Here is a 69,704-nt window from a genome sequence, read left to right as displayed (position 1 = left end):
TCCAGAGCAGTGATGTTCCAAGTGTGCTCTCGGGGACAGCAGCAGCAGCATCACCTGAGAACATGCTAGAGATGCACATTCTAGAGCCCCACCTGAGACCTACTGAATCGGAAACCTAGGGAGAAGGAAGTCTTCAGCAATCTGTTTTCACAAGCCCTGCAAGTGATTCTGATGCAAGCTTGGAGAGCCACTGCTCCACAGGCTCAGAGAGTTCTAATCTTTCCTAGGAGAGCCACAGAGTCTTCTGTTCACTCATTCATAGTTACCCCTAACTACGTAGCTGTTCTTTCTGGCTCAGTTTCGTACATGCATTATCTCACTTGATTGTCAAGTACTAAGCAACAGATTCATAGAGAAGTAACACCCAACCTTAACCAGTAAGTGGCAAAGCCAGGATGTAAACCTAGCTGGAGATCTTAACCCCATCACCACAATGTAGCCTTAGTGGCTTTTAACCTTGAATTCACATTAGAATCAGCTGGGGAGCCTTTAAAAATCCAGAGGCTTCGATCATACTACCCCAGGCCAGTTAAATCAGAATCTCCAGGGTGAACAGGAGTATTCTTTTAAAGCTTCGTTCGGGGATTGCAATATGAAATCAAGGTTAAGGACATGGCTGCAGCTATAGCCAGGAGGGCAGCACAAAGCCAAATTGACTTCCCCTGCCACCCCTTGGCTCTCCAGGAAACTGCTCTGGCTCATGGTCTGCGTGAGCTTACGCCCACTTCTCCCAAGCCTATGGTTGAGCTAAAACTTTGGACCTTGGCCAGAGAGTAGAGATTGATCTACTGTGATCATCTCTGCCTGATGACTCCGGGGCTTTATTTTGAAAAAAAGACCTGTGGCTTTCCTTTGGAACTCCAGGTATAGCTTCGGAAGGTGCTAGAGCTAGAAAGAGCCTCCCAGCTACTCAGGTCAGTCATCTAGTCCAACCTCATTTTACAGAAGGGGAAACTGAGGGGAGATACAGCTTACGTGCCTATTATTAAGTTAGGGGTTCTACTCACTCGGGAAGCATTTATTTAACATCCCTCTGTGACGAGCCCTGTGCTGGCCTCTGAGAATACAGAAATGACTGAGTCATATATTCTTTGGGAGTTCCCAGGGCAGAGGGTGAGGACAAAAACAAAAACCAGGCCCTCTCAAACTTTTCCCGTTAAGTGTCCTTAATGGCATGGGGCGCCTGATACATGATACATGGCATCCGGTAAGTGTCCGACTTCAGCTTAGGGCATGATCTCATGGTTTGTGGGTTTAAGCCCTACAGCTGTTAGCTCAGAGCCTGGAGCCCGCTTCAGATTCTGTGTCTCCCTCTGTCTCTGCCCCTCCCTTACTTGTGCTGTCTCTCTCTCTTCTCTCTCTCTCTCTCTCTCTCTCTAAAAAATAAATAAATAAACATTAAAAAAAATTGGCAAGTGTCCTTAATGGCACGGGAGAATGGGGGCGCCTGGGTGGCTCAGTCGGTTAAGCATCCGACTTTGGCTCAGGTCATAATCTCACAGCTCGTGAGTTCGAGCCCTGCATCGGGCTCTGTGCTGACAGCTCGGAACCTGGAGCCTGCTTCAGTGTCTCCCTCTCTCTCTGACCCTCCACCGTTCATGTTCTGTCTCTCTCTGTTTCAAAAATAAATAAACATTAAAAAAAATTTTTTTTTTTTAATTTAAAAAAATTTTTTTTTTTTTAATTTAAAAAAAATGGCAGAGGAGAATGAACTGGGGCAGAGAGACTATTGAAGTTAATAACCTTGAAATTTTACTTCGTATCTGTAAAATATAAGACCCTCCCCGCTAACTTTTTATTTTGAAAAATTGCAAACAAAAATTGAAAGATGAATATAATGAATATCTCTTCATGCTCCACCTAGATTCAATAATCTCTGTCTGTCACACGCACATATATAGGACTTTGAATGACTACTGAGAGTAAGATACAGACCTCATAATTCTTCACTCCCAAATATTCCTAAATACTTCGACAAGCATCTGCCAAGAATATTCTCCTTCATAATCACAGTACCATTACCCCACCTAAGAAAATTAACAGCAATTCCATAGTACTATCTAATGATCATATTAAAATGTCTTCAGTATCAAAAATGTCATTTATAGCTATTTTTTCCAGTCTGGAATCGATCAGGTTTCATGTATCTGGCTATTCTGTGTCTCTAGTGTCTCTTACCTCGGAACAGTCCCCCTACCTTTTTCCTGGTGAAATTGACTATTTGAATGTATGTGGTTTTGTGTGCTGCTTCACGATGTAGCTCTGTTTGTTTTACATTAATAAATGTTTTCAATGACTGAGCACCTAGTAAAATTGACACTCCAGGACAATGTACCACATTTATCTGGGCTTTGTGTCCTCTCCTGTACTTGTTCTAGAAACAGATAACAAATGAGCAATTCGAGTATAATCTAATCCATAGTGTCAGAGGCAGTACCAAAGGGCTCTGGAGTTAGAGCAAGTTTTACGGAGGAAATGAGTCTTAAGGAATCTTAAATTTTGTTTTTTTAACGTTTATTTATTTTTGAGACAGAGAGAGAGCATGAACAGGAGAGGGGCAGAGAGAGAGGGAGACACAGAATCTGAAACAGGCTCCAGGCTCTGAGCTGTCAGCACAGAGCCCAATGCGGGGCTCGAACTCACGGACTGCGAGATCATGACCTGAGCCGAAGTCGGCCGCTTAACCGACCAAGCCACCCAGGCGCCCCAAGAATCTTAAAGGAGGCTTGGAACCCGGGGAGAAGCGCGCGGGAGCTGGGAGCTGGGAAGTATAGTTGAGGTGATGGGGAAAAAAAAAAAAAAAAACAGGGACAGCAGCACAGATCACCAAATCGGGTGTGTTCAAAAATGACACACCGCACGGGGTAGTGGTAACAGCATACTGGGGGAGTTGCAGGCATATGAGGAGGAACCTTGGGAAGCACTGGAGCCGGATTGCAAAGGGTTTCGAAAGCTAGGGTGGCAGATTTGGGGCTCGTTCTGTGGAAAGGGAGCCAGCCGAGGTCGCGACTCCGCACAGGAGGACGACCACGCCTGAGGATGCTGTCGGTTCTGGGTACCCTCTCAGAAGATCATCGCGAGGAACGGTTGTGGGAACTAGGGGAGACGGATCACTGTCTTCGTAAGGCAAATGGCTACGCTGGACAAGAGAAAACACTCATTCTGGGAAGCTTCAAAGTGCAGAGCCAAGGCAAAGTGGAATTTAAGAGGCAGATTTGCACTCAACAGAGAAAGCAGCTGAATCAGAGCTGCCCACGGATAGAAGGATAGAGAGTTCTTCCCCTCTGGAGGTGTGCAAGCGGAAGCTGGGTGACCATTTGACAGAAGTGTTTGTGTTGTATTGATTCAGAGGGCCCAGGCTGTTCATAGAATCCCCGGGGAGTATATTTCAAAATCCCGGTAAGCACGTCCTGCATCCAGAGATGCTGTTTGGGCTGGGCTGGTGTGGGGGCCCTGATCCAGACACAGATGGTCTGCACACTAGCATCAGGAGCCATGCGATTAGAGGACCCCTTTCCCAGCTCCGCTGTCCCATGATTATAGATGCCGTTTGCCTCAGACTCTAAGACGGTAATTTTAGGATTCAGTGAATTGTTTTCTGTGAAAGGCCACCTGGGTGATGGCTTATGGAAAATGATAAGGGGTGGGGAGCCAGCAGGGGACTGGGAATCCTGTCAGGGCCTGGGGGCCTGAGGCCTGAGCTAACCCTGCCTGTCTTCCTATCCCCAGGTGGCCCCTAGACAAACCCTGTGTATAATGAAGGCCCAGCGAAGTGTGGGGCTGATTGGAGGGGCCATCTCACGATGTCCCCAGCTCAGCTGGCCTGAGGGCAAACTAACGGGAAGCCCATGTGGCCACCAAAGGCTAGTGGAAAGGGAGATTTGTTTCGGCTGTCAGCAGATGCTGTGCTAGGGATTCTGGACCCCAGAGCCCCAGACAAGGAGACGAAACGTTCTCTGAGCTGTTTAGGGTTTTCCTGACCTAGACCCTAAACCCTGCCCTGTTCCATCCTATTCTTTTTCTCTCAACCATTCCTTCTTATCAGAGCTTTTTTTTTTTTTTTTTTTCCTTTTAAGATTTGCTCTAGGGGCACCTGGGTGGCTCAGTCGGTTGAGCGTCAGACTTCGGCTCGGGTCATGATCTCGCGGTTTGTGAGTTCGAGCACCGTGTCGGGCTCTGTGCTGACAGCTCGGAGCCTGGAGCCTGCTTCGGATTCTGTGTCTCCTCTTTCTGCTCATCCCCTGCTTGTGCTCTCTCTCTCTCTCTCTGTCTCTCAAAAATAAATAAATATAAAAAAAAATAAGATTTGCTCTAAAACTGGGATTTAAAAAAATTTTTTTTTCCAACGTTTATTTATTTTTGGGACAGAGAGAGACAGAGCATGAACGGGGAGGGGCAGAGAGAGAGGGAGACACAGAATCGGAAACAGGCTCCAGGCTCTGAGCCATCAGCCCGGAGCCCGACGCGGGGCTCGAACTCACGGACCGCGAGATCGTGACCTGGCTAAAGTCGGACGCTTAACCGACTGTGCCACCCAGGCGCCCCTCTAAAACTGGGATTTTAAAGGAAGTTGGTTGGAGAGGAGAGGTGGCAGTAAGGAGGCAATAGGAAGAAGTATGTGCCGAAGTTAAAGAAAGGAAGGGCTCACAGTTCCTGAAACACCCCTGGCTGTTAGACGCTTCTGTGTCTGCATTTCTTTTTGGCCTGGCAACCTATATTTCAGTCAGCATCACCTTTTCTCTGAAGTTTTCCATCACTACCTAATCCCAAGCAGAGTTAACCATTCTTTCCACCATTCTTGTAGGCACTAGGCCTCTCTATTCATTGCTGGTAACTGCCTGTTTATATGTTCTGCCTCGGCCACCAGGCCCACGAATCCCAAACTCGGGTGCCATCAGGGGCCAGAGAGGGAAGGCAATGGGTGAAGCAGCCGGGTTCAAGAAAACAAGCAATGGGGGCTCCTGACTGGCTCAGTGGGTAGAGCATGCGACTCTTGATCTTGGGATTGTAAGTTCGAGCCTCACTTTGTATATAGAGATTACTTAGAAGAAAGGAAGGAAGGGAGAAGAAAGAAAGAAATGGTAGACGATGCCATTCGATGCCAGACGACTGGCCAACAGTGTGCTAACCCCCAAGCCATTATCCCGAGGATTCTCGGGATAGCCTATTCATTTTTAAAAAAAATTTTTTAACGTTTATTTTTGAGAGGCAGAGACAGCACGAGCGGGGGAGGGGCAGAGAGAGAGAGAGAGACCCAGAATCCAAAGCGGGATCCAGGCTCCGAGCGGTCAGCACAGAGCCCGATGCGGGGCTCGAACTCACGAGCCGTGAGATCGTGACCTGAGCTGAAGTCGGACACAACCAACTGTCTCTCTCTCTCCGTCCCTCCCTTCCCCCACTTGTGCTTTCTCTCTCTCTCTCTCTCTCTGTCAAAATAAATAAGCGTTTTTAAAAGAGAAAGAAAAGTTTGGAAAACGTAAGGAATGGAATAGGAATTTGTTGGTAAAGTGGTTCTTCCTGGGTTCAAATCTTGATTCTGCCATTTCTATGTTACATGATCCTGGGCAAGTGATCTAACCTCTCTGAGCCTCAGTTTCCCCATCTGGAAAAAGAAGGGGATGATGATCATAGCATCTACCTTAAAGGTTTGCTGGGAGGTTTAATGAGTCATTGCATAGAAATTGCCCAGAACAGTGCCTGGTATAGAAATGCTTAAGAGATGTTAGCTGTTGTGATATGATATAAAATACATCTGGTCTTTGTCCCCATTTTTGGCATAGAGCGGCTGTTCACTATGTATCCTTTCTAAGAAAACAGTAAAGGTAAGTGAAGCACCTTCCTGCGTTCTCTGAGCCGTTCACAAGCACATTATCGAACCTAAGGAGGAGATCACGGGCACCCCCGACTTAGAGCTGGTCAGGCAGAAGTAGGGGTGACCACAGACTTGCTGCAGGCATCCGACACGCAGGCGGTCACGTGGGGACTGACCCTGAATTCAGCTGCGGGTCTGCGCTCATTCTGGGTAGTTAGTGTCAGACCTGAAGTGAATTGTTGAACGATCGGCTGGTGTTGGAGAATTGGTTGGTGTCAGAAAATACCCCAGAAACTATCGGTGAGCACGTCCCGGCCTCTAACGTGGAAGAAGGAGAAATTAATTGGCTTCACATTTCGGCCATCTTAGGAGCGAACTTTCTCAGAAGCTTTCCGTGTCAACCCTCCCAGGGGCCACGGTGGAAGATTCAGACCCTGTGACCACTTGGTTTAGGGCCAAGGAGGAACTCCTTAGCACCTCATAAATCCCAGGCCTTCCACAGCTCCCCCTGGGCCTCTCTCCAGGGCTGACCATGACTCTGCCTCCTCACTCAGGAAGCGTGGGTATGCTCTGAATCATCTCTGCCCTTTATTTCTAAATCCTGCTTTGTTTGCCCCACAGTCTTTCCCTACTTGAAGGGTTAGTCATCCTTCACGCCGCCAGCTATGACGAGCCCCTCCGGACGTCATCCCCAGCTCCTAACCACCACCCCCCCCCCCCCGCCCCGACATCTTTCAAAGCTGTTTCTGGCTGTTCCTACAATTGGATTGCCTTCCCCCTTAGAACTTCCAGGTGGTAAAGAGGGCACAAAGTATGCTGAAGCCTGAGGCCAGGAAGATCATTCATTTACCACGTGTTTGCTGACTCCCGACGTGATCCCAGCCCCGTGGGAAGCAGAGGTAATTTATGACACTGTTGCTGGCTCCCCATAGAGCGCACAGTCTATTGGGGGAGACCAGCGACATCAGAAAAGTACAGCAAATCCCAGTAAAAGTGCTAACGGAGGTATCGCACAGACCACTGCCAGCCCAAAGGTGAGGCACTGCTCCAGGTGACAGAGAGTTAAGGAAGGCCTCTGAGGGGAAGTGACTGTGGAGCTAAGATTCAAAATGGGAAGTTCTCCGGGCTGGGAATTTGGACGGGAGATGTACTCCAGACAGCACAAAATGGGCGAAGCCTGTGTGTGCGTGGATTCATCAGGGCAGGACTGGGGCTAAATGGAACGACCGGGGGGCCAGAGGCTAATTCTGAGGTCAGACAAGCCATCTCTTGGCCCATGGGTCAGACTTAAAAGCGAGTCAGCCAGGCCTGGGAACATGATGCGATACATCCGAGAGCCTGGCAAGGGCTGGTCACAGCCCCAGCAGAAGGACCGAATGGGATAATATATGCCAAGTGCCTGACTCAGAGGAAGCGCTCAATAAGCTATCGCTATTATTGTTATTATTACCGATTTGCATTGTTAGAGCCTCGGAGGGAACTGACAGAGGCTCTATCTGGAAGAGGCCCCAGAGAGGGCCTGCTAGAGAACCGTTACATCTGGGCCGAGGCTTCGTGGGGCTAGTTCTTATTCTTTTGTGGGAAACAGACTCTTTGAAGAATCTGATGAAAGCTGTCGGGGCCTCTCCCCAGAAAAAGGCACATCTGCTCGCACGAAGCTTCGCATATTATTTCAGGGACTTCACAGACTCCTGGAAGCCTGTCTAGTCATAGAACCTGGTTGGACACAGCTGTTACTCGCCAAGCATGACTGAAAAAAAAGTTCCCACTGTTACCTTATTTTATTCTTCCAAGTGAAAACCTCAGCACATGTACTTTCAACTCTATGCATATCCTGTGTGTGTGTGTGTGTTCTGTTTATTTATTTTTGAGAGGGAGCGTGTGCACAAGTGGGGGCGAGGCAGAGAGAGAGGGAGACACAGAATCCGAAGCAGGCTCCAGGCTCTGAGCCATCAGCACAGAGCCCAATGCAGGGCTTGAACTCACAAACTGTGAGATTATGACCTGAGCCAAAGTCGGACGCTTAACTCTGAACGGACTGAGCCACCCAGGGGCCCGCCTGTAGCCTGTGTGTTTTAAAATACCAAGCAACGGGGCGCCTGGGTGGTGCAGTCGGTTAGGCGTCCGACTTCAGCCAGGTCACGATCTCGCGGTCCGTGAGTTCGAGCCCCGCGTCAGGCTCTGGGCTGATGGCTCAGAGCCTGGAGCCTGTTTCCGATTCTGTGTCTCCCTCTCTCTGACCCTCCCCCGTTCATGCTCTGTCTCTCTCTGTCCCAAAAATGAATAAACGTTGAAAAAAATAAAATAAAATAAAATACCAAGCAGCATGCTGAGGAATTGCTGGGGGAGGGGGACCAGAGAAGAGCCCATTTTAGTAGTCCAGGGAGGAGAGGGGGCTGGCCTCTGGCTATTCGGGTCCAGAACCATGGGTCTGAATCCGTATCACGCGGCCCCCCACCCCCGCCCCCAGGTCAGGAGGGCTGGCCACAATGGAGACTATGGGAAGAATTGGCAACCTTCTGTTCCTTCTGTCAGAACACTGTTCACCACTCCTCTGCCTCTCCTTCCCTTCTATTGTCTTCTCAATATTAACGTCATTTCCCCAAGGAGGCCCTTCCTGGTCTCCACACCTGGATTGTGCCCCCTTCTTCTCTTTTCCTCTTTATTGTCCTTTAAGGCACTCATCAGAATCCATCATTATGTATTTATTTGTATGTTTCTTGTAATGACAACCCCTCATTGGACTGTTTTCTCACTGAGCACAGAGACTGGTGCATCCCCTTCTCCCCAGCGGAGATCCTGGCCCATAGTAGGTATTTCATAGACCTTAGCTGGAAGGTACGGTTCACAGAATGGTCAGATGGGATATAGAGAAGCCCAGAGGATGCCTCAGGGATTTCCACCTGAGTGATCCTAACCACCAAGATGACTCAGAAGTTAGGAGTGAGGCGGGGGGGGGGGGGGGGGGGGGGGGGGGGATTACATGGATTTGGCATGTGTTTGGAAGTTGGAGTGCTTTTCAGAGTGTCTTGAAGAAGGCAGTCTTCTGCTGACTCCCTCCTCACTGCAGCCTCAGTTAGGGGTTAGGGGCAGGCCACAGCCCCCCTGCACCAACCTCTGTCTCTGCCATCAGGCAGCTCACCCACATGCCTCTGGGAGCTTGTCTGTTCCCTGGGAAGCTCAATGGGTTCTGGAACAGCGCCGCAGTGCTCATCTCTGGATCCCGGGCGCCCCCAGGGGTGTGTATGCAGTCCCGGCTCAGTAAATGCCAGTAGAAGGAAAGAGGGAAGAAGGAAAATGTGACCAGACACTCAGGAGGGAGGCCGGGGTGAGGAGCAGACCTGGGAACCAGAGTGGCAGGAGAGGTCCAAGGCTGGAACCCCAGGGTGGGGGGGGGGGGGGGTCCTACAGACAGGGCGGAGAGAGGAGTGCTCCAGCACCCTCAGCGGGCCAGGCACAGGGCTAAGTGCTTTATTCACACAAGAGCTTTTCACCTTGGCAACTCCGAAGCGCACGTTATTCCCACTTTGCTAAGAAACCTGAGGCCCAGAGGGGCGACGTGACTCGCCCAAGGTCACACAGCCCGTGAAGTCCGGCTTTGACCCAGGGCTGTCCACCCCCAAGCCTGCACTCTTCCACTCCCTCCCCGGCTCTCCCTCCACCCTCCACTTCCCTACCCCTTCTCCCCTCCCCTCTGCTCCCGAGGCCGCCCCGCCCCGCCCCTCCCTTACTCCCTCCCGGTGGCGGCGGCGGAGCCACGTGGTGGGGCCGGGAAGCCGCGGCCGCCGAGCGCCCGGGCGGCTGCCCCAGCTGGGCAGTGCTGCTGTGCGCCGCGCTCGGTGCCCGCGCTCCCCGCTCCGCGCTCCCCGCCAGCCGCCCCGGGGCAGGAGGCGCGCCTGGCGGCCGGCCGGCCAGACAAAGGAGGCGCGGCGCGGCGGAGCCGGCGCGGGCCAACGGACCATGGACTCGGGGCGCGAGCGGGCGGCCCCAGCCCTGAGGACCCGGCGCCCCCGGGCCCGGCCCTAGGCGCCCGGCTCCGCCGCCCGGGGCGCGCAGCGGGGAGGACGCGGAGCCCGTGCGGCGCGGAGGAGGAGGCGGCGGCCGCCGAGCTAGAGGGGCGCCGCGGCGGACGGCCCGCGCGGCCCCCGGAGCCATGGGCAAGTGCAGCGGGCGCTGCACGCTCGTCGCCTTCTGCTGCCTGCAGCTGGTGAGCGCCGGGCGGCCGGGGCCGGGTGGGGCGCGGCGGGGCGGGTCCCGGGCGTGCGGGTGGGCTACACAGCCCGTGTGTGTCTCCGTGTGTGTCTGCCGCGAGTCCCGGGTGGGGGGTGGGCTGGAGTCACGGGGCGGACGGGCGGAGCCTGCTCCTGCTGGCCCGGCTGGCTCTTTGTGTGCGCTTCTCGCCCGGCTCTCCCCGGTCCCCGAGTGCGTCCTGTGCGCCGGTCCCCCGCCCGCCCGGCACCGTGCGAGTGGCCTGCTCTGGGACTGTGGCTCGCTGGGGCCGGGGGTGTGTCCCGGGCTGCTGAGCTGGATCCCTTGAGGTCCCTGCGGGGTGTTTTCCTCTAGATTATTCGAGTGCGCGGCTCTCCTGTCCTCCGGGTCTGTGCCCGCGCGAGTGTTGCTCACAAAGTCTCTGCTCCTCCGTGTGTGTTTGTGTGTGTGTTTGTCTCCGGCTTTCTCCTTGCTGTGTCTCTAGATCTCTAACCCTTTCCTGGTCCACGTTCATCTGTGTGTATTGGGATCTTAGACTCCAGGAACCGTTCACTCCTCCTTTGTGCTGTAGCTGCCTGCCTCCCCCCTCCTGACTGAGCAAGCCTGGGTGGGAATGGAGACCTGCCTCTCTGGAGAGAGTCACCAGGAGCTGCCAGGTCCTGGGCCAGTATGACAAACTGGATGCTGGTTGCCCTCCTTGCTTTGGCTGTGGCCACTGTGGCTGGGGGGGGGGGGGGCTCTCCATCAGTCGCACCTGAGTGTCATGGGTGGGGACCCGCAGACAAGCACTGCTGCCTTGGCTGGCACCAGTGAGGGGTGGGTGCCCTGGGTGGGGAGGGGAGCATCTGGGGAAACCATGCCCAACCCCAGCTGAGGCAACTCTGCTTCTCCTCTGAGGGAGGCCAGTGAAGTGAATTTGGGGGCTCACGAGGACCAGGTCTGCTCTTCCCTTCAGGCTCTGGCAGGTGAAGTTGGGAAGCGGGTTAAAGAGAGGTCAGGGTCTCCCGCCTAACCCTAGAGCTCAGGCCTGGCGACTGGGGGGTTTTGAAGCTGTGCTGAGCTTCTAGGCAGAGGTGCGTGGGGACCTCCACGGGCAGGAGTCCGGGCTGGGTGTGAGGTGGGGGAACCTGAGCCTCACTGGTGCCTAACTCCACAGCCTCGTCTCCACGGTTGCCTGCGCCCACTGCGCCTCCTCCAGCACAGGTGCACACAATAGCACCGAGTGACGCGTTGAGTCTGGATGTGCAGACCTCCTCATTCATCTTGCTTCTGTCCTCTTGGGGACGCCAGCCCCAAACTTGCCGGCCACAGACTTGCCCTCTTGGGCAGTGGTAGAAACAGCCAGGCCCTGAAGGTAGCAGCCCTGCTCCCAGCCGTGGGATGCAGGGCAAGCGACTTCCCTTCGCCAGGCTGCTTTGGTCTGCCTGTCTGGAAATTGCCCATCCTTGAGGGTTGCGGGGGGCGCGGTGGGGTTGGGGGATTAATTAAAATCAGGTAGAGTGGAAACTCCAGAAGGGCAGAGATTATCTGTTTTGTTCCCTACTAAATCCCCAGCAGCTGGAACAGTGCCTGGCACTCCATTAATATTTGTAAAATAAATTAATGAATCAGGTATCTGGCAACGCCTGGCTCACAGTAGAAACACCCTTCTTTATCTACTTGGAGGAAAATAAAATGCCAAGGAGTGATGAAACTTTTCAGAGGTTTGTTTTTTTTCCTGTGTGTTAATTTTTAATTTTTAAACTAGGACTTTTTCATGCTTAAAAAAAGTTACATACATATTGTAAAAAATGAACCCGTCCATAGTCAAACGGCAGAACTTAAACGTACATTTGCCTCCATGTCTGTCCCACACCCCAAAGGTAGGCACTGTTAGTCTGTCCCATGCTCGTTCTCTGCTGCTGCCGACAGCGGTTAGCTTTGGGGAGCATTTACTAGGATGTTGGGTGCTCTTGGAAGCCCTTTTCCACGTATTTACTAATTTAATCCTCATATCCCGTAAAGTAACCTGCCCGAAGTTCTACAGCTAAGCGCCAGGCTTTGAAGCCAGGCAGGTGACCAGCATTCTCTGTTGCCTTCTTAATTATAAAATAAGTAGTTCTGGCCCAGAGCGATCAGGGGTTCTTTGTCCTTACTACTCCCAGCCTCCAGAACTCTCCCCAGCTAAGCTAACCCCACCCTTCTGCTTAGAGAGTTTGCCAGCATAGGGACTCTGGAAGTAGGCGAGACCTGGGTCGGATTCTGACTCTAATACATCTTGGCTGGGTGGCTTCGGACAACTTATGGGAATTACGTGAGATAATTTGGGGGGAGGGCGTGCTCCAAGAAGGGACTTGGAAATCGATCTCTTGCCTCTGTTCTGTCTGGGCGGATTGCAGAGCGGGTCCCTTCAGCTGTCACTAACTCCCAGGAGCCTCTGCTGCCTAGCAGCTTCTGTCATGTACTCCTGGATGCTGGAATCCACCAGCCTGACATCATCCCAGAGAGAAGGGAGCCTGTTTTCTCACCTGGTGGAAAGGGGCCGAGAAGGAAAAGGCTGTTAAATGTTTCTCAGCTGAAAACTTTAGAAGACGAGCTGTCACTTTTCTCTTTTGGACGGGGTTTGATCATTATGATGAAACAGGCTAGCTCTGAACACTCTTCTGTAGTTGGGATAGACTGGCTTTGGGTGAGGGAGTAGGGGTGAGTGTTTACTGGAGGGTAGGAGGGGCAAGTGGGAGCTGTACTATTCAGAGGGACAAGTGTAGGGACAGGGCTGGGGAGTTTGGTAGGACAGGCCTGGGTTCGAGTCCTGGCTTTGTCACTTCCTAGCCGTGTGGTCTTAGGCAAGTTGCTTACCCTCTCTGAGCCACAATGTTGTCACCTGTGAAAAAGATAATATAAACCGTTCTGAATTCTTAGGGTTGTTGGGAGGGGTAAATGCATATAACGAACTTAGCATTGTGCCAGGCACAGAGTGAGCATTCAATCAACTATAGCTTCTTCCTGTCATCATAATGATATATACCATGGGGCGCTTTCCTGGAATTGTGGCCCAAATGTATCCAGGTCCCCCTCGCCCTGCAGTCTTCCTTTGTGGGAAGCAGCAGGTAGCTGGGTGCTGAGCTGACAGAAGGCTTGGATTCAAGTACAGTCCTGCCACTGACATCCTGTAAACTCAGACAAGTCTTTTTCCCACTGCAAGCTTTGGTTTCTTCCATCTGTAACATGGGAAGCACCCCTGGGCTGTGTCTCTGGGGTCCTGCCAGTTCTATCCATCGGGGACTGTGGGACCACGTCCAGCTGGCCCTGGAGGTTTCAGGGCGTCTCCGTCCGGTGCCATTCTGCAGAATGTCTTGGGTCCCTTCCTTTCCCGAGTTCTACTCAGTGTATCATCTTTTCTTTTTTTTTTTTAATGTTTATTTACTTATTTTGAGAGAGAGAAAGCATGCATGAGCGGGGGAAGGGCAGAGAGAGAGAGTGGGAGAGAGAGAGAATCTCAAGCAGGCTCCTAGCTGTCAGCACAGAGCCCCGGTGAACCCATGAACCCTGAGATCATGCCCTGAGCGAAAATCAAGAGTCAGATGCTCAACCGACTGAGCCACCCACGTGCTCCTACTTAGTGTATCGTCTTGACCTTTTAAATGCCGTTCACTTCCTGAATGTTATGTGTGTCTCCTTTCCTTCCCCCTGTCCAACCCCTGCCCTTCTTTCCAGGTCCGCCTCCTTCCTGAGACCTTACAGGCCACTCTGTTCTTCCTGTAAGATGAACCAAGGAGATTTGCCCAAGGGAATCCTCATCAGTTTCTTCTTCATCATCATTATCGCTCCCATTTCTGGAGTCCTGTGCTAAGCACTTTATATGCATTACTTCATTTAACCAAATGAGCTTACATATGTAGAGTGTTTGGCAAAGTGCCTGGTGCATGTTAAATGATCGATAAACGTTAGCTTTTTTTTTTTTTTTTTTTTTGCCTACTGTCTTTATCCTTACCGTTATTCCACACAGTGGGATGGATGTTCTCACTATCCCCTATTTCAGATGAGGAAACTGAGGCTCAGGAAGGTGACGAAGTTCGCCCGAGGTCTCTAAGCTAGCAGTGGCAGGACCAGGATGGGCGCACTCTCCTGCCCGAGCGGAGAGCCACCCTCTCCGCCTGCGCCCGTTGGCCGCTCCTGTTTATGCAGTGTGTGCCCTCAGACCGGTCTCTTCACTGCCTCAAGCCTCAGTTTCCTCATCTGAACATGGTCATATTTCAGTGGGATCATGCACATGCCTGGCACGGTGAGCCATTGAGTGCTCAGTGATACATCACTGCCACGGTTGTTCTCCGTCCCAGCCCTGGGTGACCTTGGACACCTGCATTCACTCCTCTGGGCTTTAGTTTCTTCCTCCCTCAAAGAGAAACAGCTTCCCCCCCTCCCCCCCCCACCTTGCAGGATTGTAGAAAAGGGGCTAGCCAGGTGCCTTGCACATAGTAGGTATTTAGAGAAACGCTGCCTGCTCGTCCCCTCTGGAAAGCTCTTCTTTCTGGAAGGTGGTGCGTGAGGGGGGAAATATGTAGCTTCCTGCTGAGCTGGGAGTAATGGTGTGAAACGTGGTCAACCTGATTGATGTCGTTATTAGCAATAGTGATGGTAAGGACTGGAGGGAGCGCGCTCTGAAGCAGCTTCGTCTGCAAGCTGGTGGCTTCCCGGGGAGGGTCTGCTCTGCTCTAGGTGCCTCGGGTTCTCCAGCCGGGCTCTGGAGTCAGGAGCACAGAGCACAGAATTGTCTGGGCCACTGACCGTTTTTGTTCCTCGTATCCCTTTGCACCGCTGCGGGGGTAGTCCGCTCCCTTCTGCAGATGGACAGGCTGAGACCAAACAGCCCTGAAGACCCTTACGAGGCAGGGAGAGCAAGGTGGAAGAGAAAAGAGAGGCTGGGGGAGAGGTGGGGCACGGGAGGGCCCTAGTTTGGCTCCTCTGTAGGGGTAGGCGGGTGCAGGTTTTTGAGATAAGTGCCCCGTCACTGGCAGCTGCTCTGAGATCTGGCACAGGGGTCAGGAGCCCTACCTCTGGGGTCAGTCAGATCGACATCGCTGCCTCGCTTTGTGACTCCCAGCGAGTCCCTTACCCTCTCTGAGCCTCCGCCTCTTTCCTGTGAAGCAGTCAGAACATCAGCTCGTACCCTGTGGCAGCTTGGGGGTACCCCATGAGACGGTATAGGCATGGTGCCAATGGGGATTGCTCCCAAGGCTCCCTGCCATTTGCCTCGAAACTTGGACGGGCCACCGCAGCCCCCCTGTCTGCCGGGGTCAGAGATTTTAGCGGTCAGAGTCATTTCCATAAACTCTTCAGGTCTCAGTTTCTTTATGTGGCAAATGGACGGTTTGGAGGGAAATAATGACAGCAACTACTCTCCTATGAGCCAGGCCCTGGGCTCAGCACTTCGCATACCCGGTCCCTCGTTGCCGTCTGGATTATCCACAGCCACATAGATGGCAGGGGCAGAATGAGCATTTAAACCCCAGACCTTCTGAGCTGCTTGTCCCCCGTTTCTGCGCACCCCAAGGCCTGTGCTGAGTGGAAGGTTGCTAAGAGGCAGGTTGAGGGAAAGTTATCCAGGGAAGAAATTAACCTGTATTGAAGACCCATGAGCCCTCAGGCTCAGGTGTGGTTTTTATACCCATTTCCTGATGGGCATACTGAGGCCGGACATGAAGTGACTTGTCACCGAGGAAACAGAAGATACAGTCCGGGCCTCAGATGAGTGATCGAGGGAAGACGATTTGAGAATGCTTGTAAAATCTGGACCAAGCAGGGATGGTCAACGTGATGACTGACATCTCTTCTGTCCTCTGGCTTCAGGGGCAAAGGGGTGATGAGCAAGTTGAGACCCGAGATGTGGTTTTTGTTTGGGGTTTTTATTTTTATCCCTTTTGTAAAGCAGTCTCTATGCTCAATGTGGGGCTCGAACTCACAACCCCAAGATCAAGAGGCTCATGCTTCACCTGCTGAGCCATCCAGGTGCCCCAGAGATGTGCTTCTTATTTATTTTATTTATTTTTATTTTTTAAATTAAACTAGAAATTTATTTGTAGAATGATAGGATTGAGGGGTTTTTTTCTTTTAAAACAACAGTCTGTATGATGTAATGGAAAATATCTTGGATATGAGTAGGATATTCATTCCACTTTTTTTCATTTTCATTTTTTTTTATTATTATTATTTTTTTAATGTTTATTTATTTTTGAGACAGGGAGAGACAGCATGAACGGGGGAGGGTCAGAGAGAGAGGGAGACACAGAATCTGAAACAGGCTCCAGGCTCTGAGCTGTCAGCACAAAGCCTGACGCGGGGCTCGAACTCACGGACCGTGAGATCATGACCTGAGCCGAAGTCGGACGCTCAACCGACTGAGCCACCCAGGCGCCCCTCATTTTATTTTTATAATTTACATCCAAATTAGTTAGCATATAGTGCAACAATGATTTCAGGAGTAGATTCCTTAGTGCCCCTTACCCATTTAGCCCATCCCCCTTCCCACAACCCCTCCAGCAACCCTCAGTTTGTTCTCCATATTTATGAGTCTCTTCTGTTTGGTCCCCCTCCCTGTTTTTAGATTATTTTTGTTTCCCTTCCCTTATGTTCATGTGTTTTGTCTCTTAAAGTCCTCATATGAGTGAAGTCATATGATATTTGTCTTTCTCTAACTAACTTCACTTAGCATAATACCCTCCAGTTCCATTCACGCAGTTGCAAATGGCAAGATTTCATTCTTTTTGATTGCCGAGTAATACTCCATTGTATATATATACCACATCTTCTTTATCCATTCATTCATCCATTGATGGACTTTCGGGCTCTTTCCATACTTTGGCTACTGTTGATAGTGCTGCTATAAACATGGGGGTGCATGTGTCCCTTCAAAACAGCACACCTGGATAAATGCCTAGTAGTGCAATTGCTGGGTCGTAGGGTAGTTCTATTTTTAGTTTTTTGAGGAACCTCCATACTGTTTTCCAGAGTGGCTGCACCAGCTTGCATTCCCATTTTATTTATTTATTTTTTTAATGTTTATTTATTTTTGAGAGAGAGAGACAGAGCACAAGCAGGGGAGGGGCAGAGAGAATCCGAAGCAGACTCCAAGCTCTGAGCTGTCAGCACAGAGCCCAGTGCAGGGCTCGAACCCACAAACGGCGAGATCATGACCTGAGCCAAAGTCGGACGTTTAACCGACTGAGCTGCCCAGGCGCCCCGAGATGTGCTTTTTACAAGCTAGTTCCAGGGGCGCCTAGGTGGCTCAGTCGGTCGAGCCTTTGGCTCAGGTCATGATCTCCTGGTTTGTGGGTTTGAGCCCCACATTGGGCTCTGTGCTGACAGTGCAGAGACTGCTTCACATCCTCTATCCCCCTCTCTGACCTTCCCCCACTCGCACGCTCTCTGATAAATAACATCAAAAAAAAAATTTTTTTTAAAGCTAGTTCCCAGCCACAGGGGACAGAGCCAGTTTTGGTAAGAGGGAGCCCAGTAGCAGTGCCCTCAGCCCTCCAGGCCTTGACCTGGAGAGGGAGAGAGCAGGTGAATCAGAGATGCTTCTGCCAGTGAGTACCAAGGTTTTATTTTTATTTTTATTTATTTTTTTAAATTTTTTTTAACGTTTATTTATTTTTGAGACAGAGAGAGACAGAGCATGAACGGGGGAGGGTCAGAGAGAGAGGGAGAGACAGAATCTGAAACAGGCTCCAGGCTCTGAGCGGTCAGCACAGAGCCCGATGCGGGGCTCGAACTCACGGACTGCGAGATCATGACCTGAGCCTAAGTTGGATGCTTAACAGACTGAGCCACCCAGGTGCCCCAGTACCAAGGTTTTAGAAGAGCTGTTAATGTGGCTGCAGGCTTGACTGTGTTACCTGGCCTCCTGGCCTCTGCCTCTCAAAGCAGCTGGTGAACGAGAGGCAGAGAGGTCAACAGGGAAGAGCTTGAGCTTTGGGGTCAGGCTGGGCTTTGAGTTACATCTCTGCCTCTTTGTAGCTGGGTGACCTTGGGCAAGACACTTAACCTCTCTGAGCTTGCACCTGCAGTTCTCTAAATCAGGATAATAATCTGCCTCTGAGAGTTGCCAGGAGGCTCCTTTGAGATAAACTGTGCTGAGTGGAGCTCACAAAGGGTTCACACTCTTAAATGCTCCAGAAATGGCATAGCACGTTCTATGAATCTGAATACTGTGGCATCTAGGAGAGGGGGCGTGTCCCCTTTTGAATGAGTAGAAGACACAGGTGAAGCAGAAGTTCTAAAGCTGTGTGGCTTTGGCCTTACTGCTCCTCAGTCTTCTCTTCCATAAAATGGGAATAATAATAGCACCCCCTCACAGGGTGGCCTGAGATAACACAGAGAGAGCTCTGGGCACAGAGCCCAGCACTCAATCAGAGGGGAGCAGACAGGAAGGTGTGGCCCCTCTATAAAGGGAGAAGCTGGACTCATCATCCAAGAGGACCTCCAGCTCTGAGTTAGCAATGAGTTCCATCCTTTCCCAGGTAGAGACCAGACTTGCTGCTACACCAGCCTGTCGTGCTGGAGGGCAGTGGCGAGGATGTGAGAACCGGGCTCTGAGCAGAGGGGGACACTCCTGCCTCGAGTGGCCTGCCCAAGGCTTTACACCCAGGTGTCAGGTAGTCAGGGGCTCACGTGACCTCTCCTTTCCTCTGCCTTCTGGGTGAGCGTCCATACTGTCCCCGTCCCAGATGCCCACACGGCATATTTGGTTGTAAACTCAAGTCTCAGACCACAGAGTTTCAAGAGCAGGAGGTTCTGACCTATCCCAAACCCCGGGCCGCTGCAGGTCAGCTTCTTCAAGTCCAGAAAAAAACTAAATCCTGTTGGGTCAGAGAGTAAGAATTGCCACCAGCTAACCCTACCCGGAGTTGTATTCAGCAAATATTTATGAAGCACCCACAAAGTGCCGGGCACAGTTCTAGGTGCGAGGTCACCCTGGGGTACAAAGTATGCCCTCTGCTGCAAGTCAGAATCCCGGGGTTCTGGAACTCACTTCCTGTGCATCTTTGAGCTGGCCCTGCCCTTCTCGGGGCCTCATTTTCTCCAGTCTGTGAAACTGGGAACTGGAGAGGAGATTGTTGAACTCCATCAGTGGTCTTCAGGTTATCTATCGAGGCTCTGCAGTAGCGGACCGACAGTCAGGTGGTGAGTTCCCTGTCCCTGGCAGGGGTGAAGAATTTGTAAGTTGGATGACCCCTTGGATGTGTGATGATGGATCTGACGATGATCCAGGTCCCTTGGAAACCACCAGATGCTGGTTCTAGGTCCTGAGAGGGCAGTGGCAATAACATAAAATGGTATCTGTTACGAATAATGAAAATCTGGTGGGCATTTTTGTGCTCCTAGCCAGTTGCTCTGCCTTAATTCAGCATGCTCCCCCTCACCCCATCCCAAGTCACAGAGCCTGGCCGAGCTCTTTACCACCACGTCCACTCTGGCTACCCCGTTGCTCTAGAAAGGGAGGCAGCCCTGGGATTTTCAGGGTAGTGATGGCTCCTAAGCCTCTTTTTTTTTTTTTTTTTTTTTTTTGAAGGGGGGGGTAGGTTCTGCAGCCCCAGCCTGAGTCAGAGATGTGGGTTTTCAATTACACAATTAAATGCACAATTAGGCATAATTACCAGTGCTCAGAGCCCGAGACTGCTCATAATAGGCGTGTAATCTACTGCAGCCTCTGTTTATACTACTCAGCGCACTCCCTAATGATGCCAGGATGCCTTCACACCGCACGGTTGCCATGGAAACGAGCCCGCCACCACCATGCAGGGCTGACAAATGGTGTTCCAGTCCTGGGCCCCCGGATTGTTTCTGAGGCCTCTGCAGCCAGCCCCTGGAGTGAAGGGGCTGACGGGGTGGGCCAGGAAGGTGGGTCACCCTCCCTGCTCTGTGACACACCCCGCTGGTTGGAGCCAACCGGGAAGACAGGAGAAGGGAGCTTCAGCACCCCCCAGCCCGAGCAAGCCTTAAGCAGGGTGGCCCAGGTGCGGGGAAGGGTCTCGTGGTGATCTGTTCAAGCTGAGGTGTGGACAGGAGGCCCTGCGTATAGCTAGCTCCCACAGGGGCCCGGCTCTGCCCTGAACTGGCTCTGTGACCTTGGACTAGTCCCTGCCCCTCTCTAGGGCTGCGTCCCCACATGTGAAATGGACTGCAGGGTCTCTGCATGTGGGTATTCTAGCAGGGAGATTTATCGAACATTTCTGCCACACTGCTTACCGTGGTAGCCGCGTTACCCCTGGGAGCGCACCCTGCACCCCCCTGGTCCACCCTGGTGTGGTAGATGCATCATCCCGGTGTCACAGAAGCAGAATCTGACAGAAGCCGCACTTCCATCAGGCCGCGGCAGAGCTGGGATTCAAAGCCAGGCAGTCGGATCCCCAAGCCTCCACTCTTGCCTCACATATGTGCTCCTGTCCCCCTGGAAGCAGCCCCAGGCGTGCACCCTTGTCACTCCCGTTTCCTAGATGCAGGGCTCCAGGGCTCAGAGAACTGAAGTCGCTTGCCCGAAGTCACACAGCAAGGTGCTGGCTGATGCCAAAAGCCAGGATTCCTAGCTTAGAGAAAAGTAGTGAAGGAGTAGAAAGATCTCCTTCCACAAGCACATACAAAGGATCCCCCTTGTCCCCACCTGGCCCCAGCTGCTGAGGAGGCACGGCGTCCTGGGGTCCCTCAGACCCAGCACTTCGCTTTGACCTTGAAAGAAACCTTGTCCTAGGTCTCCCTCCATCAAGCTGCTCACCCTGGTCACTGGAAACAGAGCCTGATTTTTTTATGCTCGTCTTTCTCCTGCCTTTCTCTGTCATTCAGTACATTACTGCGGTCACCTACTGTGTGCCACCTCTTGGGGACGAGATGAATCAGACACAGCAGAGAACCAAGACTGGAGCACAGAGGCTTCGGGGTCCGATGGGCCTGGGTTCAAATTCTGTCACTTAAGGCGTGATTTGGGGCAAGTTGCTTGACCTCTCTGTGCCTTAGTTTCTTCACCTGTAATGAAGGCACCAACCTGTACTGTGCAGGTTTGTAACGATATTAGCAGTAATAGCCACCGCTTACCAAATGCTTATTACTCTGTGCCAGGCGCTCGGCTGAGGCTGTTGCCTATCTACCATTGCCATCTAATAGACGAAACCACTGAGCCCCAAGAAGTGCGTGGCCGGGGCCACTGAGCTGGTGAGTGGCAGTGCAGACATCCGGTCCGGAGCCCTGCCCTTCCCCCACCAGGTGACCCGCCAGCATGGAGAGAGAAGTGTTCCTCCCACCATGTCCCTGGAGTACCCGGCTGTTTGGCCGGGTTCTTCTTAGGGAAGGAGGCATCTAGAGGAAGGCGGGGGGAGTCTGAGGGCAGCAGTGCCCATCTGGCCCAGCCCAGGGTTCCGTCCAGCGGGATCTTTCCCCCATTGGCATCCTAACGGCTGGGTTTTCTGAGAGGAGGCTGTCAGACGTTACCTTTGCTCCTCCACCATACAGGCGGGAAGACCCCGGTTTGCCCGAGGCCATAAGTGCAAGTCAGTGGCAGCGCTGGGACTGGGACCCAAAGCCACTTTAGGAGATTTCTTGTTACCTTCCTTCTACCCCCTGCTCGTCCTTTGGAGAGAGAGGTTTGGGGCTGTAGTGTGCACGTCTGTGTGTTTGTGTGTATGTGTTCAGAACTGCACACAGCTGCATGCCCAAGCATTTGTGGGGCAGAGACACTGGCACGTAGAGATTTGTGGATCAATAAACATCCCTTCCCGCTTCCTCCCTCTTCATTTATTCATGAACTCTGAACTCCTTGGCCCCAGAGAAACTGCCTGGAAGAAAGCAATTAGAGCATAATTAGAACCACTCCTATTATCAACTCTCAGTGGGAGGGGAAGGGGGGGCTGCTAGGCCATGGGGGTGGGGGTGGCCCCGGAGTTCCCTGCAGCCCCAAGTCCTGCAGCCGCCCATTTAGCCCCTGCTCACCCCATGGAGCTCAGCCTCCCTGGAGTGCTGTGCAGCAGGGGCTAAGAAGCCCATCCCTGGAGGCGTTCAAACACTTGGTAAAGACTAGGAAGGAGAGCTTTCTGCTTTGCGTGCTAAGTTAGAGCAGATGATTGCCTCGTCCCTTCTGTGCTGGGCTCCTTGGGTGCTCCCTGCCAGGGCCTGGGCCGGGGGTTGCAGGAAAACAGAAGCCCAGCCTGGCTCCTGCTTTCTGGAAAACTCCTGTATCAGATGGTAGTGACTGAAGACTACACTGACAATAGGAAATGTAAATTACCTGCAGGAAGCAATTTACCAGGCAGTACTCGTTCGCCGGTCAGATGACTAGCAATAATAATACCAGTACCAGAAGTCCGTGTTTATGGAGTGTTTTCTGGTCCCAGGGCCACTGTCTTCCCCACCAGGTGTCCCACCAGCAGAGAGGTCACCCAGGAGGCAGGGACAGGCTGTCTGGTGTAGGAACAAAGGTAATGTCTGACAGCCTCCTCTCAGAAAACCCAGACTTTGGGATGCCAGTGGGGGAATGATCCAGCTAGACGGTCCCTGGCTCCCAGAGGGACAGGAAGACAAAGGAGGTGCTGGGTGTTGTGCTGCTGCCTCTCCTCCTCCTCTTCTGCTTCTTTTTTAATGTTTGTTTTTGAGATAGAGAGCACCAGCAGGGGAGGGGCAGATAGGGGGACAGAGGATCCAAAGCGGGCTCCGGGCTGACAGCAGAGAGCCTGACGCAGGGCTTGAACTCATGAACTGTGAGATCGCGACCTGAGCCGAAGTCAGATGCTTAACCGCCTGAGCCACCCAGGTGCCCCTGAGCACTGTGCCTCTTGATTCAGATGCTTCTCCTCACTTCATCTTGCAGGAACCCTAGAGGGTGGAGACGAATATCTCTGACGTACAGGTGTGGAAACTGAGGCTTGGGAAGTCACAGAGCCTGCCTAAGATAACACAGTGCTGGCCTGTGGGACTCTAGACTCCTCGTGCTTTATGCTCTATCAGGTTTGACGGGGTGATTTGCTCTCTCCCGAGCTTCAGGTTGGGCCTGAGTTGTTCTGAGCTTCCCTGTTGGGCCTTGGGAAGCCGTTGAATGCGTCTTTTGCATCCATCTCCTGGTTGAAGGTAGCGCGTTGAATGCCCTTTGTCCCCTTTCCTCATCCCGTGTCCGCTAAAGAGAGTAAGGGCCCTGCTACTGATCTGGGCCACCGACCCCAGGACCAGTCTCGACAAAGGAAGGTGAAGGCCTGGCAGATGAGGGTCTCGGGCTTCGTGAGAGAGGATCACCATGGATACGGGAGCTAGGGCTGTAACCAAGGAGAGAGCCCCCCAGCCCTTAGGCTATGGCAAGGAAGCTGTGTCTTCAGGATGTGGAGGGGGGAGACACTGCCACCTGGGGCCCAGATGGACAGAGGAGGGGATGATGAGCTAGATGCGGGCAGAGGAGGACTGTGGGGTCAGTGGTGCTCCCTCGTGGGAATGGGAGCGGGGTACGTGGGACAGCCAGGCCTCCTTCCATTACCCTGTCCCACCTGAGGGGAGGTTGCCATGATCACCCAGCTCTCCTTCGTTGACCCTCCGTGGGGCGCTGCCCCCTTTCCCCCAGTGACAGGTGGTCACCCTGGCAGCAGGCCCTGTGCCCCGCAAGGGTCTTGACTTCCCAGTGGCCCCTTCCCTCACATATGCCGATAGATTGGGCATCGGACAGAGGCAGCGGCCCTGTCCCGGTGGAGGTGAGGGTCCACATGGGGCCAGCTTTCCGACGTGGGCCTTTTACCAGCCCCTCACCAGACTCCCCCAGTGACCAGAGTGAAATGCCGCTCTGGACCGGCCTCCCTCTGTGTACAGCAGTCCATGGCTCCTTGTTGCCTTCAAGAAGAAGTCTGACGTGGGGCTTCTCAAACTTGAACGTGCAGCAGAATCACCTGGGGGGCGGTGGGGGGGGGGGCTTCTTAAAATACAGATTTCTGGACCTTGCCCTGAGTTTCTGATTTAGTAGGGCTAAGATAAAGCCTGCCGATACTGCCGGTCCGGGTACCACGCTGGGAGAATTACTTGGTCTAGCCAGTGGGACACTAGGATGCCCAGGCAGGTCTGCCAGCCCTAACGCTCACCACTTCCAGTTGCTGGGCTCAGGCCACATTGATGTAAGCACCCCAGCTGCACGTGCCTCACAGCACAGTGCCTTTGCATTTGCTGCACACTGTTGGACATACATTCGTTTTTCCACCTTGACTTTCACGCCCTGGACTGGGAGCCTGGCGTCTGAGCTTTCTGGCCCTCCGTGAACCTGTGGTGCTTGATTGACCCCTGTGAGCAGATGGAGAGCCTGGGTGAATAATCACAAGCCTGCTTCGCTCACTCCGTCAGTCAGGTGGTTATTAATGGTGCTTACCCCATGCCAGGTACTGTGCTAGGTACTGCAGATTCAGGAGTGGGGGAGGCAGGAGGGCTTCTATTTTTTTTTTTTAATAATTTTTTTCTGATATTTATTTTTGAGAGCGCAAGAGAGAGAGACAGAGTACGAGCGGAGGAGGGACGGAGAGAGAAGGAGACACAGAATCCGAGGAAGGCGCCGGGCTCTGAGCCGTCAGCACAGAGCCTGACGCGGGGCTCGAGCTCGCGAGCCGCAGGATTGTGACCTGAGCTGAAGTCGGACGCTTAACCGACTGAGCCACCCAAGCGCCCCTGGAGGCAGAGGACTTCTTAAGAGACGCTGGTCAGTGGGTCAGTGTGGCCTCGCAAGGAGTCTGTAAGCAAGGCACGAGCTGGGGTTTGCCTCGATTTCCCGATGCTAAATTCCAAGCCCTCCTCATCCTCCCGAGCTGCTCCCAGAGCCCTAGCACCTGTGTGGCCTGAGGCTCTGCTTTGGGAATGCGTCTCCCGTGAGGATTCTCCAGTGTGCTCACCGGCAGGTCCCAGTCCCCTGTCCCGTCAGCCCCAGGCTCACTTTCAGGACCTGCCAGGGTTTTTCCAGAGGACAGCGTGTGTGGCTGGTGTGTGTGCACCCCCAGGCCGGAGGACAAAGGCCGACTGTGAAGGGCGGGGGACGGGTGTGGATGTTGCCGACATGTATCCGGGGGGGTGTCCAGACCTGTGTGTTAGGCCCCTGCCCAGAAGGGAGACAGAAGTAGGAATGCTGACCAGGGCTGGCTGGACACTACGGTGTTCTAGCACAGTATTCTAAGGAGACAGAGGGATTTAAATTCACAGCCCGGCCTTCCGGGCCATGATGTCTAGAAGGGAAGATAGGACATATTTTATCTGGGAGTTTGTTAGCTTGGTTCGTAACTTAAATACTTAGACACACGGTGCTCTGTGGGTATTCTTGCTTTGGTCCTGAACACCCCCAAGGGTCTGGACTTGGGGGTGGGGTGCCTGCAGAGGCTCCCAGGTGCCTGATCTGCCTCGGGCAGTGCCAGCTGCTCCAGCCTGTCACCGCCTGTCTGCTGTCAGCAGCCCCATGAGCCCTCTGAGCAGACTGCTGTCCCCAAGCTGCCACTAGCTGTCATCCCCAAGATAGGCCACCGAGGAGACAGGATCGCCCCCTCAAAGTGAGAGACTGTCTTGGGCCTGGCCCGGGGCTCACACTGTGGCTGTTGTGGCTGGGACAGGCTGGGCTGGTTGGCTCCCCAGGCCTGATGGGATAGGATGGGGGGGGGGGGCTCCGTTTATCAGGGCCTGCTATGGCCAAACGTTGGACATCCGCGATCAGCCGAACCAGGCAATGGATGCTGAGACGTCCTGCTTCCGCTCTTCTCCAGGAACGTGAACACAGGCAGGTTACTCAGCCTGAGCTGTTTTCTTCCTCTGTAAATGGAGACGATCGTACCTGTCTCTTAGGGCTCCCGAGCAAACTCAGTGAGAGAATCCAGGGAGAGCCCTCAGCACGGCGCCTGGCATTTAGTCAATACTTAGGACACGGCCGATAGAAATCACCAGAAGCCTTTTGGAGGGCGGCGTGTCTGTAAGGCGCAGAGTCATGACTGTTTGCTAAATGGGAAGCTCCCAGGCCAGAAGCCAGATGGCTTCCCAGAGAACAACCCTCCAACCCTTTGTACAGATGGGTACACAGAGGCCCAGGAAGGCAGTGGAGCCCCATTTGTGAACTATTCTAGGAAGTGGGCTGACACCATTTCTGGAAAGGATCGTGGTTAGGTGTGTGAATCCAGACAAAAATACCCTGAACAAAAATAAGCTCCTCTGCTCAGTCTGGGCAGCCGTGGGCCAAGAGTCGCAGCTAGAACCTTCCCCATGCTCTCGATGTTTCCAGGCAGGAGCTACTGGGGAGCGGTGGCAAAGGTGCCCATCAGTGGAGGATGTGCCACTAAAAAAGTCAGAAAGTCCCAGAACATGGGACTTGACCCCCACTCTGACACCTGGGCCTCACTCTCCTCCTCTGGAAAATGGGGATGCCGCTGCCCTGGCCGGATAGTGAATCTCTTACTCATGGACTCTAGGGCCAGGGGACCTGGGTCAGATCTGTATCAGCCTGTGACCTCGTTACTTCCCTTCTTTATGCTTCAGTTTCCCTGTGTGCAAAGCAAGGGTGATCTCAGTCTCTACCTGCCATGTCTCTGTGAAGATTAAATGAATCCAAGCATATGCTAAGCACTCAAGAGACACTCGGCATATAAGTGTTAGCTATTATCTCTTAGTGTCACTTTGGGGATAAGATGAAATGCCACCTGTAAAGTGCTGGGCTCAGCACGTGCGCATAGTAGGTACTCCCCTTCCTTCCTCCTGTGAACCCCGGGCCTAGAGACAGGCCCCGCCCCGTTCCCAGGGGGGCCCTCCCGCACCCCACTTCCCGCAGACAGCAAACACCTCTTCCTCCAACAGGTTCTGCCTGCAGCCTTCTGGCCCAGGGCCAGGAGATGATTGCAGGCGGCAGCTCAGCAGCCTCCCCTCTGCTCCTCTGCACCCCCCCCCCCACTCCTTTAATCTTCCTAGCCTGCCTGGGTGTGGGGGAAGGGAGAAGGAGGAGACAGTCTCCCAGGGCTGCAGGTATCTGTTAAAAGCTCTGGGCTCTGGGGTCAGACCACCTGGGTTTGCTCCAGCCCTGAGATCTCGGGCTCCTCTCCCTCCTCCCCCCTCACTCCCCCACCATAGAACAGGGATGATGGCCCATCCCTCACTCCTCACCCTGCTTGTGAGAGCTAAGGGAGATGGTGCATGCAAAGTGCCTGGCACGAAGCCTGGCCCAGAGTAAGCGTGTACAAAATACTAGCATTAAGACTAGCGCTAAAGTTCAGGGCCAGGCATTTTGAAGGGAAACACTTCCGCCCAGGCACCTGGGGGCACCCTTCTCACTGTGCAGACTCCCCCAGGCCCCACATGACCCCTGTCCGGCCCACTTGGGCTAGACCAGAGCAGAGCACCCCCTACCCCGAAGAGCGGATAGATTACCTGGAGAGGAAGAGGGGGGCGGGATGGGGTGGGGGTGACATTCCTTCCACTCATTTATTCCTTTGTGCCACAGAGGAATCAGAGTGGGATACCTGCACGGGTCAACGGCCCTGTGCCTGATGGGAGTAAGGGCAGTACAGACGGAAGGATACCAGGCTGGTAGACATCGCCCGTCGCTGCTCCGAGCCTCAGTGTCTTCATCTGTCCAGTGGGGCTAGTAACCCACGTGGGGGCATCAATCAGTCTGAGCTGTGAAGGGCTGTCCGGATGTTGGTGGCTGCGGTGATTCTCTGCTGGAAGAAGTGGGGAAGCTGGGATCTGAGCCCAAGACTGTTGCGGTAGTGGAAGGGGGACCCAAAAGCCGTGGGGGAGGGGTTCCTGACACCCCCCCCCCACTCCCCCACCCGGCAGACTTCCTCACCAGGCCTGTAGTCAGGAGGGGAAGTCAGAAGTGGCCGCTGTTGCCATAGCAGTGAGGCTGATTTTCATCATTATTTTCTTCCTGGGAGCATCCGTACGGGAGGTGCTGCTAAATAAGTCAGGGAATTGGATTTTTTCCTCCGTCCGTCAGGTCACGTGACGAGCGGCTCAGTCAGGGGAAATGACCTGTCAGCTCCTTCCAGCACTTGACCCTCCGCAGTAGGTGCCTGACACCTCCAATATGATGCTTGACCCACAGGAGCCCTCCAAAGGGCTTGGTGCCTCCTCTCTGGCTCCAGGCTGCTTTCCTGCTCGTCTCTGACCCTGCCGTGTTGCCATCAGGCCACAGGATATGAGAGCCCTCCCAGCCCTTCCCTCTGGCATCCTGCTCCCGCTCATTCCCCGTGCTCTAGCCACAGGGGTCGTTTCTGGACCCTTCTACTTGCCAAGCTCCCTCCCACCACGGGACCTTTGCACATGCTTTCCCTGCTGCCTGTCCTTCCCTCTCTCCCTTCCCTTGCCAACCCCTCTTCCTTCAGTTCACTCCATCCAGGAAGTCTTTCTCGGCCACTTCCATTATAGTTCTCATTCTTGTCACCCCTCCTTCAGACACTTAGCATATTAGCATAACAGTAATTGTGTGTGTGTGTGTGTGTGTGTGTGTGTGTGTGTGTGTGTGTGTGTGTTTGGCTCCCTCTCCCTACCCCACCCCACTGAATGTAAGCTCTGTGAGGCCCAGAGCTGTGTCTGGGCTTTTTTCTTCCTCGTCTTCTTCATCTTCTTCATCGTCGTCTTCTTTTTTTTTTTTTTTAGGTATAATTCATATACATAAAATTCACCATCTTAGGGGGCGCCTGGGGGGCTCAGTCCGTTAAGCGTCCAACTTTGGCTCAGGTCATGATCTTGCGGTTTGTGAGTTCGAGCCCCGCATCGGGCTCTGCGCTGACAGCTCAGAGCCTGGAGCCTGCTTCAGATTCTGTGTCTCCCTCTGTCTCTGCCTCTTTCCTGTTTGCGCTCTGTCATTCTCTCTCTCAGAAACAAACATACATTAAAAAATGAATAAATATAAATAAGTAAATAAAAATCACTACCTTAAAGTGTACAATTCAGGGCTCTTAGTGTGTCACACTCTTATGTAGCCATCAACACACTCTAATTCCAGAACGCTGTCAGCACCCCAAAAAGAAACCTCAAACCTATTAGCGGTCACTCCCCATTTTCCTCTCCCACCAACCCTTGGCCATCCCACTAATCTGCTTTCTGTCTCTTTGGACATTTCATGTAAGTGGAATCATACAGTATGCAGTCCTCTGTGACTGGCTTCTCTCAGCATAATTTTTTTGTTAAGTTTACTTATTTTGAGAGAGAGTGAGTGTCTGGGGGAGGGGCGGGGCAGAGAGAGAGAATCCCACGCCGGCCATCCGGACCGTGAGTGCAGAGCCTGATGCGGGGCTCGAACCCATGGATGATGGGATCGTGACCCGAGCCGAAGTCGGACTCTTCAACCGACTGAGCCACCCAGGCGCCCCTCTCAGCATGATATTTTTAAAGTGGATGCTTGTTGTAGCCTGTATCCGTGTATCATTCCTTTTTATGACTTTATATTCCATGTATGGATCTATCACATTTTGTTTATCCGTTAATCAGTCCATCAACCTTTGGGTTGTTTCCATTGGGGCTGCTGTGACTAACGGTGCTGTGAACATTTCTGTACAAGTTTTTTGTTTTTTTTTTTTTTAATTTTTTTTTTCAACTTTTATTTATTTTTGGGACAGAGAGAGACAGAGCATGAACGGGGGAGGGGCAGAGAGAGAGGGAGACACAGAATCGGAAACAGGCTCCAGGCTCTGAGCCATCAGCCCCAGAGCCCGACGCGGGGCTCGAACTCACGGACCGCGAGATCGTGACCTGGCTGAAGTCGGACGCTTAACCGACTGCGCCACCCAGGCGCCCCTAAGTTTAGATATTTAAGTAATCTCTACACCCAATGTGGGGCTCAAACTCACAACCCTGAGATCAAGAGTCGCACAGTCTTCCCCCTGAGCCAGCCAGGCGTCCCTGTCTTTTTAATTTTAGATATCCTTATGGGTATTAAGTAGTATCTTATGGTGCTTTTGATTTCCATTTCCCTGACGAGTAATGATGGCGAACATCTTTCCATGTGCTTATTGGCCATTTTTGTATCTTCTTTGGAAAAATTTCCATTCAAATCTTTTGCTCATTTTTTTAATTGGGTTATTTATCATTTTGTTGGGTGGTAAGAATTGTTTTTTTAAAAACTTTTTAATGTTTTACTTATTTTTGAGAGAGGAAGAGAGAGCAAGTGGAGGAGGGGCAGAGAGAGGGAGACACAGAATCCGAAGCAGGCTCCAGGTTCTGAGCTGTCAGCACAGAGTCTGACGTGGGGCTTGAACCCACGAACCGCGAGATCATGACCTGAGCCGAAGTCGGATGCTTAACCGGCTGGGCCACCCAGGTGCTCCCCTCTTTTTTCTTTTAAGAATTCTTTATATATTCTGGATTCTAGACCTCTATCACATCTCTGATCTGCAAATATTTTCTTCCATTCTGTGTGGGTTGGCTTTCACTTTCTTGATGGTGTCCTTTGAGGTTCAAATGGTTTTGATTTTGATGACATCCAGTGTATCTGGTTTTTCTTTGGCTACTTGTGCTTTTGGTGTCATATTATCACATGCCTATTCCAAGGTCACACGTATGGCTCCTCCTAAGAGTGTCATAGTTTTAGCCCTTACCGTTTAGGTCTGTGATCTATTTTGAGTTAGTTTTTGCATCTGGTGTGAGGTAGGGGTCCAACTTCATTCTTCTGCACGCAGATATCCAGGTGTCCCAGCACCCTTTGTTGAAGAGACTACGCTTTCTCCATTGAATGGTCTTGGCGCCTTGTTGAAAATCAGTCAAAGGCATGGGTTTGTTTTCGGACTCTCAATTCTATTCCATCTCAACCTGTCAGCCTAACCTTACGTGAATACCACACCGTCTTGATTACTGTAATGTTACTGTAAGGTTTGAGATCAAGAAGTCTCACCCTCCAACGTTCTTCTTTTTTGAGATGATTTGACTATTCTAGGTCCCTTGAGCTTTCCTCTGCATTTTAGGACCAGCTTCTCTATTTCTGCAAAAACAAGTCGTTGGAATTTTGACAGTGATTGCCTTGACTCTAGCTCACTTTGGGAATATCATCGCCCTGACACAGCTGGGCGCGAATCCTGCCCCCACCACTCCCACCACTCTCCCTGGGCCTCTGTTTTTACACATGGAAAAGGACAGCTCTCAAGGGTTGGGAGGAAGACGCGAAATGCGCGGACATGAGGCAGTGTGTGCAGGGTGGGCTCCATGCACGTCCCCGGAGGGAAGTCCCCGCTCTCTTCTCTGGGTTGTGCCGAACTGACAGTTGACAGTGCAGGCCCAGTGCAAGGTCAGTGTTCGTGGATGCTTGGGGGGTGAATGAGAAGAGCCAGGTGGAGAAGGGGCCAGGCTGGGTCAGGCAGCTGCTGGACTGGATGGGGTGGGTCGGGGAGAGGGCGCTACCAGGACAACTGTGGTCTCTTCTGCAGCACTTGAGGCCTCTGAGCCTGTAGGGGACCCAGGTCCAAAGTCTTCACTATGGGTGACTCGTTGCAACTGACGTGGCTTTACCCGTGAGTGCGGGCCAGGCAATGTTCTGAACGTTTTACACATGTTCCCTCACTGAGGCCTCACGACAATCCCATGAAATAGGCACTGTTATCATTATCCCCATTTTATAGACAGAGAAGTTAAAGCACAGAGAGGTTAGGTTAAGTGAGTCGCTGAAAGTCACACAGCTAATAATCAGGGTAAAGGTAGGATTCAAACCCAGGCAGTCTGGCTCCTAGGCCACACTTTTAACCACGACACCGGACAGCTTCTCAGGAAACGAGCAACAGGGATCTGACCTTGGTATGAAACCAAAGAACTTCATTATCCTAACAATGACGATGGGGACACGGTACTTTACAATTTAAAAAGCACGTTATGGTATATAAACTGCTTTCCTGGTTGTGATCTCACTTGGTCCACCAATTTCTCTGTAAGACAGGACATCATTATCCCCTATTTGCCAAGGAGAAATTAAGATCCGGAGAGGGAAAGTGACTTGTCCAATCAAGGAGAATTTATTGGGCACTTACTATATGCAAACTTCTTTACTCCCATTCTTATCGAGTCGGCCACAACCCCAGGAGATCGGTATCAGTGGTAGCTGTGTTCCCATTTTACCGATGAGGAAACTGAGGCTCCAGGAAATGACTTTCCCGGGTCCTACAAGCCTGTAAGTGAGAGCTGGGACCCCATCCCAAGTCTGCCTGACTCTGGAGCTTGAGCTGATAACAATGGGGTTCTGGCCTCCTCTAATGCTGTGACTCCTGATTGTTTTGGTCAACCTTCTGGTCTCTTCCGCCTCACCTCCAGCCTTATAGCTCCTGCTATTCTCAGTGCCTCCTTAATTCTCCCTGCCTAAGTGCCTGCTCCCTTAAAGGTGCTTTCCGCCGAGAGTTTTTTGGCTTAATTATACGGTGTCGTTCGTTGTACTTAATGGAGGATCTGATTAATCACCTTTTTATTTATCCAGAAGTCCATTGATCTGCAGCCAGCATCTTCTGGGTGAGTGTGTTTTTTGCTGGATTTGCTCCGCCCGGGTTGTCGTCCCCTCTATCCTGTCTGAAGTGTTTTCTAAAGAGGACGCCCTCCTCCCAGGCTTTCACTGCCCACTCCAGAGCCTGCTGCGGGTCTCGGTAGTTGAGGCGTGGGGCAGGTGCGGAGCCTGCTTGGGATTCTGTGTCTCCCTCTCTCTGCCCCTCCCCCCACTCACCCTCTGTCTCTCTTTCAAAGTAAACATTTAAAAAAAAATAGTCAACATTTATGGAACGCTTACTACGTCAGACACTTGACGTACGTTGTCTTACTGAATTTTCACGGTAGTTCCAGCAAGTGTGGGGGCTGTTCTCCCCATTTTACAGATGGGGAGACTGAGGCTCGTACGGAAGACAAACCCAAGCACGCCCTCTGCCCCGCTGCATCAAACTGCCTCTCATGGTTTTCCAAAGAGGGCACCGAAGTGGATGGCGCTGGGGGCCAGAGCCAAGTCAGATGCCCCCTGCTCCTGTGAACGGGCACGAGGGCAAAGCCCAGAGGAGGTGGTGTTGAGGAAAGGCCGAAGCTGGTAGCTGCCAGCTTCTAGTCCTTTTGCTGCCAGACCCCAGAAGTTAGGGCGGGATGGCCTGGTGGCAGGCAGGTGGCATAGGAGCCCCAGATCCAAGGGGCAGCTCTCCTGGGGTCCTGTGGGCTTTTCTGGAACTGTAAGAGGGGCCTGCCCCACTGACACAAAGTAAGGAGCTCCGGGAGTGGAGATGAGCGCTTGAAGGGGGTGGGGTGGGGCCTGGAAGACCCTCACTGCTGCGAAGTAGGCATCCTGGTCCCGGGTCCACGGAAGAGGGGACGTGGTCAGAGTCACTGTCCTGAAGGCCCTTCTCTGCACGCCCAGTGGCCTCCCCCTGGGGTGCCTGTAGGCTGGACCAGATTGTGGATGAAGAGATAGGCCCGGTGACTTGGAGGGACCCTTTGATTTCAGACTGACCTTGGTATAACCCTGGGCTTCTAGGCTGGGTTTATGCAAATTAATGTAGATGTATGCTAATTAGACCACTACCGGGCCTGTTCTAATGGAGCTGCCAGCTCAGAGATGTAGCGGGGATGAATTTGCCCAGAAGGGGTCTGAGGAGTCCCCCCAGCTGGGAAGGGTCAGCTGTCAATGGGATGAGGGGGTGGGGTTGCCATGGAGACAGAGGCCAAGCCCCAGCGGCTGCCTCCTGCAGGGACCGAGGCTGGCCTCAGCCAGCCCTCTGAGACAGTCCTGGGCCTCCCTTAAGCTCCAGGCTGGTCTCTGAGGGCTAATTACGCACAAGCCAGTGGCCAGCTGCTCCCTCGCTCCCCCAGGCCCAGCTGAGGTCCAGGGCTGGGCCACAGCAGGAGGGCATAAGGACAGACAGATGGCAGTCTTGGAGCCTGGGGGGCTGGGGGAGTTGGCCTTAGGAGGAGGGAGCAGGACTCCCTCCTCCTGGAGGGCGGGAGATTACTCCAGCAAGGCTGTAAGGGGTGAGATCCCCATCTGCCAGGGCATGCAAGCAGGCTTGGCAGCCCAGTCTCAGCCATGTGGTAGGGAAGAGTGAGGGTTGGGACCCCAACAGACTGGCTGCAGGCTCAGCTCTTCTGTGTGTCCTTGGGCAAGCCCCTTTACCTCTCTGGGCCACGGTTTCCTCATCCAGCAATGGGGGTAGGATTTAGAGACATGGGTATGAGGGATAATATACACTAGGTGCTCAATAAATGATTCGACAATTCTGAAGCCCATTGAGAGTTGTTTTCTTCTATTTTCTAATGGGAAAGAACACCCCCCCACACACACCATCTTACCCCTCTTCTGCTTTCCGGGCTCTCTGGGCTCAGGCAGATGTTCTGGTGTCAGTGCTGAGGAGGGAACAGGCAGGACTGTCATCCCATGGGGACAAGATCTGGGTCCCCTTACTTCTCAGCTCTTAGCCCACAAAAGACCCTGGAGAGCTGTTTATAGAATGAATGAATGAACAGGTGTGAGATACTCAGCATAGTGTCTGGCATTAATAGGAGATTAATAAATGTTAGCTGTCACATCACTGCCCGCTTTTGATCCAAGCCAGGCTCTGCCCGCCCCGCCTCGGATCTGCCCCTTCCTTTGCCCCCGACCGTCTCTGGCGAGACATATGGTGGGTGGGAAGAACAGTGAGCGCACAGACAAGGACTCGAACCTGAACTCTACCACTTCCTGTCTGAGTGACTTTGGGAGACCCGGGACCACTCTGAGCCTCCACCTTTCGTATCCCGGCGGCTCCACAAGGGTATGGGGAGCCCTTGTGCCTTGGCTGGCTGAACCCGAGCAGCGATCTTTCCAGGGGCGGCCAGAACCAGCTTCTGGGGAAGAGGGGCCGTTAGGCCCTCAGCAGAGGTCGCAGGACCCCAAGGCCAGGCCCCCTGCCCATAGGCAGGCTGCAGCATCACCAGGCCCAGACAGTGGTTTGGAGCGACCGAGGCCCCCACTGTACAGACGGGAACACTGAGGCCCAGAGGAGGACACTTGCCCGGGGCCCCCCAGCACCTTCACATCAGAGAAGGAGACCTCAGCTCGTCTGAGCCACTTCACTGCTTTTTCACACGAATCGACGCTGAAAGACGTTTCTTCTTAACGTTGTTGAAAAGCATACCTTCGTTGTAAAAAATCCAAGATACAGAAGTATTTCTAAGTGAAAGTGTAAGGCTCCCCATCTCCCCCGTCCGACTCCCTAGAGGGAAGTTCTCATAACCATTTGTCGTGTGTGTCTCCCCAGCTCTTGATTCTGCATTTAGTCAAACACGTTTCGCGTCTTTTTATTTATTTTTATTTTTTGACTTTGTCTCTCTCTTTTTTTTTTTTTTGTAATGTAAATGGAATCCCATTACTCTGCGGTTGTTGTGTTTTTGTTTTTTGTTTTCACTTACCGGTGACGACCTTGGCCATTTTCCATCAGGAATCAGACCAGGGCAGAGAGGCAGAAGGGCCTCAGGAGCCCCAGAAGAGGCAGCGACAGGGAGCGCGCGCGTGTTTGTGTGTGTGTGTGTGTGTGTGTGTGTGTGTGTGTGTGTTGGGGGTAGGAAGGAGTCCCCACAGGTCGCTACACACAGTGGGTGGGGAACCTGGCAGAGAAGCTCCCATCATCAGCTCCCAGAGGACTATGGGATTTGTCTCCAGACTTGAGCTCCTGAGGAGGGTGCCACACCAGCTTGTTCATCACCGGATACCCTGCACCCAGCCTGGTGCATTATAGGTGCTCAAGAAATATTTTTTCGAGGAACTGAGTCCCTGCCAGGCCTGTTTTTCCCTGACCCTGCCAAAGACTACCTGATCTCTGGGACCACTGTAGCCAGTGATGCAGGCAGAGCTCAGGGGGAGTGGGAAGTCCTTCCTCTCAGACAACTCACGGCAGCCAGTTGGCTTACCTCCCTAATGAGGGGGTTGGGCTGGTGGATCTCCAGGGGTCCTCCTGTCTGGCTTCAGTCCCACTCCCTCATTTCATGGATGAGGGCCTAAGTCGGGTTTAATTTTGTCAACTGCCTCAGAAATCCATTGGGAAAAGGGGGGTTGGAGTTTGGGGCTGCAGCAAAGGCTGTTGCCGTATACAGAGCACCAACCGTGTGCCAGGCGCTGGGCCGAGAGCTTTCCATGCGCTTTGGGACATTTTCCCAGGCTCCGGCTCAGAGTGGGGGAGTAACTTACCCAAGGTCGCACAGTGAAATCACTGACTGGGGACAGAATCAGGTTTGCTGGTCCCCAAATGGGGAGCTCTTCCCACCTCAGTCTTCTGTGAACTAAGGTCAGTAACGGTACCCGGGCTGGACCAAACCATTCTTCAAAAACTTCAGGGACCCCTCCCTCAGATGGCCTGACTTCTGTGTCCCCCGGCGACATGGCTGGAATTTTGGCCAGCAAAGTAGTTGACTTGCAGAATTGGCGGACAAGGGCTTGGGCACGAGAGGCTTGTGATGGGTTCTGGGGCTGGAGCCCAGCCCCCTCTCCGCCCTCTCTTCCCCCAGCCTGCTTCCTGGGGGCTGGGGTGGGCCTGTCCGCATCATTTATCCCTTGACCCCCACCCCCACCCCCCACCTGGTGTTGGGCTCCTGGGGTTGGCGTCTAGACAGACAAGAGCATCCTACTGAGAACAGAGGCAGCCCTGACCCGGGGCTGATGGTTCCCATGGCAACCGCATCCCCCTCAGCTGGCAGCTACCCGATAAATAAATAATCGGGTGGGGGTGGGGAGCTAAGGGCAAGGGGAGGGGCAGCAGGGGAGCCCCGTGGTGGCTTCACTTGGGAAAGGAGAGGGGCCGGTTAGGCTTGAGGCAGGCCGGGGGGACCGGGCAGGGTGGGGAGGGCAGCTGGTAGAGGGCAGGAGGGAGACCAGGACCTGAAGTTGAGCTTTCTGGCTTTTGCAGCACATCATGGGACCCAAACACTGGAAATGGACCAGTTTGGGGCATAGTAAGTTCATTAAGTCCACGTTTGGGCATGTTAAGTTCATCCAATGAGTAGCCACTTATAAAGGGGCTGGAGGCCGAAACACGAGCAGGTAGCCCCTGGAGCTTGGGTGGGCGTGCGTTTGCTTGGACAAAGGGAGCATAAAGAGAGCCCAGGGAATGGCCTTGGGGTGTTCTGACATTTAGGGCCCTGGCTACACGGGAGGATGAGCCACACCAGAATCAGGAGTGGCCAGGAAGGGTGGAGAACCAGCTTAACCTTGGCACTTGCCCCCGTGCCAGGCACAGCCCTCCCTGCCGGAAATGCAGCCGGGAGCGCCTCAGGCAGAAATCCCTGCTCCCGTGGGGTTTACCTTCTAATGCAGGAGTCAGGCAGTAAAAGGGAGTGGGTAGTTATGTTAGTGTGTGATAAGTGCCATGGGAAAAGGAAAGCAAGGGGGGAGGCAAGGGAGTTCTGCAGCAGAATATAATTTTAAATAATACTAAAGAAAAGAAAAATGGGATGCCCGTCTGGTTCAGTTGCTAGAGCATGCAGAGTTGTGAGTTTCAGGCCCCACATTGGGCATCGTGTTCACAAATTAAACAAACAAACAACTCCGAATCTCTTCACAACCATATGAGGGAGGTGTTGTGAATTATACCCATTCCCCTGGAGAGGAAACCGAGGTGCAGTGAGGTTAAGTGACTTGGCCAGTGGTACCAGGATTCTAACCCAGCTCCTAACCACTGAACCACACTGCAGCGTGCAAGCAGGCAGAGGAACGAGTTGTAGGGAGGACTTTGAGACCCTTAGTCTGGGTGTGAGAGCATTGAGATAGAGGAGGTGTAGCTGGGGGACCATGCAGGGCTTTTCTTTCGTTCGTTCGTTCATTCATTTTTTTTAATTTTTAATTTTTTTTAACGTTTATTTATTTATTTTTTTTATTTTTTTTTCCCAACGTTTATTCATTTTTGGGACAGAGAGAGACAGAGCATGAACGGGGGAGGGGCAGAGAGAGAGGGAGACACAGAATCGGAAACAGGCTCCAGGCTCTGAGCCATCAGCCCAGAGCCCGATGCGGGGCTCGAACTCACGGACCGCGAGATCATGACCTGGCTGAAGTCGGACGCCTAACTGACTGCGCCACCCAGGCGCCCCTAACGTTTATTTATTTTTGAGACAGAGAGAGACAGAGCATGAATGGGAGAGGGTCAGAGAGAGAGAGGGAGACACAGAATCTGAAACAGGCTCCAGGCTCTGAGCTGTCAGCACAGAGCCCGACGTGGGGCTTGAACTCACGAACCGCGAGATCATGACCTGAGCCGAAGTCGGACGCTTAACCGACTGAGCCACCCAGGCGCCCCCATTCATTCATTTTTTTAATAGAAGTGGCTTGAATGTGTTTAGGACCCCATGGGAAGGATCCTGGGCAGAGGGAGAGGTTGAGGTTGAGTTTACAGGCAAGAAGAGGATGGTGTGAGCTCCCGAGAAGACAGGAGATGGGGTCCAGGGTGTAGGTGGAGGCACCGGGCGGAGGAGGGGGAGACAGAGGCCAGGTCCTCTGAGAGTGAGGCTGGGGTGGGGGTGGGGGCCCAGGAGGGTTGAGGACAGTGAGAAGATCTGAGATAGTGGAGAAAGTGAGTTCCCTAGAGAGGCCTAGGCGGGTTGTGGGGCAGTGGCGGGGGGGGGGGGCTCTCAAAGTTGATGATTACAGGGTCTGTCGATCTGTCACGCACCTTGTCTGCCTGGGGAGTGACATGCTCTATCAGCGCTTGGCTGCTTTGCAGGCAGTGAGAACACTGTTAATTGGGTTTTTGCAGGTGTGGGCCTTTCCTGACAGGTGCAATGGAAAGGCAGAGGGCATGGGGGTTTGGCTTACAGCCGAAGCTCACTCGGAAGTAAGGAAGCATCGTGCGGTCCCAGCTAGCCGAGCTGGGGTGTGAGTGAGGAAATGGAGAATGGAAGGAGTGGAGGGTGGGGGGCAGGGGACCTGATGCACTGGACCCAGGTCGTCACCGTCACCGTCCACAGGTGCTGGGAAGCAAGCTGGAGTGGTCCAGCAGGGGCTGCCGAATTGGTGACTTTGGAGGCGGGGCAGTTATGGTGATGCCACAGTCCACGTGGTGGCCGTGTAGGAGGAGAAATGGAGGGAAAGGTCACAGGAGAGGTGTTTGAGAGAGGAGAAGTCACGGTGCTGGAGGGGGTGGTCCCCGATGTCCAAGGCAACTGGGGTGATGCAGGGATGAAACTCATTTTCAGGAAAAGGCAGGACCTGGAGGCCAGTGGATGACGAGGTCAGCAGTGGGGGGAGTGGTATAGCCCTAGGGCCCGAGCCCCGGGGGCACAGTGTTGTCCAGTTCTGTAAGCAACTTAGGGACCCCAGAGGATCCTACCCCACCCTTGGGCCCAAGGAACATGGGATGTGAGAAGAGAAATGGTCACTGAGAAGAGCACAGAGAAACGGCATCCTTGGGTGCAAAACATAGGGGAGGGGGGGACCCCTCAGGGAAGGAGCTGAGCCTTTAGGGGCACAGGCTGGTTTGGGAGGACTTCTGAAAGGGGTGGGGGAGGGCTGGGTCAGGGGGAGCAGCACAGGGCCTTGAGGGGATGAGGGTAGAGAGGATTGAGGGGCAGGCATGCGGGTCTTGACCGATGCAGACAAGATCTGGTGACCCGTTCTCATCTGTCACTCTGGGATGGTCAGGGCTCTCGTCCTGGTTTGGGGTCCTGTGTGGCTGGGGAGTTGGCAGGCCCAGAGACCGCAGGGATTACCCCAAGCTCTGTGGGCTGCCCTGATGACAGAGTGACTGGACCAGATTTGTATTTTAGAAAAAGCACTCGAGGGGCCCCTGGGTGGCTCGGTCGATGAAGCTTCCAACCTCGGCTCAGGACATGATCTCGCGGTTTCTGAGTCAGAGCTCCGCGTCGGGCTCTGTGCTGACAGCTCAGAGCCTGGAGCCTGCTTTGGATTCTGTGTCTTCCTCTGTCTCTGCCCTTCCCCTGCTTGCTCTCTCTCTCTCTCCCTCAAAAATAAATGAACATTAAAAAAAGGAAAAAGGAAAAGCCCTCGACGGGGGTGGTGGCCAATCTCCCTTTGCTGGAGATCAGGGAGGAGGCTGCATCGGTTGCCGATAGGAGCTTCCGTCCTGGTTCTGGCCCACCTAGGAGAGACTCAAGACCTAGCTTATGGGCTGACCAGGTTAAAAAAAAAAAAAAAAAAGTCACGTTTTCCCTCAGTGCACATGCACTTGAAACTTTTGCAAAACAAAACAAAAGGAAAAACAAGAGAAACTTTTGCAAAGGAGGTGCTGTCGTCTCCACACTATCCCTCCCCTGAGAGTAAAAAGACACACCGAGGTCAGTTGCATTTACAGTCACTGCAGCCCTCAGATTATTGTTCTAAACTGCTGCACCCAAAGGGGGAAGGTAATTCTATTTGTTTGCTCTTTATTTGTTAATTAGCCACATACCACAGCTGGACAAGCAGAAGTTCTGGAATATTTGACTTGGTTTTCTAATAAAAAATAATAAGTTTAGAATTGAGATTATTGGGGCCCCTGGGTGGCTCAGTCGCTTAAGCGTCTGACGTCGGCTCAGGTCATGATCTCACGGTCCGTGAGTTCGAGCCCCGCGTCAGGCTCTGGGCTGACAGCTCAGAGCCTGGAGCCTGTTTCAGATTCTGTGTCTCCCTCTCTCTCTGCCCCTCCCTGTTCATGCTCTGTCTCTCTCTGTCTCAAAAATAAACGTTAAAAAAAAATTAAAAAATAGAATTGAGATTATTTATGAGATAAGGAATCTCAATTAAAAAGCATACATGGAGGGACACCTGGCTGGCTCAGTTGGTGGAAGGTGCAACTCTTGATCTTGGGGTTGTGAGTTCGAGCCCCCCATTGGGTGTAGAGTTTACTTAAAAAAAAAAAAAGAAAAGAAAGGTGGGGCGCCTGGGTGGCACAGTCGGTTGAGCATCCAACTTCGGCTCAGGTCATGATCTCTCAGTCTGTGAGTTCGAGCCCCGCGTCGGGCTCCTGGAGCCTGCTTCGGATTCTGTGTCTCCCTCTCTCTCTGCCCCTCCCCCATTCATGCGCGCGCGCTCGCTCTCTGTCAAAAGTAAGTAAACATTAATTTTAAAAAATAAAAATAAAAACAAATTTAAAAAAAGAAAGGTTCAGGGATGCCTGTGTGGTGAAGTCAGTTGAGTGTCAGACTTTGGCTCAGGTCACGATCTCAAAGTTTGTGAGTTCGAGCCCTACGTCGGGCTCGCTGCTGTCAGCACAGAGCCTGCTTCGGATCCTCGGTCCGCCTCTTTCTCTGCCCCTCCCCTGCTCACACACCCTCTCTCAAAAATAAATACGCAGTAAAAATAAGGTTTCGAGGCGCCTGGATGGCTCAAGCGTCCAACTCGATATCAGCTCGTGACCTCGTGGTTCGTGAGTTCAAGCCTCACGCTGGGCCCTGCGCTGACAACGTGGACCCTGCTTGGGAATTCTCTCTCTCTCCTTCTCTCTGCCCCTCCCCCGTGCGTGCTCTCCCTCTCTCTCAAGATAAATATATTTTCTTACGTTTACAAATATTAAAAATATATATGTACACGGATTCATTTTTTTCCCAATGTTTCTTCATTTTCGAGAAAGAACGCATGAACAGGGGCGGGACAGAGAGAGGGGGGCACAGAGGATCAGAAGAGGGCTCTGCGCTGACAGCTCAGAGCCTGGAGCCTGCTTCAGCTGCTTTCAGCCAGCTCCCTTTCCCTGCCTCTCTTTCTTTCTTACTCTCTCTCTCTCTCAAAATAAATGTTAAAAACTAAAAGGAAGGAAGGAAGGAAGGAAGGAAGGAAGGAAGGAAGGAAGGTAGGAAGGAAAAGGGAAATGAAGGCGGGACTTAAACCATTGTTTCAGCCACTTGGGGGCAGGAGCTGGCTGGGGATAAAGGCTTGTGCCAGCTCCCAGGAAACCTTCGGTGCCCAACTAAGAAGCTTCCACTGTTGAGTCTTCTCCTAATTAGCCACCATTGATTAAGTCTAGTTGTCTGTTAGTTTATGTGATGTCTCCATATCCTCACAATTCTCAAGGGAAGGATTGTCTTCCCCATTTATAGTTGAAGAAATAGGCTCCGAGAGGGAAAGTAACTTGCCCCATGTCGCACAGAGCTGCAGTTTCAACCCAAGTTTTAGAGACTCCAAAGCTTTTTGTGGTAACTGTCCCACTGCTTACTTTGTCATTGAGGTCCCCAAGAGCCAAGAGGGCTTTGAGCAAGTGCCAGGGTCAGGGCAGGGTGATGTCCTGTTTTGGGTAGGCATACCCAGGCAAGATGTCTCCCCAGCTACACGATGAGCCTGGGCAAGTCTGTCTCAGCCACCTCCTCTGTCCTCTGATGGCATCCTCCTTGCCAGGACCAGATGCCAGCAGAGCTGGGAGCCTCAGGGGAACCCCAAACCACCAGGGCTCTCCCAGGCCCGGCAGAGTCAGGGTGGAAAGGAGAAGAACGGAAATGAGGGAGGATCTTTTGGGAGCAGGGGGAGCAATCTGGGGAGTTTCTCTCCCAAGGTCAGCAGACCGTTGGGGTCAAAACCAGAAGGGCCTTTAGAGGTCATGTAGTCCAGTGGCCTCTTATGTATGGAGGAAGGAGCTTGAGACCCAGTGGGGAAGGCGGCCCGCCCAAAGTCACCCAGGAATCTGTCATACTGTCAACCTCTTAACTCCCAGGCCAGTGGCAACAGGGCAAAGTGAGGGGCTTTGATGGGACAGGTGGCAGAGGAAAGCAGAATGACTGCCCGGCTTTGCCACCTACCTGCTGAGTGACCTTGGGCAAGTCACTTCCCTTCTCTGAGCCTCGTGGTCTGTTTCTTCAGAATGAGATAATGGTCTCAGCCGTGCCTTTCTGCCAAGGAGTATCCATGAGAGGTGCACTTGGAAAGCTCTTTCCAATCTGCAGGGCCCCGGGAGAGGAGTCACCAACAAGAGGCAGGCTGGCGCCAGGTGGGTGGGTGCCAGGGTTGGGCCCGCGGCTTCCTGGGTTTCTGCCCAAGCCCTGCCATCTGTGCGGTAGCGTCAGCCCCACCTCCTCCTGCCTCCCTGCCAGGAGAAAGGCTTCTAGGATCTTCTCAATCAGAACCCTCCCTGTCCCTTCCCAGCCAGATCCCCTCCGCTCCCCTTCTCTTTTAGGTCAGGACTTTCGGTTGCAAGGGACAGGAATCGCAAGTGCAAGGAGGGAGAATTAGTTTTCAGCGATGGCTAGATCCTGAGACCGGAAATGACGTTACCAGGACACTCACCTCGCTTGTCCACTCTTCTTCCCTCTCTGCCCCTTAGCTTTGGGCTGCTTCCTCAAGCAGGCTGTCCCTGTGAGATGGCAAAGACAGCCACCAACAGCTCTGGGTGAGACCATGCCCGTTCAGATATCCTGGCAGATAGAGGGTATCTCTGTCCCCATTACTCCAGCAACCATCCACAGTGACCGCCAGGGGCAGGCACGGGGACGAGTGTCCATCCCTGCACAGATCCCCATGTGCCGATTATTTGGTCAGGACTGGGTCCTGAGCCTTCCGCTGAAATTAGAGGTGGGCTCAGCCCCACCCAAACCACATGAACTAAGGGTCTGGAAGGTGGTTCCCAAAACAAAGACCAAAAAAAGAGGTATTGGGCAATCAATAACAATGGATTTCCCTGGCACCTTTGTTCTTCTTCTCTTTTTTTTGTTTGTTTGTTTATTTATTTTGAGAGAGAGTAAGCAAGCACAACTGGGGGAGGAACAGAGAGAGAGGGAGAGAGATAATCCCAATCAGTGCAGAGCCTGATGCTGGGCTTGAACTCATGAACTGTGAGATCATGACCTGAGCTGAAATCAAGAGTCCGACACTTAACCTCTTGAGCCACCCAGGCACGCCGGCACCTTTGTTCTTAAGTATAGCAGCTGCAAGGTTGAACCGGGGCTACTGGGAAAGGGAGTGCTGATGGGGTCCTATATATCAGTTAGCTTCTGCTGGGTAACAAATCATTCCATGACAGCAGTTTAAAACAACCATTTTATTGAGCTCATGATTCTGTGGATCACCTGGGAGATTTTTCTGGTCTAGGTACGTGTCTTAGGTCAGTTGCTGGGTTGGTTAGCGGAATGATCTAAATGGCCTCACACGTCTGAAGGTTGATTGGCTGTCAACTAGGGCGCTTGGTTCTCCTCTCAGGCTCTGGGTGGGCACCCGGGCTCTTTCACGTGGTGTTCTCTGTGTTACACGTGTAGCAGGTGGGCAAGCTCCAATGCACAAGCATTTTGGGGGTCTTCACTTGCATTGGGCTCGCTAAAGTCCCATTGGGCAAAGCGAGTCACATAACCATGCAGAGTTAGTGTGGGACGGCATTGTCGAAGAGCATGGAAACATGGAGAGGAAAAACTTGAGGTCAATTTTGCAATCCATTACAGCTCCCTGGGGGAAGGAGAGTAAAAAAAAAAAAAAAAAAAAAAAAAAAATCCCTTTCTCTGCATCCCATGGATCCCACGGGCCAGGGCAACCTCCAGACAGGAGTCCTTGGAAGAAGGGACTTCAGGACTTCTAACCCTTCAGGGCTATGGCTCAGCCCTTGGCCAGAGCTGGGAGGGCTGGGAGCAGTCTGGATCCTAACTCCACCTGCTCAGAGCCCCACATGGGGCAGGGGCAGGTACTAGTGGGCAGAGCCTCTTGGCTCTGAAGGTGTTCTGAACTGTGGTTCCCTTCTCCCGTTAGCCCTCCTCGAAGTGATGATCAGGGCTCAGTCTCAGCCGGCCCCCCCCAGCCTTGCCCTCACTCCCCCGTATCCCTGTGGTCTTGCCGAGTTAGGAGGATGTTGAGACTCGGGTACAGTCAGGCCGTGGTGCCCCATCACCACGGTAGGTGGCGTCGCCCGCTCCACAAGGTCGAGGAGGAATCCCTTCCCTTCCCTTTAGTCCCTGGCCTTCCCTTGTCCCTGTGGCCTCAGCCTGCTCTTTCCCACAGGTGGCTGCACTGGAGAGGCAGATCTTTGACTTCCTGGGCTATCAGTGGGCTCCTATCTTAGCCAACTTCCTGCACATCATGGCCGTCATCCTGGGCATCTTCGGCACCGTGCAGTACCGCTCCCGGTACCTCATTCTGGTATGGCTCACTTGCCCCTCCCCTCCCCCTCCCCCTCCCCACCCCCGCTGGCTCCTCCAGCCAGAACTGCCCCCTACCCTGGACACCCAGACCCCTGCTCTGTCTTAGCTCCAGCCCGGCTGCTGGTGCGGATGCCCAAATACCAATGCTTCTTTGCTCAGCAGAGAGACAAGAGCGGTATTCTCCCTAAAGAATTTCCTAGGGAAAAACCCAGATATTAACAAGATATATCATTTTAGTGAGTGCCTACCATCCGCCAAGCACAGTGCTGAGAGTTTCGCACGTTTTGCTTATCTTTACAACAGCCCTGCAAGGTATGGCTTACCATCGCCGTTTCCCAGATGAGGAAATGAGGCTCAGAAAGGTTATGAGGCTTCCTAAGGCCACACAGCTAGTCAGTGGCAGGATTAGAGAGCAATCAGGTCCGGAGTGAACGCTCTTGACACATCTTCATGCTGCCTCCGGAAGCCAGACAGACTTCATCTGGTTTAGTTTCTCAGGTTGCTTTAGGAAGACCTGCCCTTTGCTGTTCATGAGGAATATGGTCTCGAGCGGCTAGTGTGGCTTGAGGTCAGTGTCCCCTGTGCTCCGATCCCAGGCGTGGATTGTGTTGTGTCCCTGGCTCCCTCCTCCTGCTTCCTCTTTCCAAGCCCTGGTCCTTGATGGTCTCTGTTAAACCCCTGCTTTCAGCTAGGCTCACCCTTCTCCCCTGCTCTTCCTCAGTGGCCCATTCAGATGCCTCTTTTGAGGGAAAAGGCTTTTCAGTAGGTTTATTACATAAAATGCTAGCCACTTGTGATAACAGTGCCATGCAACGCCATGCTCCCGCCAGAGCCCCCTCCGGCTCATTCTTGGGCTTCTCCCGCCTCCCGCGGGCTGAGCTCCCGGAAGCCAGGTGAACAGGGCCCTCCCAAAGCTCTGTGTCACCTGGGATGGGAGGCTCCTTCTCTCTGGCTCTCAGGAAAGCCCCAGGTACCACTCTAAGCATCACTGTCTGCCGTGTGGCGGCACGGAAATTGCAGGCATGGGACTTGGGTGGAAATATCTAGATCCTCTCCAGCGCTCCAGAGCCAGGCCGTGTCTGCTGTTCTCTGCAGAATGCATCTGATTAACTGCCCGAGGACTGGAGTTTGAGTGGCAGCCCTATCTCTTCCTCGCTGTGTGATCTTGGAAACCTTAAACCTCCTCTCTAGGGCTTACATGAGTTATCTTTAAAGAAAGGATGGCGCCTTCCATGCAGGGCTGTTGTTGTAAGAACCGGACGGATATAAAAATGACTTGTAAACTATAAAGTGCCGTCTAAGTGGGATGGCATCATTTCCCCCTGCAAAGGTCCCCTCAGTCCCTGAGCTCTGTCTGCGTTGACATGCCCTGTCCCCACTTTCCCAGGCCCCACCCTGATCCCACCTCTCCTCTCCCCAGTATGCAGCCTGGCTGGTGCTCTGGGTTGGCTGGAATGCATTTATCATCTGCTTCTACCTGGAGGTCGGACAGCTGTCCCAGGTAAGCCTCGGGCCTGGCAGTGCTAGAGGGCAGAGCCAGACCTTTCCTGTCCCCTACCCAAAGGCTCCAAGTTAGGTGTGGGTCTGGGACATCGTCTCTTGAAGAGACTTCCCTCTACACATCCGAATAATCTGCTCCGCAAACCCTACCCCCACATTTTTGTTTGGCCGCCCCTGCACCTGCCAGAAACGAATGATGAAGCAGACAACGCTGAAGGGCCATCTGCATGAAGATGGGCTGGGGTCCCAGGTGATTCCAAGCTCGGTAGAAACCAGCCTCACCTCGTGGCCCCGAAAACTGCTCTCAGGCCCCACAGGTGTTCGGTGCAAGGGAGATGAAAACGCCATGCACTTTGTACAGCTAAGGCCACAAAGATTTGGGCCCAGTTCTTTTTTTTATCCCCCCCCCAAGACTTCATTTTTAAGTAATCTCCACACCCAACCTGGGGCTTGAACCCCCGACCCCAAGATCAAGTCAGATGTTCCACCGACGGAGCCAGCTAGGCGCCCCAATTTGAGTCCCGTTCTGATCAATATTTTCGGAAGAGAAAGAGGGTAGACTTCGGGGACAATCGAGTGGCCCAGGGCCCGTGCGGAACCACTGAAGAAAGTGGAAGTTCTTGGCTTGTGGAAGAGCAAGCCCAGAGGGCACAACTTCTAATTTTAGACAAAAAGAAGGCAAAATACGTGAATGGGAACATTGGCTTTGTGGTTCTGCTGGATTTAAATCCCAGCTCCAACATTTCCAAGTGATGTGACCCTGGGCAAGTGGTTTACCTTCTGAGCTTCAGTTTCCCTGTCTCATGAGTGCAGATAATTACTTCATGTGGTTGCGGAAGGGATGGAATGAGACGACACATCTCAGTGCTTGGCAGCTGGTCAGCACTCGGTGAAGATCTGTTAACAGGCTGCACGAGTGACTGGATGGGTAAACACATAGACGCCGTGGGTGAGAACCTCGGATCTAAGCCAGGCCCTTCTCCATTTCAGATGGGCAGACCAAGAACTAAAGAGAGGAAACGTTTGCCCAGGGTCACACAGAGAGAGCAGTGGAGAGGCTGCATGGGCCATGAAGGGGTCTGTGTTGAGAATTCCGCTCAGGGCTGGAAAATTGGACTCAGTCACTGTTGATGTCCCTTCCATCCCTGAAATTTTGGGGCTTTCTGTGGGTCAGCACCAGCCCTTTCGGTCTCTGAGGGAAGTGTGAGACCTGCATAGTCATCAAGCGCCACCTACTGGCCAAATAGAGACTTGTGGAAACAGACCCCCTTCTAGACCCTTGAAGTCAAGTCAGGAGAGGAGGCTGCTTCAACAGTCCAGGTGTGAAGTAGGCTTTATATAAAGTTCCCTGCTGCCTGAGGAAGATTCTCGCCACCTCGTGGCCCCAGCTCAGTATCCTAGGCCCCTCTGCCCCCAGGACCGGGACTTCATCATGACCTTCAACACGTCCCTGCACCGCTCCTGGTGGATGGAGAATGGGCCAGGCTGCCTAGTGACACCTGTCCTGAACTCCCGCCTGGCCCTGGAAGACCACCATGTCATCTCTGTCACCGGCTGCCTGCTTGACTATCCCTACATCGAAGCACTCAGCAGTGCTCTGCAGATCTTCCTGGCTGTGAGTCCTCCTGTCCCCCTGACCCACACACTCCCGGAGGTGGAGTCTACCCTAACCCCTTTGTTTAGCTTTAGTTCAGAAGGGAAGAACCTAGATCTCCCAGCCTTCTTGTGCTTCTGTCTGGCTCTGTCTCCTTATCTTGTATCTTCTCCCTTCACCCCTGCCCTAGCCTGGCGTGAGCAGGTTTAATGACTAGGATGAGTCATCAGACTGTAAGTCAACCCGATCTCCAGTGTATCTGCTGTGTGACCTTGGACAAGTCACTTGCCCTCTCTAAGCTTGTTTGCTTATTCACAGAATGGAATGACCACATCCAGTGCATAAGAGTTGTGAGAGTGGATCCAAGACAGTTCTGGTTCCTAGTCTTGCCCTCCACACTCCACATGCCCAAAGTCACATACTCCTCTTTCTTCTAAACAAGTCAGTAAAGTATTGTCCAGGTCCAGCTGGGGAAACTGAGGCTCAAAGAGGTAAAATAATTACTTGTCCAAAGTCCACTCGCAGAATGGAGAATGGAACCAACTATGTTTGACAGTAAGGCCCAGTCATTTAACTGGAAGTTGTTATGGGTTGGCCTTCATCTTCGCATACCGTGCCCCTCCAGTCGGACAAGGCCCAGCCAGGCAGAGGGTGGAGGAAGAGCTTCTGTCTTCTTTCCTTCCATCCCCAGCTGTTCGGCTTTGTGTTCGCCTGCTACGTGAGCAAAGTGTTCCTGGAGGAGGAGGACAGCTGTGAGTGGGGAGCCCCTAGGGAATGGGGAAGCCTGGCCGCACACCATCCTGTTCCGTCAGCACCCTGGACAGCGCCGCCAAGCCTTCTCCAGGGAGGGAGCCCTGGGTTGGCCAACTGGACCCTCTTGGTGGGGGAGAAAAGGCGGCAGGGGTAGTGGGGGTCTACGTAGCACATTTTGAGCTGTGACCTAGACATCCAGGTGCCCAGCCCATGGTTCCAGCGCCCCTCTCTATCCACCTCTCTTAGGTTCTGCCCCCCGGAGGAGCTCCATGAGGCTCACCCCTACCAAACACCGCCCATGCCCAGTCTCTGCCCCCATTAACCCACCACCACCACCACCACCACGCACCCACCTCCGTGGTCTTGCCCCCTTACGTGGCTCAAGCCCTGCTCCCTTAAAGGACGGCCTCGCCCCTCCAGGCTCTCTGTCCACTTAGGGCTTTGGCCACTCTGGCTGAGCTCCTCCATGTCCTGTTCCCCATAGGTCCACCTACTGGGATCTGGCAGCAAAGCCTGGCCCTAAAACCCTGTATGGGATCTGGCTCTCAGATTCCTCCTTTTCAGGACCCACCCTCCCATAACTCGCACCCTAGGGGCCCATCCCTAACTATGAGCCACTTCCCCTTCCACAGTTGACTTCATCGGTGGCTTTGACTCCTACGGATACCAGGCGCCCCAGAAGACGTCGCATTTACAACTGCAGCCTCTGTACACGTGGGTCCTGGCGCCCAGTGGGGTGGGGTGGAGGGACCGGGGCGTTGCTGCTGGGGGACGAAGGGCAGGGAGGAGCGGGGAGGGCAGCCGGATCTGCCTGCCCCCATATTTTCGGGGTCCACTTCCCTAACCTGCCTTTGTTTTCTGCAGGTCGGGGTAGCCGCGCTCCCACCCGGGCGCCGCGTGCTTGCTGGCTAGACTGAAGCTGAGGCCACCAGGTCGGGCCCAAATGGCAGGCGCGCCCCCTGGCGGCTAGAGGACCGACTGCAGCCTGCACTGGCTGGGTCCGCCGGACATGGACCTGGCCCTTCGCAGCCCGACTCCAAGGGTGGGGCGGGCCGGGCGGGGGAGGGGATCGCGGGGGTTTGTATTTTTTTTTTTTTTTTTTTTTAATCTCAGCCTTGGTGTGCGCTGGGGCCTCCCTCCCTGCTCCAGCCTCTTCTTTTTGAAACCCTTCACCCAACTTCCGGTCCCGTGTCCAGAGAGAAATGGCATTCACCTCATTTTACCACACTGGTTCACCAGCCTTGGGGAGAGTTACTGTGACCTAGAAGCAGGAGTCCTGGGTTCCAGTTGCAGCTCCGTCACTGACTCTCTGTGTGACATCTGGCAAGGCCCTTGCCCTCTCTGGGCCTCAGTTTCCCTCAAATAATTAAAATAATCTCTTAGCAGATGGAGCTCTTTCTAGCCTTTTCATTTGACTCTTAAGTCCCCAGGGCGAGGCTGGGATTATAACTCCCATTTTTCAGATATGGAAACTGAGGCCCAGATATGAAGCGTTTGCTTGAGGCCACACAGCTAGGCTTTGGGTGGAGGCAGGCCTTGAACACGGTGTACTTTCTGCAGTTTCAGGCTCCAGAACCCCTGGGATCTGGTCTCTGAATTCCATTTCTGAGCCCCCATCCATCTGGGACACTCTAGAACCCACATGATCTACACCACCTCTCCTGTAGCAATATACCTGTTCTCTTGGGAACCAGATGAACAGAGCCCAGAGCCCTGAATTCAGCCTGACCCACAGGGAAGCCCTCCTAGGCTCGGCCCCTGCCCACCTTGGCAAACATTTCAAGCTCATTCCAGTAAGAGGGGAGGCCACACCTCAGTCACCCCACCCCCTTCCAGGTCCCTGAGGCCGGGTCTGCTGCAGCCATGATCCCTACCTCGTCAGCAACCCCACTGACCCCTGATGGTTCCATCCACCTTCCAGATGGAAGACCTGTGGTTCCGGAATAGAAGAGGGCTGGTCGGCGCGGCCCAGTCACCACTTTTCAAAGATCACCAGCGTTTGTGACCACTCCAGTGTCCAGGAGAAACCTCTAAGGAGCCCAGAAGGAGTTCTGAAGAGGCAGACTGGGGGAGTGGGTCGTGGTGTGGGGCCGGGAGGGCCAGCACCCTTGAGAGCAAACAGAGATGAGAGCTCATTCTCCCCACCTCCTTCCACAGACACCCCTGAGGACCTTGGTTCCTGTGTACGGGCTGGGAGTCCAAGGGCAGGAGGGTCAGGCCTCAGCTCCCAGTCTGTGATACAGGAGTGGCCCTGGGTTAGGAAGGAGGGCAGGAGGCGTGGGGGACTTGGAGGGAAACCCAGATGGCTCGTACACCTGAGCCCGTCCGTGGTGAACACTCCCTCCTTGCTCTCCACCCTCTGATCTAGCGTTCCCTACCGTCTGTGGCCAGAATACCCTGGGCTAGGACCCCACCGCACCATCCCATCTGTAGTGCTGTGTCAAGGAGCCGGCCCCAGGAGTTCCTCTGGTTCCCCCAGGCACTGAGTCCCGGGTGGTCTGCCTAGGTAACTGTGCTGACGGCTCAAGAAGGGAGCAGTTCCCTTCAGACCTGACTGCTTCCCTGCCTCCAGCCCTCTCCTCCCACCCCACACGCCCCGCCTCCTTTCTACTCCACGGGTTTAGCCACTGGTGCTTTGAAGCCTTTTGTTTTTATGAGATGGATTTTGCAAGGGGACCCAAGTTCTTTTCTCACTGGGACCTTGCAAGGCAGGGAGTGCTCCCCTGGTTTCTGTGCAGGTGGGTTGATTAAAGATGGTGATTTCTTCTCTATCTTTCTGTCCTCCTGCCCTGTGAGTGAGCAGGGTCCCTGCTTGAAGGTGAGCAGGGGCTGGGAGTCAATGTCATTGTCATTATCACTCCTGGGGCACCGGCCTGTGCTTCCGATTGGCTGCGTAGTTTTGAGAAGTCACTCTCCCTCTCTTTCCTCATCCATAAAATGCAGAGGTGGGACTCAGTCGGTGGGTTCCCAACCCTGGCTTCGCGACCCCTGGGAGAGCTTTCTAGTTCTTTTTTTTTTTTTTTTTCATGAAGTACATTTTAAGTTTATGCTTCCAAATATCCTTTGCATCTCGACCCTGCCCTCTTCCTGACAATTCAGTTTCTGACTTAGAATGAGCTGACAGACAGTGCTTTAGACAGTTTCCTGGATCCTTCCTGGCAATACAGCCAGAATCCATATTTTTGAACTTTTAACAATTTTATTTACTTTTGTGAATAGATCGTATGCATAGATGCTACAGAATTCAGAAAGTTCCAGGCGCTGATGTCCTTTTGCTTATTTTTCATATCTTTCCAAAGGTAGACCATTCATTGTTGGCTTATGTAAATATATTTTCCCCTTTTCACACAAATGGCAACATGCTCTCCTCAATCTTCAGCTTCCTCCTGCTGCTTCTACTTAACTTTGAATCTTGGAGACCTTCCGCCCAATGATACACATGGGGCTGCCTCCCATTCTTCCGTGGCAGTCTGGTAGGATTAGGACTTGTTAAGATTCCCAGGTCATCTTGATGCGGCTAGAAGCTGAGAACCAGACGTACTACCCAAGATGCCCCAGGTTCACTATACAGACCTCTGTGGGCCACTCCTGGCCGTGGAGCTCAGGGGAAAACAGACCACAGACCCCGCCTTCAAGGACTTTATGGTTTAGTGGGGCAGGACAGAATGGGCGGGGCAGAAGGGCGAATGCCGCTGGCAGGGGGTCAGGGCTGAGGACCGGGTGGGGTGAAAGGCAGTTGTTACTAAGAGGCTCAGGCGAGAGGCGACCTGAGTGTCCCGAACAGTGTCAGCAGCATGAGCCAGATGTGGAGGGGGCAGAGCACATGGTGTCATGGGGAAGAAGAGCGAAGGACCACGTGCTCGGAGGAAGCTTCAGTTGTGCTCTCCGACATGATCGCAACGTTAGTGGCGTAAAACAATACAATTTGTTATCTTATGTTCTGTAGAGGTTGGACGCGAGTCTCATGGGTCAACTCAAGATGGCTGGAGGGTTGCATTTCTTTCTGGAGGCTCTGGGGGAGAATCCAAGTCCTTGCCATTTCTAGCTACTAGAGGCTACCTGCATTTCTTGGCTTGTGGCCCCTTCCTCCCCCTTCACAGCCAGCAAGGTCCTGTCTCTCTCACCCTCCTTCCATCCTCACATCTCCTTCAGCCAGGAAAGGCTTTCCACTTTGAAGGGCTCATGTCATTAGGTTGGGCCCAACCAGATTATCCCCCCCACCTCAAAGTCCCTTTTGCCAGTAACACATTCACAGGTTCCAGGGACGAGAGTGTAGACACCCTTGGGGGCCATCATTCTGCCTTCCGGGGTAGGAGTTGAATCCAGGTGATAGCCACACTGATGTCAAATCAGGGCATGTTAGCTGATGGGAAGTCCTGAAGGATTTTGAGCAGAAGCCACTCTTTTAGAGCTGTCCTTCTAGGAGAAGATATTTGCAAATGACATATCTGATAAAGGGGTAGTAACCAAAATATATAAAGAACTTTTAAACCTCAACACCCAAAAAAACAAATAATCCAGTTTAAAAATGGGCAGGAGACGTGAATAGACATTTTTCCAAAAGAAGACATCCAGATGGCCCACAGACACATAAAAAGATGCTCGACGTCACTCATCAGGGAGCTACAAATCGAAACCACAATGAGATACCGCCTCCCACCGGTCAGAATGGCTAAAATTACCAACACAGGAAACCAGGGTGTCGGTGAGGATGCGGAGAAAGGGGAACCCTCTTTCAGTATTGGTGGGAATGCAAACTGGTGCAGCCACTGTGCAAAACAGGACAGAAGTCCCTCAAAAATAGGATCACCCTACGATCCAGCAATGGCACTACTAGGTATTCATCCAAAGGACACAAAAATACTAATTCAAAGTTTTCAGTAGCGGTAACAACGATAGTCAAATTACGGAAAGAGCCCAAATGTCCGTTGGCTGATGAATGGATAAAGAAGATGGGGTGTGTTTATATATAAATGGAATACTCCTCAGCCATAAAAAAAAAGAATGAAATCTTGCCATTTGCAATGACGTGGGTGGAGCTAGACTGTATTCTGCCTAGCGACACGAGTCAAAGAAAGACAAGCACCATATGATTTCACTCACGTGGAATTTAAGAAACATTAGAGCTGCCCTTTAGCGAGAACTGGCAGGGTTGGAAAGGCTGGAGTGGAGCAGGGAAGCGGGAAGCAGGGTTTTTTTGTCAGGAACCGACCTCGGGTTTCTCACAGCCCTGTGTGGATGTGTGTTCTCGGGGATACGTATGTGGCCATGAGCTCTAGGTGTAAACTTGGGAGGGCTAGTATAGTGGGGCAATGATCACCATGAACTGCAGGAGTCAGGCTGTGCCTGGGTTCAAGTTCGTCACTCTGGAACCAGTCAAGCCGGTCTTTCTACCAAACCCGGTGAAGATCCCAGCTTCTGCCATTCCCCGCCCAGCAACCTCGGCACATTAGAATAATCCAGGTAGGAGGGGCCATCTTCCAGTAACTGCTGAATCCCAAAGGTACCCAAGGCACTCTTTAAAACAAGAGGACAGGAATTCCCCAAGGTACATTTGACAAGTGCAATAGTCTACTGGGATTTATAGACACACTAGTGTTTTCTTTAATGCATTGGAATTGGATCTTGGAGTGTTTTTGTTTTTGTTTTTTAAGTTTATGTATTTATTTTGAGAGAGAGAGAGAGCATGAGCATGGGAGGGGCAGAGAGAGAGGAAGAGACAGAATCCCCAGCAGGTTCCACACTGTCAGCACAGAGCCCGATGTGGGGCTCAAACTCACAAACTGTGAGATCATGACCTAAGTTGAAATCAAGAGTTGGAAGCTTAACCGGCTGAGCCACCCAGGTGTCCCAAGACCTTGCAGTTTCTAAACATATTAGGAATGAGAGAGAGCCGGACACCAAGGCCTCACTGCCTTACAGGACTCCCTAGTCCACAGGCTGCGGGCCCAGGACAGTGTTCCTCAAGTTTCCAGAGCATAAGAACCCCTTAACATCCAAATTCCTGATCCTGATCCAAAATGCACAGACCCAACAGCTCCTAGGCAGTGACAGGAATCTGCATTTTTTTGCAAGTGCCCCCTGTGGTCAAGCTTTGGGAAATCCTAGACCTGGGTGAAGAGACATCCAGACATTTTTGAAACTCCCCCTCATGCCAATGTCCTGGACGTCCCATCAAATTATGCCTGCCAGCTTCCTCATGTCAGAGCTGGACTTTAAGACTCCCCTGAGCTCAATTTCACTTGTTACCGACAATCAGCGTGCATATGCGTGTGCGTGTGTGTTAATGGCTTAGTCATTTTAAAGGCTGCGCTCTACTCCTGAATGTAAACGTTGACATAACTTTGCCACTAGGTTAGTGGGAGCAAAGGTAGGTCCATGCCCTGCCTTATCCCTCCCTCAGCCTCCGTCACTGTCACCTGGAGGAGGTGAGGGCAGTTTCAAGTTGCCCCACTGCCACCTGAGCTGGGGGCCACACTTTGCCCCGAGCCTCTGTTCCAGTGACTCAGCGGTTCCCCTCGAGCCTTCCCTGGAATCAGACCGGGCAGGCTCAGGCAGGCTGGAGCTGCAGAGAGCCCTGTGCCGGGCGTCCCGTACCTAAGTTCTAGTTCCTTCCCCTCCCCCGCATCCACCTGGGCCACAGGGCAGCTCCTCCACCTTTGGCCTCGGTGACTTCATGGGGGAAATCAAAGGGCTGGACTTTGCACGACATTCCTGGGCTTCTTCGAACTGCTGACATTCTGGAACAGGGCTTATCCAACCTAACCCTACTCGGGATGCTTTTTTAAAATACACGATTCCTGGACACCACTTGCACACCAGGTTCAAGGGGACCTTGCATACTAATTCAAGGGGACCCAAGCATCTGAATTCATTCTTCAAATATTTATTAAGTACCTACAGTGTGCCGGGAATTGGGGGTACAACAGTGAACAAAGCGAAAAGCAATCCCTGCTCTGGGGAGGGTATCTATTGGGAAGAGGCATACATAAATAAACCAGTAAAATATATGGGATATCAGAGAAGTGTCACAGAGCCAAGTGGCAGGGAAGAGAAGTAAAAGACATGAAGAAGGTTAAGTAGGAAGCAAAGGGAGCAACACGTGCAAAGGTCCTGAGGTGGGAGCGTGCCTGAATGTTGGAGGGAAGCAAGGAAGCCAGTGTGGTTCAAAGCAAGGGAAAGGGAGAGTGGTAGGAGATGAAGTCACAGAGAGAGGAGGGGTGGGAGGTGGCACGTCAGACGCTCTTGACCTCGAAGGACATCATAAGGGTCCCAGCATTTAATCTGAGTGAGATGGGGAGCCACTGGGGTCATAGAGCACAGAGCTGGGAGATGGGATACTGTGGGTACTGTGTGATGAATAGACGGTAGGAAGTCAGGGGCTGGACCAGGGAGACCAGGCACACGCCATCAAGGTAATCCAGGTGACAGACTGTGGTGGTTTAGTTAGGGTGGCGGCAGTGAAATGACCGCATTTCAATACATCTCGAGGGCAGGGCCAGCGGGCATTTATTTGTAGACTGCATGGGGAATGTGCGTGAAAGAGAAGGTCAAACAGGACCTCAAGGATTGTGGCCTGAGCGCGTAGGGGATGGGATTGCCCTTGAGATGGGATGACCACACAGCGAAGGTGCGGGGGTGGACTTCAGCATTCTGGTTTTGCACAGGAAAGTCTGAGATGCCTGTGAGACGTGCGCATGGAGATATCAAGGGGGTCGTTGGGTCCAGGAGGAGAGCTCCGGGCTGATACAGAAAGCTTGGCATCGTTAGCGTTAAGATGACGTTTCAAGTCATGAAAATGGATAAAGCCACCAAGGAATGACTGCAGACGGAGGAGGGTTGCAGCCTGAGTCCTGGGGCATTTCCCCGTTTGGAGTTGGAGAACATTTGATGGAACCACCAGGGAAGGCTGAAGTCAGGAAACCAGCAAACTAGCATCTGTGAGTCGTCTCAGTTGACTGATTTCATTCTCTGTCAAATGTTTACTGAGCACCTACTATGTTCCAGCCACCATTCTAGACACTGAGGCTATGGCCATGAACAAGACAAGCAAAGGGGCACCTGGGTGGTTCAGTGAGGCTCAGTTAAGCATCCGACTCTTGATTTCGGCTTAGGCCATGATCTCATGGTTTGTGCATTTGCAGCCCGCATCAGGCTCAGGGCTGACAGCCCGGAGCCTGCTTGGGATTCTCTCTCTCTCTCTCTCTCTCTCTGTCTCTGTGCACCTCCCCTTCAAAATAAATAATAAAAAGCTAAACTTCAAAACAAAACAGAAGAAGACAGGCAAGGCTCTAGCTCTCTTGCCCTCTAGGCAGAATTGACATGCATTTTCTTGTTCAGTCTTCATAACAATCCCGAGAAGGTAAGTTCTATTACTATCATTTATGGATGGAGCTACTCAAGCTGGGAGAGGTTAAGACCCATACCCAAAGTTATACACCTACTAAGTGGTGAGATAGGTGTTCCAATCCAGCCACTCTGACCCCAGGCTCTTTCTCTAGCCATGGACACCCATTGCCTTGTGGAGAATTTCGGTGCCCAACTAGGTTTGGGAACCACTGCTCTAGGACCTGGGGGGACCCCGTTAGATTTCTATTGCTGCCTAGCAAGCTACCCCAAATGCAGCAGTTTAAATCCATAGACATTATCTCACACAGTTTCGATGGGTCAGAAATTCCGAGCACCCGCCAGGGACACGGACTTCCAAACTCTCCCACCCTCTAGGTGAACACCCTGTATGCACTTCTGTCGCCCCCCTCGGCATCCTACCCTTGGAGTGACTTGAGGCTTCGTGAGCAAAGTGGGAAATAAAGCCCCCGGGACCCAGCAGGGAGGGCTGCTACTGACGAGGAGGGACGGGATCAACGTTAAACACTCACTGCGTCCTTACAATGGTGCCCGACTTCCATAATTCTCTTAATCCCCATAGCAACCCTGTGAAGCAGCTGCTGTATTCCCATTTGACAGATGAGGGAACTGAGGCATAGAGAAATGCAGTAACATTTCCCAGGTGGTAAAGTGGAAAGCGCCTCGTGGGCCCTTGTTGTAAGTGATGCCGTGCATCTCTTAGCCTTGCCCTTGAATAGCCCACTCTACCCCTCCCATCAGAACACGGGGGGGGGGCGGGGTGTCTGGGAGCACGTCTGTCCCAGCAACACTTGCTGGCTGGCAATGCACCCCTCCCTGCCCGTCAGCCGGCCCTCCTCACCCAGGCACCCCTGAGTCCTAAGTCCCCCCCCCCCTCAATACCTGGACATCCTGCTGCCCGGTCAGCGCCCTCCCTCTCCCTCTCCTTTCTTGGCCCCGGAAGGATCGTGGATTCTGAAGTTTGCGGTCTAGCTCTGCCATTTGCTACCTGGGTACGCTCAGCCAAGTCTTATCATCTCTCACTTGAAAAATGCCTCCCTGGGCAGGGTTCTGTGAGGATCCCAGGTAGTGGTGAATGTATAGCCTGCAGGCATTCGTGTTTGAGGGGCTACACAGGGGGCTGGGGGAGGTGGGCGGAGTCTGGGGCCCTGGAATGTGTCCTCTCTGCCTGCCTAGAGCCTGGGTGTGACAGAGGGGCATCCCACTCCGTGAACCTCCGAATCTTGCCCTTCCCTGACACCTCACCCTTCCTGAAAGATGGCAGCCCCTGGGATCCCCGTGGATGGGGGTGGGGAGGTTTGGGGGCCCCAAGAAGAGGGTAGATGGGGAGCTGGGGTTGGGAGTGAGTCGGTGGGGAGCTGGAAGGAGTGGGCGTGACCGGACGGTGAGTCTCCTTCTTCTTTTTAGTGTTTATTTATTTATTTTGAGAGAGAGCGCACGCACACAGGCGCTCGAGTGGAGGAGGGGCAGGGAGAGAGAGGGAAAGAGAGAATCCCAAGCAGGCTCCAAGCGGTTGGTGCAGAGCCCGACGCGGGGCTCGATCCCACGAACCGTGAGATCAAGACCTGAGCCGAAACCAAGAGTTGGATGCTTAACTGACTGAGCCACCCAGGTGCCCCAAGTTCCTGTCTGTTTAATGGGTCGCGTTAGGCAGGTTAGCCTGCCGCTCGGAGCCTCAGTATTTCTATCTGTAAAACGGCCCTAATAATGTGTGTCTTCAGGCCATAGAGAGTAAGAGTAAGGGTTCTGGAAAGTGTGAGAGCTGTCCACAGGGGAGGAGCTCATTATATTTGGGGTGGCCCGAGGCCTCCTTGCGGGATCGCACCCACAGCAGTCTGGAGGGACCAGAGTCTCAGCTCCGCCTCCTGTGGGGCTTACAGAGGCCTCCCTGGCCTGGGGGCAGCTCTCAGGGCTGCTCAGCCTTTCCTGCCAGCCCCAGCCTTCCTCCACCTGCCTCTGCAACCCCAGCTGCCCCCTGGGAGGGTGATGGGCAAAGGGCCCGTCTCACCGTCCCAGAACTTGGCCCTGAGAACCAGTCAACTTCTTTCCAGCCCATGATCTGCTCACCTCCCTGCAGCCTTGCCCAGAAGCCCTGTGAAGTCTCTCCAAGCCTCCACTGTGATAAGCACTCCCATTACCTAGAGGTGAAAGCAGAGCCCCTAGAAGGGAAAAAACGGTTCCAGGCCCCAGGGATGATCACCTCCATCCCGTTGCCTATAAGGACTGGCACACTACTGCCGGGGTCACACCTTAGTGTGGGCCTGGGCCTGGGCCTGTCAGAAGTCAGTAGGTGTTCATTGAGTAAGGGAAGGAAAGAAGGAAGGAAAGAAGGAAGGAAGGAAGGAAGGATGGAAAGATGGATGGATAGGAGGGAGGGAGGAAGGGAGGAAGAAAAAGAAAGAGTTGAAGGAAGGATAGGAAAAAAAAGAAAGAAGGAAAGAAAGAAAGAAACAGAAAAAAGGAAAGAAAGAAAGAAGAAAGGGAGGGAGAGAGAAAAAGAGGGAGGGAGGGAAGAGAGGAGGGAAGGAGGGAAGGAAGGAATAGCAGGGTAGGTGCTATGGTTATTCCCCTTTTACAAATGAGGAAACTGAGGCATGGTGAGGCAAAGTGCCCTCTCCCTTGACAGGCCGGTCTCCGCTGCCTGCCTCGTGCAGCATTTTGTGTTCTCCAAGGGTGTGGTGGGAACACCTGGCCCAATGCCTTGGGTTTTAAGGGACCTGGGCTCCCCACATTGCCCATCCTCCTCTATCCTGGCAGGGGGCGCCACAGCCCCTCCTCCAGGGTTAGTGCACATGTGCTGGGGGCCACCACTCTGTCCCCCTGGGAGCTGTCCCCCACTGCCGTGACATCTTCAAGGCCTTCTAACCCCTCTGACATGGCCAGGCCACAGTTCTAGGGCTGGAGCCCAGGCTCCAGTCCCAGCTCTGTCTCCCCCAACAAGCCTCAGTTTTCCATGTTTGAAATGCAGATCCATTGCGTGTGTGTGCGTCTCCCTCTCTTTCTTTCTCTCCCTCTCTGTCTCTCGCTCTCTTTCTGGATTGTGCTGAGCTGGTAAAACACCACGCATTGCTGTGCCTGGCACACAGGAGGAGCTCAATATATATGAGCCCTTTCTGTTCCATGGCATCAGCATGAGGTAAGTCAACACCTCCAATGTGAGGTCAATGCCATGGACCACTAAGAACTCTCTCAGCTTGGGCCAGTCAGGGAGAGATGGGGTGGCCAGTGACTACCCGCCTGTCCAGCTGCAGCCCTGCCCGGGTGCCAATGAAGCTCTCATTGCTTTCCTCTTCCCACCAGAAGATCACCCACCTGCCCTCCTGAGTCCCGGTGGCTGCCCAGCCAGCATCCTTGGTCTGGCTGCCCAACGGTCTTGTTCCCTTGGTTCCAATTATCTATTGCTGCATCACAAATCAGCTCCAAACTTTGTGGCTTCAAACATTTCAACAGATCTCACAGTTTTGTGGGTCAGGAATGTAGGCAGGGCTCAGCTGGGTTATTCCGCTCCACATAGCATCAACTGGGGTCATCTGGCAATATTTAGTGGGTAGCTAGTTTGATCTGAGGTTCCAAGACACCCATGAAGCTTCACTCGCATGCCTGGTGCCTTGGGGACATCAGCAGTGACAGTGAACCCAGCCGGACCCTCCCTGTGAATTTGAGTGTTCCCACACAGTGACTCCAGCAGGATCGCTGGAGTTTTCCACGGTGACTGAGAGCTCCATGAGACCAAGGAGGATACCGCCTAGGTTTGGGGGCACCTGGCTGGATCAGTTGATGGAGTATGTGACCCTGGATCTCGGGGTCATGAGTTCGAGCCCCATGTTGGGCTTAGAGACTACTTAAAAAAAAAAAAGAAGAAAAAGAAAAGTGGCACCTGGGTGGCTCAGTCAGTTGAGATTCCAACTCCCGATTTCCACTCAGGTCACGATCTCATGGTTTGTGAGTTCGAGCCCCACATTGGGCTCTGCACTGACAGCATGGAGCCTGCTGAGGATTCTCTGTCTCCCTCTCTCTGCCCCTCCCCCACTTGAGTTGTGTCTGTCTCTCAAAATAAATAAACTGAAAAAAGAAAAAAGAAAAAAAAAAAGCTGTGCGGCTGGCACAGTATCACTTCTACCACAATCCATTGGTCAAAGCAGCCACAGGCCAGCTCAGAGTCAAGAGGAGGAACCACTCACTGGCCCTACCTTTAGACAGGAAGCCTGGCACAGAGTTTGTGACCACTGTCACCAGCCCCACCACCTGAAGTCTCCCCTCTCGAGGTACTGTTCTCCATTCCCTTGAAATTTAATATAACACATACAGCCTCAACTCCTAATGTGCCGAGCCCTGCATGGGGCAATAGTGATAACATTGTAAAGGCACAGGAAAGGGGACATCTAAACCCACAGCTGTGTCCTAGGCAGTGGAGAGTTCCTCCTTTCACAGGCCTCTGGTTTCTTCTGAATTCCTTGAGGGGATTAGATGCAGAGACGGGTTTGGAACCAGGGGCTGGAGAGAATGGCAAATGTTCTGCGTGACTGGCTGAGAATTTTGGAGGCCTTCCAGGACAAACTGGTGTTAAAAAAAAAAAAAAAGGGAGGGGGACGCTCAGTCGGTTAAGCGTCCAACTTCGGCTCAGGTCATGACCTCATGGTTCACGAGTTCGAACCCCATGTCGGGCTCTGTGCTGACGGCTCGGATCCTCGAGCCTGCTTCGGATTCTGTGTCTCCCTCTCTCTCTCTCTGCCCCTCCCCGTCTCTCTCTCTCTGTCTCTCTGTCTCAAAATTAAACATTAAACATTTGAGGAAAAAAAAAAGTTGAGAAAGGGGACAAGCAGAAGGCCTGAGAGAAACTTTGAGGGGGTTTCCCAGTGGAGGATGAACATTCAAGACGGATGTCTGATTCCATATTGATTCATTCATTCATTCAACAGCTGCCTCCCTAGCACCCAGTGAGCTCTGCCAGCATGATGGTAAGATCAGTTCCTACTTACTCACTACCGGAGGAAAGAAACCAAGAAAAAGTTAAAAGACATGTAAAGTAATTGCAAATCGTGATAAGTCCCATGAAGCAAACTCACGAGTTGCTGAGAAAGAGAATAAAATAGGGATCAGCTTTATATATTAAACCACCCCCCGCCCCCAACCTACACCAAATCTTCAGGAAAGTCTGCTACCCTCGTGACGGGGATTGGTGGCTATCGGAGAAAGAGGATGAATTCGCAATCTGGTTTAACAAGACGTCTTCCGGAGCCAGGAGAATAGGACGGAAATGTTTCCGTGACCCGAACTAACTCAGGATGAACAGGACCTCAAACTGCCGGCTGACGGCAAGAATCCAAATTCCACCCCCCACGGTATGTTCCAGGGCTTTGCAGACAACGGGCAAGAATCATGGGCCTCCACAGAGTATGAATGGAGGAGTCAAATGATCCATTACAAGCTGACTTCACCTCCCTTGAGGGGTCACGCTCCAATGGGGGAGGTGCCCTGTACCTCACAAGAGCGCACTGGAGTCCAATGTCGCCTGTAGCTGAGGCCTAGAGGAGGGACTTGGGAGTACAACCTTGAAAGGCACGTTCAAAAGCAAAATTCAGGGGCGCCTGGGTGGCTCAGTCGGTTGAGCGTCTGACTCTTGATTTCGGCTCAGGTCATGATCTCACGGTTCTCGAGAGACCGGAGCTCCACCATTGGGCTCTGTGCAGACAGTGTGGAGCCTGCTTGGGATCCTCTCTCCCCCTCTCTTTCTGACCCTCCCCCCACCCTCTCTTTCTCAAAATAAATAAGCTAAAACACACACACACACGCACGCACGCACGCAAACAGGAAACAAAATTCAGGGGTGCCTGGCTGGTTCAGTTGGAAGAGCATGTGACTCTAGATCTTGGGGCCGTGAGTTCGAGCCCCACATTGGGTGTAGAGATTACTTAAGTAAGTAAGTAAACTTTAAAGAGTCAAGCAAATGTGAAGATCTAATTGGCTTTATTAAATGATTTGTGAATCGGGCAGCATCTCATCTCGCAAGGAGAGAGCAGCTCCGAGGTGTACAAAATGGAAGATTTTTATAGGGAGGAGGGAGGGCCAAGAAAGTTATGATCAGGGGCGCCTGGGTGGCTCAGTCGGTTGGGTGTCCGACTTCGGCTCAGGTCATGATCTCGCGGTTCATGAGTTCGAGCCCCGCGTCAGGCTCTGTGCTGACAGCTCAGATCCTGAAGCCTGCTTCCGATTCTGTGTCTCCCTCTCTCTCTGCCCCTTCCCTACTCGCACCCTGTCTCTCTCTGTCACAAAAATAAATAAACATTAAAAAAATTTTTTTAAAGAAAATTATGATCAAAAGAAAAGAAAGGATTGTTCCAGGCACGGTCAGTTTCCCTTGGGCGGAAGGACAAGGGGTCTATTCAGGCAGACCACCTCATCTGCCTCTGGGGAATGGAGAGGGGTCAGGTGACAGATTACCTCGCTGGTGCTTAGCAGAAAAACTCCAGATTGAGCGGTTAAGACTCGTATTTCTGAAGGAGCTTTCAACTGCAAATGCAATTAGATTAGGTATGAAGTCCTGGTATGGTGACTCGAACAGGCCCAAGTGGCATCGTTTTGGGCCCGTGGTTCTCTTTTCGACACACATTGCAAGGACAGCTGATAGTTCTGGGTGAGTTCAGAGAGGACTTCGCAGTGGAGGGGACCTTTGAGCCGAGCGTCAGAGGTGGAGAAGGAATTCTCCAGGCCTCAGGGAGAGTGAGTTAATTGGTATAAGGCCAGGCTGCTTTTACAGAGAGAGACCCAACAATGCAGGGGCTTCAAGAACAGGGAAGGGTCTTTCTCACAGAGCAGCCCCCATATGAATAGTCCCTGTGGGTGGGTGGTTCTGCTCCCTGTAGTTATTCAGGGACCTGGGCCAGTCCTGGTAAAACTGTCATCACAAAAGCTCTCTACGGTTGCAAGGCCCTCACACCTTGGCTGCCGGCTCCTTTCCTGCCAGGTCACTCTACACCGGGTGAACTCGTCTCCCCACTCCACATGCCTGTGCCTGTCTCCTGGTTCCACAGCAAGGAGCTAAGTCATTGCCTCATCGAAAAGCCAGGACGGGCCCACATCCAGGCCCTTCCTAGATTGGTTTCACCAGCTTCCCAACCTCGGGAACCAAGTGGCAGAAAGCCTAATGCCCAGCAGCGAAAGCACAAAGTTATCAGCCCCGGAGCTGAACAACCCAGGAATAGGCCTGGCCGTAGGCTCTGGAGGGACGTCACCGGGACTGGTTTCTATCTTCAGCCTGCAGTGACAAGGCGTCTGGATTGGCTCAGCTCTCAGACCCTCATGTGAATGGATGCTACAGCCCCCATCCTCGCGGGGCTGTCCTAACTCTAACTTCTTTCCTTTTTTTTTTTTGAAACTCTTTATTTTTAAGTAATCTCTCCACCCAACATGGGGCTCCACGTCACAAGCCTAAGCTCAAGAGTCACAAGCAAGCAACATGGACTGAGCCAGCCAGACGCTGGGAGGCTGGCCTAACTTCTGAAACCCATTCTGATTGGACTGGTGTATGTCATGTGACCACGCACGTACCAATCATCACAGCCAAGAGAATGTGATACAAGGATGGGCCAAGCCAAGTCAGGTGCTTGCTTCAGGTGATGCTGAGGGTATTGACCCAAGGTCGCCAGACTCTCTAAGTTGGAGGGGAACAGTGGCTCTAAATAAACAGGTTGGAGATGGATGCTAGGGAGGCATCCAACCAATGACCATTACGGTGCAAACCCCCTCCACTTTCCATCAGCCTTGAAGTCTCTTCCCCTCCCCCAAATCAGTTAAGTCTGTTTCCGCCTCCTGCCCTTGGCCTGGACCGGCACTTAGCCAGAAGGGCTCTTTCTATTCCTCCTTTTCTTCTTTTAAAAACATTTTTTTTATATTTATTTATTTTTGAGAGACAGAGTGTGAACAGGGAGGGGCCGAGAGAGAGGGAGACACAGAATCCCTTTCACACATCACCTCATTTAATTGACCCACAAAACATCGTAGCACGGTCCTGATTAGCTTCTGTGCACACCCCCTTTTCTCAGACTGAACTTGGGGAAAATCCACCAGACTGTGACTACCTCTTCAGCCTCATCTCATGCTTGTTCTTGTCTGCACGCACCCTGCTGACCTTCCTTCAAGTCCTTGAACATACCGTGCTCTTTTCCACCCAGACAGTAAGTTCCCGTGAGGGCAAGACTGGGGTCTGCTCTGCTCACCAGATGGTTTTACCTAGCACATGAAAAGCTCAGCAAAGATGCTGAGCAAATATGCCTATACCTAGCACATGAAAAGCTCAGCAAATATGCTATAATCTTAGCAGATAGGGAGGACTTCGGACAGACTTGGCTTTGGGATTCAGCTTGTGCGCGGGTTGAGGACGACCTCAGGGAGTTTGGGGGAAACAGTCCCAAGACTGCTTTTCTATGCTGAAGCCCCAGTGGAAAGTATGCTTTTTCGTTGAGGACTGAGAGCTATAGTCAATGAAAGCCTAGAGCTGTTGGTAGCCATCTTGCCTGGCTGCATGGAAAGAATTGAGGGATGCTGAGAGGGGGCCCTGGAAACTTCTCTTGAGCCCTTAGGATCCAGCCATACCCAAAACTCCTGTACTTCTAGAGTGTGCCAGGAATTCTCCTCCCCCTCACCTCCTTCTTTGCTTTAGCTTGTGGTAGGTTTCTGTCACTTGCAACTGCTAGAAATCTGGTTAATACAATGTTGAAAGGAGTCTGGTCAAGATCTTAAGTGGGCGGGAAACCCAAGTCAAATCATAAAGGGTTTAGGATAGAACCTGGCACATGATAGGCATTCATTGTCGAGGAAACACTGTTCTTGTAGTTCCCTTACTTTCCCACCAAAATGCAATTACATACTGCCATTTTAACTGAGTAATTATTGTTGTCATTACTTGCTCACTGTAATCTTCATTTCTGTAGGGACTGTCACTTGTTCCCTGTATTCTTACACCCAACACATGACCTAGCACAGAGGTGATCAATAAATATCTTTGAAGGAATGAATGAATGAATGCTAGTTAAGAGCATGAACCTTAGGGTGAGAAAGACTCCAAAAATGTGAAGTGAGACCCAAGGTTTAAGTCCTGCTGCTTGCCACTTACTTGTCTTCATGTGGGCATGCCACATAAGCGCGTGTGAGCTTCATTTTTCTCAGCTGTAAAATGGGGGTGATAATATTACCTAGTTTATGGATTGTTTCGTGCAATAAATGGAAATGTGTGAGTGAAGTGTTAGTACAGTTATTAAGACAGTTCTTCCTAGCAAGTACAAAATAGACGTCTGTTAAGGAGATGACAGCAAGCCCTCCTCCTCACTTCCGTTCTCGCAACCCACTCTCCCAACACCCGGCAAAACAAGACCTGTCATCGTCAATTCACAGAAGAGGAAACAGGACCACGCAGGAGAAGGACTCGGTCCAGGACCCAGCCCCTAGCGGTGGAGCCTCGGGCCTGAGCACACTGGGGACGGGCGGGGCTGCGGAGCGGGCGGCGCGCAGGTTCGGGGAGCCCATCCGGCGCCCCTTGGCCCGTTCCCCACCGCTCGGCTCTCTCCAGCGGCCGCGTTCCTGCGGTAGGGGACCCTGCGGGACCCCGCGGCTCCCCGCCCCTGCGAGCTCGGGCCCCGCCCCTCCGCCCCCACTCTCAGAATCAGGCCCCGCCCTACTCTGCATGGGCCCCGCCCCTCCGCCCCACTCTCCGAATCAGGCTCCGCCCCACTCTGCATGGGCCCCGCCTCTCCGCCCCTACTCTTAGGCGCAGGCCCCGCCCTACTCTGCATGGGCCCCGCCTCTCCGCCCCTACTCTCAGGGGCACGCCCCGCCCCACTCTGCGTGGGCCCCGCCGCTCCCCGCCTCTCTCCCCCGGCTCCGGCCCGGCTCCTTCTCCCCCGCCCTGGCCCCCCAACCCCCCACCAGCCCCACGCGGACTCCCTTTGTTCCAGAGCCGCCCGCCTGGGTCTCGAGAGCCGCTGACTCAGCGGAGTGGAGCCAGCCTTCCGCGCTCCCGCCCCCACCCCGCTTTCTCCGGAGACCTGGGAGCCGGCGCCTGGGGAGATGGGAGGTGCGAGCGCGCCAGCCCAGCCCTTCTTTTGTTCCCTAGGACATTCCTTTGCTCCAGTCCTCCCGACCTGGAGCGTCTGCGGTTACTGTTTCAGGTTATGTTTCAGGGAAACTGACACCGAGGAAGCAGCCCTGACACCACGTCCTGGTTGTTGGTCTTCAGGAAGCCCTTCGACGACCCCCTCCCTGAATCTCAGTTTCCTCACTTGTAAAGTGGGAGCCAAAATGCTGATGTGGAAGGGTCACTATGAGATTAAGTGCGAAAACACCAATATAAAGCGGCAGGTACAAAATGAACGTTAGATACTTGTTTTTGGAAGGTCTCCACAGATCAAACGCTAACATTTATGTGTTGAGGTCGCCCCTCCCTTATCCTGCTTCATCGGGACAATTTGACGTCCCCCTAGGGGCTTTGAAATCTCACTTTCTGGTGCAGACCTTCCGTGATCTCTACGCTACCCCCAGTTCGCCCACACCCCCATACCCTCCAGGAGTTACCCTGTATACGGTATACGGTATACCCTGTATACATTTCCCTAGTATACGGTAACTTCCCTATTCAAATACTTTTTTTTTAAGGAGTTATCGTTTACATTGGATGAAATGCACAGACAGAACTTACACGTGCAGTTCCACGAGTTCCCAGAAATGAAAACACCCCTGTAACCCACATCTCTATCAAGACAGAACATCTCCAGCCCCAGAGAAAGTTCTAAGAGTTCCTACCCAATGAATCCCACGCACCCCACCCCAGGCAACCACTGGACTCCCTTCTCTGACAACAGGTAAGTTTTGCCTGTTCTATCCAGAAGAATATAAATTAAAGCATACAATATGTTTTTTTGAGTCTAGCTTCTTTCACTCAGCATAATCTTCTCGAGATTCACCCATATCACTTTTTCTTCTCTTTTTGAGAGTCATCCATATTGTTGTATGTGTTAGTAATTTTTAAAAATTGAAACTGATGAGTAGTTCATTGTATAACTATAATATAACTTGTTTAACCATTTTTCTCTTGATGGACATTTGTATTGTTTTCAGCTTAGGGTTATATCAACTATCAATATTATTATTTTTTTAATTTTTTAAATGTGTATTTATTATTTTGAGAGAGAGAGAGAGAGAGAGACAGAGTCTGAGTGGGGGAGGGGCAGAGAGAGAGACACAGAATCCAAAGCAGGATGTAGGCTCTGAACTGTCAGCACAGAGCCTGACGCAGGGCTGGAACCCACAGACGGCAAGATCATGACCTGAGCCAAAGTCAGACGCTCAACCAACTGAGCCATCCAGGCACCCCAATATTATTATTTTTTTAAGTTTACTTATTTATTTTGAGAGAGACAGAGACAGCGTGAGCAGGGGAGAGGCAGAGAGAGAGGAAGAGAGAGAGAATCCCAAGCAGGCTCTGCACTGCCAGGACAGAACCCGACTGGAGGCTCAAACTCACAAAACTGTGAGATCATGACCTGAGCTGAAACCAAGAGTCAGGGGCTCAACTGACTGAGCCACCCAGGTGCCCCTATCAATATTCTTACACAAATCTTTTTGTGGACCTGAGGTTTTATTTATCTTGGATAAAAGAGTGGAAGGAATTGCTGGGGGCCCCTGGGGGGCTCTGTAGGTTGAGCGTCCTACTTTGGCTCAGGTCACCATCTTGTGGTTGGTGGGTTCGAGTCCTGCGTTGGGCTCTGTGCTGACAGCTCAGAGCCTGGAGCCTGCTTCACATTCTGTGTTTCCCTCTCTCTCTGCCCCTTCCCCTCTTGCACTCTGTCTCTCTCTCTCAAAAATAAATAAACATTAAAATAAAATAAAATAGGGGCGCCTGGGTGGCTCAGTCAATTAAGCATCTGACTTCAGCTCAGGTCATGATCTCACAGTTCGTGAGTTCGAGCCCCACATCGAGCTCTGTGCTGACAGGTCAGAGCCTGGAGCCTGCTTCAGATTCGGTATCTCCCTCTCTCTCCGACCCTCCCCTGCTCTCTCTCTCTCTCTCTCTCAAAAATAAAAATAAATAAAATAAAATAAAATAAAATAAAATAGGGGCACCTGGGTGGCTCAGTTGGTTACGCAGCTGACTTCAGCTCAGATCATGATCTTATGGTTCGTGGGTTTGAGCCCCACATCAGGCTCTGTGCTGACAGCTAGGAGCCTGGAGCCTGCTTCGGATTCTGTGTCTCCTTCCCTCTCTGCCCCTCCCCTGCTTGCGCTCTGTCTCTCAAAAAAAAAAAAACAAACATTAAAATAATTTTTTAAAAAAGTGAAATTGCTGGGTCATAGGGTAGTTGTAGATTTACTCTTGTAAGAACTGCCAAATAGTCCTCTAAAGTGGTTGTAGCATTTTACGTCCTCACTGTCAGTGCATGAGAGGTTCGGTTGTTCCACATCCTCCGGGTCATTTAGCGTTGCCAGACTTTTTACTTTACCCACTTAATGGATGGCATT

The 69,704-nt window shown here is 52.6% G+C and overlaps 1 protein-coding gene and 1 long non-coding RNA gene across 5 annotated transcripts in view; both read left to right on the top strand.

Annotated features, from left to right (window-relative positions):
- The first annotated feature begins 9,541 nt into the window (after positions 1-9,541).
- NKAIN1 (sodium/potassium transporting ATPase interacting 1) lies at positions 9,542-51,598 on the top strand. 4 transcript variants are annotated; one of them, XM_045476445.1, is made up of 7 exons: positions 9,547-10,019; positions 44,841-44,978; positions 46,401-46,481; positions 47,898-48,095; positions 48,766-48,826; positions 49,460-49,541; positions 49,692-50,212. In XM_045476445.1, exons 1-7 carry the CDS (start codon positions 9,966-9,968, stop codon positions 49,699-49,701), a joined length of 624 nt encoding a protein of 207 aa, XP_045332401.1. In that variant the 5' UTR covers positions 9,547-9,965; the 3' UTR covers positions 49,702-50,212. The 4 variants fall into 4 exon arrangements, with proteins under 4 accessions (XP_045332404.1, XP_045332402.1, XP_045332401.1 ...); XM_045476448.1 differs by lacking the exon at positions 47,898-48,095 and having other exon boundaries at positions 9,542-10,019; positions 49,692-51,598; XM_045476446.1 differs by lacking the exon at positions 48,766-48,826 and having other exon boundaries at positions 9,546-10,019; positions 49,692-51,598.
- A 15,512-nt stretch (positions 51,599-67,110) lies between these two features.
- LOC123597503 overlaps positions 67,111-69,704 on the top strand; it is a 5,927-nt gene continuing 3,333 nt past the window's right edge. Inside the window, exons 1-2 of the long non-coding RNA XR_006712145.1 lie at positions 67,111-67,547; positions 67,842-68,047. This is a non-coding gene — a long non-coding RNA (uncharacterized LOC123597503). The remainder of the gene's footprint in view (positions 67,548-67,841; positions 68,048-69,704) is intronic.

The sequence above is a fragment of the Leopardus geoffroyi genome, chromosome C1, assembly GCF_018350155.1.
Source record: "Leopardus geoffroyi isolate Oge1 chromosome C1, O.geoffroyi_Oge1_pat1.0, whole genome shotgun sequence".
Taxonomy (NCBI): Eukaryota; Metazoa; Chordata; class Mammalia; order Carnivora; family Felidae; genus Leopardus; species Leopardus geoffroyi.
The sequence above is the reverse complement of the archived record's forward strand: the minus strand, read 5'-3'. Positions and strand labels throughout refer to the sequence as shown.

Coding starts and splice junctions, on each gene's coding strand:
- NKAIN1 (XM_045476445.1), top strand. CDS start 9,966: ATGGGCAAGTGCAGCGGGCGCTGCACGCTCGTCGCCTTCTGCTGCCTG. Junction 44,979..46,400: donor GCTCCCGGTACCTCATTCTG/GTATGGCTCACT, acceptor TCCTCTCCCCAG/TATGCAGCCTGGCTGGTGCT. Junction 48,096..48,765: donor CTCTGCAGATCTTCCTGGCT/GTGAGTCCTCCT, acceptor TTCCATCCCCAG/CTGTTCGGCTTTGTGTTCGC.